This window comes from Triticum urartu, chromosome 2 (assembly GCF_003073215.2).
Source record: "Triticum urartu cultivar G1812 chromosome 2, Tu2.1, whole genome shotgun sequence".
Classification (NCBI taxonomy): Eukaryota; Viridiplantae; Streptophyta; class Magnoliopsida; order Poales; family Poaceae; genus Triticum; species Triticum urartu.
The window spans coordinates 341954529-342016793 of NC_053023.1; the positions used below are offsets into that span (position 1 = coordinate 341954529).

The window sequence follows — 62265 nt, forward strand, 5'->3', positions numbered from 1 at the left end:
AATGATGTGATCCCATTCATCAAATGACAACACATATCTATGGTCAGGAAACTTAACCATCTTTGATTAACGAGCTAGTCAAGTAGAGGCATACTAGGGATACTTTGTTTTGTCTATGTATTCACACATGTATCAAGTTTCCGGTTAATACAATTCTAGCATGAATAATAAACATTTATCATGATATAAGGAAATATAAAATAACAACTTTATTATTGCCTCTAGGGCATATTTCCTTCAGGCAGTTGCAGCTCGCGTACTGTGCAAGGAATAAACCAACCATTAGAGCCAGTGCTTATGTTGTTAATACTTCATCACACCAGTCAATCCTCTAGTTTCCACCAACGATGAACCTTCCCTTATCATCTCTAAGGGCCGCTCCAACTGTACCTTGAAGCAGATCATGATCAAAAGTGGCATCAACATTCAGCTTCACAAAACCCCTAGGAGGGATGCTCCATCCCCTTGTTTTACGAGTTGCTTTAGGGGATTATGCATTAACACGGTTTGTCGTTATGGCACGAGCCCCCATCGAAGTTTGATATGCATGCTGAAACTTTCCTTTGTGAACCAGTTTACGTCTATCCCACCATAATACCAAGTTGTTATAGCGGTCAACTCACTTGCGTACTGGATACCTATAATAGTCAATTCTTGATCTTGGCATCTCGCATAAGGAGTAAGAGTTCTAATCCCGCCTCTCCTGCATGGTCAACAACACAAGCTTTATTGATCACCTCATGCAGGCATAATTTTTCCCAAACTTCTTTCGTCTTCTGACTAAAACAAGACGTGTGCTGTGGAGCACCCCTCGTCCACCCACATAGACACTCCATCACCACAACAAGCACCGAGGACCAATGACAAGAGCACGTGAACGCGCCATCGAGAACGAGGTCGATTCTTTCCACTTTGAGTTTTGTTTGGATTCACATGAGAATTCGGTTCTACCACATAGACACATTCTTAGACACCAAGGAGATGATCGTGATAAGGAGAGGATGGAGACTCGAGCATCCACGGAACAAGATAAGGAAGAGGAGGACGAGAAGAACGAAGGAATGGAGCTCCTAGACACCCCGCGTACCTGGACAGAAGGACCCCGGGTGCCCGGACACGCAACCTCGGGAAGGGCCAAGCCCCCTAGACACCCCAGGTGCCCGACCGCCGCCTGGGCCTCGCCCCAGCCCCCCCTGGGGGCCCCCCCCCCCCCCGAGTGCCTGGCCACCACCTGGGCCTCGCCCAGCCCGCCCCGGGTGCCCGGCCTCCTGCTTGGGCTGCGCCAGCTGCCCCCTCCCCCCCCCCCCCCCCCCCCCCCGGGGTGCCCGGGCTCTCAACCCCCGGGTGCCCGACCCTCTACAGCACCCCGGCCAAGGCGCCCTGACCGGTCCGGGTGCCAGGGATTTTGGGCCCCGGGTGCTCGGCCACCTACACCCGCCCCACCTCCGGGTGCCCGGGCCCCTTTACCCCGGGTGCCCGGACCTCTCTGTATGCCTATGCGCATTTTGGGTTTTTTTACCCTTGTATCCCTCTCCTCTTCATACGTCCCTAGGCTATATAAACTCCTCCCCTAGCTCATTTGGGAGGTCAGCAAAGTATTACATAGATGAAGAGAGAGCTTTGCTCATCTTCCTCCTCTTGGAGATCTAGACCTCCTCTTGGAGATCAAACCCTCCTCTTGGAGAAGATCCTCTTGTGGATATCAAGACCTCACCTAGTGGGAAGAACTCTTACCCTAGTGCTATTTTCCTTGAATTTTCGTTGTATGCTTGTGGATCTCTTGTATGCTACTCTTGTGGATGTGTTATTTGGGTTTGTTTGAGTGATCTCCTCCTTGTGTTCTTGTGTGTTCTTCCTCTTCCCCCCCCATCCAAGTGTGAAAAGATCCCCTCTAGGGTTTCACCCTACAACAATGTCTTTTGTATCTTTCGGACCATTCGAGCATGATGAGAAGATGGGCAAAACTTTCATGTGTCAATTATCAAGTGTAACTTGGCATGGGAGGGTTCCATGCAGTGTACGCCATATGAATTTTTTTATCTTTGCCGGATAGGATAATTTCCAAATCTTACCCCCCAAATAGTGTTGACATTGGTACTACCCATTCCATTTGCATGTTGCAATTTTTTCCCATGTTGTTGGTTCCATTCTTCCAAATAAGCCGACTGAACACTGAACATACCATTTTTTGTATAGCTCCAAGGAATAAAGTCCGCCATATTATGCATGGGAAGAGGAATTGGGAGTACCCTTTGAGCATCAATTGGCCACAACATTTGTCTCACCAAATCTTCATCCCGGGCATTCGTGACTGGGTCAATAGGATAACAAACCTTTGACAGAAGATGCCCCCTTCTAGGAGTAATAATTTTCCTATTCGCACAGTTAGGGATCCAAGCATCTCTCCAAATATTAATATTATGTCTATCTCCAACTCGCCAGATATAACATTTTTTCAGAGAATTCACTCCCGCCATAATACTTTGCCAAGTAAAAGAGGAACCCTTTTTTAGAGTTGCACTCATTAAATAGCCGTCTAGGAAATATTTAGATCTCAAGATAGTAGCACATAAAGACTCGGGATTATCAAGCAAACGCCACGCTTGTTTGGCTAACAATGCTAGATTGAAATAGTGTATATCTCGGAAACCCATACCTCCTTGGTCTTTTGGAACACACATCTTCCACCACACCATCCAATGCATTATCTTGAGATTTTTCCTTGTCACCCCACCAAAATTGCGGCATCGCGTCAATGATTCATTTATAGGTTTTTTTAGGAATTTTAAAGACAGACATGGCATAATATGGGTAGCTTGTACAACATATTTGGGAAAAATTTCCTTTCCTCCTGTGGATGACAATTTTTCTTTCCATCCACTAATTTTCATAATAATTTGATCAACTAGGAATTGGAAGCAAATACTTTTGTCCATACCCACATTTGTAGGAAAACCCAAATACTTATCATTGAGTGTTTCAGTCATAATATTCAGAATTATACTGCGCCTTATCTTCCACCTTGGTATTGGGACTAAAAAATATAATAGAATTCTCAACACTGAGGCAGCACAATAAGAGTCCAAAAATGATTTCAATGCTCTGCATTCATAGCATTTGTTTTCAAATCATCGATGAAGAGAAGGTTTGAAATAGATGGTGCATCACTGCTAACCTTTATTCCTAAAATGTTCACAATCCCCTCTGCATTAGCTAATAGAGCGGTCAGCCCCTTCGTACATAACAAGAATAAGTATGGAGAGAGAGAGGGGGCCTCCCTGCCTCAATCCTCTAGTTGGTTTAAAACTCTCAGTTTCTTCTATTTTAAAACAAACCTGGTATTCCACCAAAGTTACTCATCGTATAATTAAATTAACCCAGTTCTCTTGAAATCCCAATCTGAGAATAATCTCCTTCAAAAAAGACCAGTCTACTCGGTCATATGCTTTGTGCATATCTAGTTTAATAGTGCATAGGCCCTCTTTACCATTCTTTTTTTCTTTATAGTATGGAAGCATTCATATGCTAATAAAATATTATCTGTAACCATTCGTCCTGGCACAAACACACTCTGAGTCGTGCTGATAATATCTGAAAGGATTATCTTCAAACGGGTCGCAATAATTTCTTTCTTTATAGTATCGAGGGTTGGCTTCATGGCTATGGTGGGAGTATGAGCCCAAGTGTAGGGAGGTGGGTGAAAACAACATTGCTTTTCAAATATTCTGCTTGGGGGATTGGAAGAAGGTGGTCCGGCGATGGCCATGGATCTTTAGGGGGGGTGATGCTAAAAGATTATGATGGAGTCACTGAACCGTCTAAAGTTGTTTTTGACGGTCTTTACCTATGGGCACAGATACATAACATCCCTGAGAGATACTGTCATGAGACGGTGGTGGATGATCTTGCGAAAAGGATATGCAGGGTGAGGGAAGTTGTAACAGCCTGGATTTTGGCCCTTTTCTTTTTCTTTTTGAATTATTGGTTTTTGCTCTATTTTTCTTTTTGGAGTGGTTCTATGGCCTTGTCACCTGGGAGATCATCCTCATTTCCATTCCCAAGTGGATCATCATTCTCAAAACCTTGCCAAGATCATGTCACTCCACTGCTTGACCAAACCCTAATTTCTTTTTCTCAGGAATATTCCTTTTTCTATTAAAGGAATAACCCTGTCTGCCCTAGGTTGTGAAGCAACATTTATTTCCATCACTCCCAAAATTCCCAAATAATTCTCGTAAATTGTTTGGGTTATATCTTTCCCAAATATGGCAAAATATTTCATTTGTCATGTTTATCATCTTGCTCAATTAATTCATTTCATATTCTGCCCTAAATGGCACATTGTGAAGCAAGTGCTATTTTCCTTTTCCCAATTGACATCAAACTCCTTGGACACCTTTTCCTGCCCATATCAATGCCACATGACAAAATGCAACCTCATTTGCCTAGTAATTATTTAATTATGATTTTCCAAAATTCCTGTCTGAGGGAAGTGGTTGTGAAGGAAGTATAAGCTAGGAATATCCAAATGAGTTGTCATTTTGCATGGTCCCTCATATCATCATATCATAGCCCTCCACAAAAGTAGAGCCCATGTCATGCCTCCATGTGAGCTCACTTTCAATTCTTTGAATCTGCCCAAAATTTCAGTTTGTGAAGCAAGTATATTTTATCTTGCTCCATTATGGCTGTAAATTTTTCTAGGCCTTCTATTATCCATATAACCTACCTCAACCCATTTTGGGCATGTTTCATCAAGCCATTTTTTCTCTAGAAATTTTGCAAGTTTCTGGTCAGCAAGGATGTTTGTGAAGCAAGTACCATTTTGGTGAATCCAATTGGTATGAAACTTATACAGGATCTTTGTATGATCAAATCATGAAGCCTTGCCAAACTTGAGCTCAAGTGGCCACACCATTTGAGTGCATCATCCAAATCTCATTTCTGGACCATTTTGGTCAGTTGCAAAGCAACTATGATTTATCTTGATCCAATTCTTCTCCAAGTTACCAGGATGAAATTCCTTCTTTACCTCAACCTCGCAGACAACTCCATTGGATCCAAAACCCTTCCTATTGATCACTAGTGCTCACCCAAGTTTACTGCAGTAAACTTCAGAGGGTTCTCACCGTTTAACCGGATCACTTTTAACCGAACTACCACCATAGTTGAGACCTACCCTGGATGAACTACCCACTAGACAACAAGTTCCAGCCCCTCTCCCCCGCTACATGCCAGTGCACGCGGTGACCGCGTTAATGGCAAGCCTGTGCGCGCGCTCAGCTGCCGTTGGCCGCGCCCAGGATGGATTCTTGCTCGGGCCCCTCTGCCCCTCGGTGTCTTAGCGCGCGTGAGCATGTCCATTGTCTTCCTCTCGTCGTCGCCGATCACCTGGACCCTACTCCCCCTCCGGCAGCTTCCTCACCGACGCAAGCCGCCACGTGCCCACGAGCGCATAGTGGCGTTTTGGCTCGGTTCTTCGCCGTCGTCTTCCTCCATGTGCTCCGTTGGCCTCCTCTACCCCGTGAGAACCTCCACTGCTCCTCCCCCATCGTCTACCAGCAAGCTCATGCGCGTGCACACGCGTCCGCAGCACCGGACACGCGTCCGCGACGACGACGGCTCGGCCTCCTCGCCCCGCGGCTATATAAGCCCACCCCAACCTCGTCCGAGCTCACCACTCAACCTCCCTCACTACCAGAAGCCTCCCCGATCGCTCCCCGGAGCTCGAGCCACCCTCATGTCCCTCCTTTGCAACCATGGCCTCCGCATCGGTCATCTTCGATTCCGGCGAACCGAGCGCTCATTCTCCCTCCTAACCTCACCACATCCCTCCCCTAGTCCTCTGGAGCCTCCCCGCTGTTTCCCTTCTCCTCGAGTGCCCTCTTGCCGCGGCCTCAAGCTCGTCGTGGCCGCCTACCGATCGAGCCTGGGACGCGCCCAACTCCGGCAGCTCCCGAGGCCAGCGCGGCCACCCACGGGCGCAGGATGGAATGGCGCATCCATCCCCAGCGGTGCCCTAGCCTGCCGTGGCCCCGAGTCGCCCGAGCAAGCGCTGGTGTCGGAGTCCCTCGTCTGATCTGCGGGCGGCGTCGGGAAGAAGAAGGAGACGCCGACCCCTCCCCTTCAGCTGGCCGGTGGACCCCCCGGCCCCACCTGGCATTGACTCAAGGCCCGGCCCCGCCCCTTGCTGACGTGGTTAAGTGGAAACACATTTCACTGAATACGTCTTCCTGAAGAGAAAGCGTATTCTGGCTCTGTTCTAGAGTGGAATACGGTTTCGCTGCAGAGATGCGTACTTTTGGAAGTGCGCTTTCTGTTTTTCTGTCCAGGCCCAGTTTGTACAGATTTTTCTTACAGATGGGTCCCTGGCAGAAAAACCCTTATATCTTTTTAACCACAAATCCAAATGAGGTGAATCCAAAGCCCACTTCTTTGTTTCGTCGAGTCCGTTCTGTTGGTATCATTTTCACCATGTTTTAACATTCTGAAAATGACCATTTTGCCCTGCCCTTATTCAGCCCCCTCCGAGAGAGTATGTTTTCCTGCGATCCTTTCCGCGAGTATCTCGCACTTTCTCCCGGTGATTTCTTCCACCCCACGCAAGCCACACCCTCCATTTGCATCACTGTAATTCAGTGACATGGTTTAATCTATTTGAACTTGTTTAAAATACTTCTTTAGCTACATGACTTTGTTCATGACATTTCTCGGAGTATTGTTTGATCTTGGTATTGCCATGATATTGCTTGGAGTTCTAGGACTTATGTTTTGCAGCTTATGTGGTTGACATGTTGCCATTGGATTATTAGTGTCTTATGTTATGATTATTTTCATGGTGGTGTTGGATATGATATTTTGGAGTATTACTTTGGATGTCATGCTGCCTTTGGATTATTAGTGGTTAGTATGATTATTTTCATGATGATACCTGTTATTATATTTTGGAGTATTACTTTGGATACCATGCTGCCTCTGGATTATTAGTGGTTAGTATGATTATTTTCATGATGATACCTGTTATTATATTTTTGGAGTATTACTTTGGATATCATGCTGCCTCTGGATTATTAGTGGTTAGTATGATTATTTTCATGATGATACATGTTATTATCTTTGGGAGTATTACCTTGCATATCATGCTGCCTTTGGATTATTAGTGGTTAGTATGATTATTTTCATGATGCTAGTTGATGTTCTGTTGCTTGGAGTATTATTTTCAGAAATGATGTTTACATGTGGATCTTAGCCGAATAGCTTTGTTCTTGTTATTGGAGTAGTAGGATTATTGTTTTCGGATTCATCATGACAGTAGTGTTGTGCTACCATTGGAGTATTTTGAGATGATGAGATTATGTTTGGATTATTTGTTGGATATTGTTATGACTTGGATTATAGTTTGATAGTTGATATTGGAGTATCGGTTACCACAGTTATATTTTTGGGGATAAATTCCGTCATTAAGTTGGTCAGGTGCCACCGAACCGGGCTTTTTCCAGTGCAACCACATTTGCCTTTTATGGGAAGGCCCTAATGCGTTCTATTGTCATGCCTCTCGCCGGTGCCTCCAACTAGGGAAGGTTATGGGCGTGCGTACCCTGGCCCGGTAAGCAGACATAACCTTGTGGGCCCGTTGTTGTTTTTATGGATCCGAGTCCCCGAGTGGGAGTGTTTTGACCACGACGGTGGTCGGGGTGTCTTTGGTAGACACGGGGCCACCCAGGATCAGCCCGTTGGGGATTTGGGTCGGAGTGGCCGGGAGAGTGCTATGACAATGGAAGGGTTTTGTCGGAATGCCGTTGGTCCACCCGAATGGGAGTGCGAGGCCATGGGTTCTGTGGTGTGGGTACAGTGTGCTACCTCTGTAGAGTGTATTTAATCTATCGATAGTCGCATCCGTACTAGGTCCCACCATTTGATCAACACTCACATGACGGAATGACTTATAGGTGATTCATATGTTGATATGTTGAGCAGCACAAATTGGCAGGATGTTGATGATGATATTGGAGACCAAGTTTTGGTCGTGGTTGTGATCGCCGGAAAGATCACATTTTGAGACCAAGTGTTGGTCATGGTTGTGATCGCCGGAAAGATCACAGTTTGAGACCAAGTGTTGGTCATGGTAGTGATCGCCAGAAAGATCACCGTATGGTTTTAATCATGAGTTAATCGAGATGGTATATTGCTTGGCCGGTTAGCCAAGAGAGATATGGTTATGGAGATCTGAGATGGTGATTTATCAGCATTGTATTAGTTCGTCTCATGCTTAGTAGTTGCTTCATCATGGTAGTTGTTAATTAATTAACATGTTAATGCTATTTATTGTCTTGCCTTGATGTTTATGGTTGTTGTGAGCTTGCAAGTACATTCAATTTATTGACCTGGCGTGTCATGCCAGATTGCAGGTGATGCCGTGATTGCTTGATTGCTTGTCGTGGTTTCCGTTCGTGCGAGCTAGATCGTGTCCCAGCCAGAGTCCCTGCGGAATGGAGTTCACCACCTTCGTCGTTGTTCCGCTGCTAGAAGTTTTTCCGCTGCTATGAGTTGTTCCGCTGCTAGCATAGAGCAAGTGTAGTATCGCAGGCATAGTGTTGCCATGCTGATGTGATCATTGTAACATCAGACCCGTGTAATTATTATTCTTATAATAAGAGCTGATTTGTTCTATGTCAAGCAGTGTTGTATTCCAGAGACTTCTCCTCGATCTCTGGGCTGGAATACGGGGCGTTCCGATTTCTCTGAGCCGGGGTGCCACAGGCTTGGTATCAGAGCAGGTCTGGCTGTAGGACGCCCTAGTTAGCGCGAGCGGTAGAAACCGGTAGAAATTGGTAGTTTAGAGGTGGTCTTGTTTTTCGCATTTGGTTGCTGCATTTGTTTGTTGCATAGCATGCATGTAGCCTTATTATTTTGTTACTAACTGTTTAATCTGGTGAGTGTAGGTGGCATCGGTCCGGATCCACTACAGCTCAGCCTTTGCATTTCTCCAGTTTTCTTTTCTTGGTCATTCTTCAGTGTTTGGTGTCATTTCTGTCCCTGCAGAGTGATGCCAAGTGATCGCGACATTGTTTGCAAAAATGGTGCTCAAGTATCGCGCTGAATTATTTCCTTCAGCCCCACCTTTTGTTTCGGTGGTAGACATGCTTCCATCACGGATCGTCCTTCTTCTTGTCATTTTGGCAACCCTTAATGATCGTAGTTATCAAGAAAGGGAAATGTCAGTAGCCTCAGTTTTTCCCCCGCTATCCTATTTCTTGGACAAGTATGGATCTTTTCCCGTCCGCTTGATAATAATGTGGTTGTGACCTTTGTGTCCCACTACATGATTACTGAATGCATCCTCGCCTCTGAGCTAGTCCAGGTTGCTACCTGGCTAAGCTAGCACTTGGTGTAGCGTTGTCTACACCAATTTTTCCACACATTTATTCATCCTCGTGCACATTGTCACAGCATGCTAGATCGTAGAACTGGAGATCCCGCGAGATTTGTGTGCTTAAGTAGGCATGCATATTGTGTGACTAGCAGTAATATGTGGTATTGATTGTGTGTGAATTGATTGTTGTTCTGTGCTTTATTTAGTTGATTTTTCTTTTGCTTCTTTCTTTTTGGGCCCCGGTGTTACATTATTTTTTCCCTATAAAGAGTTGCTCATCAACTGACACCGGACTCGAAGAAGTAATAAGTATTTCAAATATTTGGAAGGAGCTCAGCTAAACATTATGACCTTCTCAGTCAACCGCATGATATAAGGAATATCTGCTCAGAATGCCAATTGTCTCTTGGATTGATTATCCGCATCAATTCTACAGCAGTAATGATCCAGCCAGCAGAAAGACAAGTAAGATGCAAGACCAACGGTATATTTTTCAGTCAAAGGTATGGAGCATAGGAAAAGTCTTGGCTCGACAATATATGATACTTGAAATATGTTATACTCCAAGAGAAAGTCAGGATGTGATATGCTCAAGGAAGACAGTCAAACAAATTTTCTCATGCAAATAATCGGTCACAAAATATTATGGACATGTGCATGGATATCAATATGAAGTTTTGGATATAAGAAACCCAGCATTATTCCACACGCTATCGGAAGAGATTTATGAGGCAAGGTTCCTCAAGTTTTCCTCGGCATGATATGTGAACTATTTCCGGCCCATGATACCTTGGTAAAAGCTTCCGACAGACGGGAAATGATTTTTTCTCAACAAGCAAACCCGAGGAGAAACTTCTCAAGTACGGAAACCCGGCTTCTCCTGCACACTACTCAGGTCAAGCTTCGTGTGTAAGCTATCAAGGCTTCTTCTGCACGCTACACAGGCAAAAGCTTCAAGCAGAAGCTAATGAGCCTTCCTCGACAAGCTACACGAATGGCTTTTCTCTGCAGATCAAGGATCAGATTTGCAATAAGTTTGTCAGAGATATACCTAAGAAAGGTACGGATCTAACAACCTCGTGAGCCATGCAAATGAAGATAAGCAGAGATACATCTTATGAATTACAAGGATCGACAAGATCGGGAGATGACATCACAAAATCAACAGTCATCAAGGCCATTATTCCCGCACCAGACAAGGTGATATATAAACTCTTGTCACCTTCTTGTATGATTGGCCTCAGCAATGAGCTCCGTACAGCTAAAAACCTCGAGTACATGCCATATATGTGCGGACACAGGTCAGAAAAACAAGCACAAGGAATAATGTCAAAAACATTAATCACATCCATGGTCATACGAAGAATCAAGGACATGTGTGGCCAAGTTATTTCAGCAAGGTATCCTGACAAAGAGAATCATGACCGTTAAAGGGTGAGACTGACAACAAAGGTATGATGTATTTTGCACGACCATCAGGGTCCGGATACCCAAACCAGTTGGAGGCCATAATTCCATATGGATCCACAAAGACATACACCTTCAGCGGCCTACTCTATTTACAAGGATTTGCATATCCCGCTGACCCGCTTGACATGGTTAGTGTGGAATATCCAAGTCTGTTCTGTCATATCCAAGATTCCTTTGCAACATCAACGGTTTGACCTCAACGGCAGAGTTAAAACATATCACAGCGTATTACCAAAAATGGGTATACCGACAAAATGAGAAAGTCAAAAGCCGAATAATCAGCTCAGACCTGGTATACTCGCCGACGGAATCAAGTACACGGTCAGTCTGTTAGGAAAAGCATTTGTCCGTCAGCCCCTGTTGGGCAAGGTCTCAAGATATAAATATTTGAGGTATGACATAGCTATAACTCCATGCACCGTTATATTACTCACGACAGAAGGCAGTCAAATCTCTGGCGTATGCCACATGCTCGAGCCAAAGGAAATAAATCAAGATAAATCAGTGCACCTATGAGCAGTCAGATCCTGTCAGAAGATGGCCATGATTAATTCTAAGCATTTATTAAACCTAGAAGGCTTGCAGCAACCCCATGACAGAAATAAAAGGCTCTCATGACAAAAAGGAAATTTATGATCAGATCCGTCGGACATCACCGCAGATATGAGAAAATCAACGTCAGCAAAAGGATTTGGTATATGAGCAAAGACCTCTCAAAATTTGGGAAAAGCCACCCTAGAGCAAGGTAAGTTCATCATCTGAAATTCTTGGGGGAACAATAAATAAAGGAAAAAGGATGCCCGAGTTGGAAACGGTATCCTCAAGTCATACTTGTTTCCAGAGCAACTAGATCTCGAGGACGAGATTTCTTTAAGGGGGTGAGAGTTGTAACAGGCTGGATTTTGGCCCTTTACTTTTTCTTTTTGAATTATTGTTTTTTGCTCTGTTTTTCTTTTTGGAGTGGTTCTGTGGCCTTGTCACCTGGGTGATCATCCTCATTTCCCTTCCCAAGTGGCTCATCATTCTCAAAACCTTGCCAAGATCATGTCACTCCACTGCTTGACCAAACCCTAATTTCTTTTTCTCAGGAATATTCCTTTTTCTATTAAAGGAATAACCCTGTCTGCCCTAGGTTCTGAAGCAACCTTTATTTCCATCACTCCTAAAATTCCCAAATAATTCTCATAAATTGTTTGGGTTATATCTTTCTCAAATATGGCAAAATATTTCATTTGTCATGTTTATCATCTTGCTCAATTAATTCATTTCCTATTCTGCCCTAAATGGCACATTGTGAAGCAAGTGCTATTTTCCTTTTTCCCAATTGACCTCAAACTCCTTGGACACCTTTTCCTGCCCATATCATTGCCACATGACAAAATGCAACCTCATTTTCCTAGTAATTATTTAATTATGATTTTCCAAAATTCCTGTCTGAGGGAAGTGGTTGTGAAGGAAGTACAAGCTAGGCATATCCAAATGAGTTGTCATTTTGCATGGTCCCTCATATCATCATATCGTAGCCCTCCACCAAAGTAGAGCTCATGTCATGCCTCCATGTGAGCTCACTTTCAATTCTTCGATTCTACCCAAAATTTCAGTTTGTGAAGCAAGTATATTTTATCTTGCTCCATTATGGCTGTAAATTTTTCTAGGCCTTCTATTATCCATATAACCTACCTCAACCCATTTTGGGCATGTTTCATCAAGCCATTTTTCCTCTAGAAATTTTGCAAGTTTCTGGTCAGCAAGGATGTTTGTGAAGCAAGTACCATTTTGGTGAATCCAATTGGTATGAAACTTATACAGGATCTTTTTATGATCAAATCATGAAGCCTTGCCAAACTTGAGCTCAAGTGGCCACACCATTTGAGTGCATCATCCAAATCTCATTTCTGGACCATTTTGGTCAGTTGCAAAGCAACTATGATTTATGTTGATCCAATTCTTCTCCAAGTTACCAGGATGAAAGTCCTTCTTTACCTCAACCTTGCAGACAACTCCATTGGATCAAAACCCTTCTGGTTGATCACTAGTGCTCACCCAAGTTTACTACAGTAAACTTCAGAGGGTTCTCACCGTTTAACCGGATCACTTTTAACCGGACTACCACCGTAGTTGAGACCTACCCTGGATGAACTACCCACTAGACAACAAGTTCCAGCTCCTCTCCCCCGCTACATGCCAGTGCATGCGGTGACCGCATTAATGGCAAGCCTGTGCGCGTGCTCTGCTGCTGTTGGCCGCGCCCAGGATGGATTCTTGCTCGGGCCCCTCTCCCCCTCGTCGTCTTAGCGCGCATGAGCATGTCCATTGTCTTCCTCTCGTCATCGCCGATCAACTGGACCCTGCTCCCCCTGCGGCAGCTTCCTCACCGACGCAAGCCACCGCGTGCCCACGAGCGCACAGTGGTGTTTTGGCTCGGTTCTTCGCCGTCGCTTCCTCCCTGTGCTCCGTTGGCCTCCTCTACCCCGTGAGAACCTCCACCGCTCCTCCCCCGTCGTCTACCAGCAAGCTCATGCGCGTGCACACGCGTCCACGGCGCCGGACACGCATCCGCGGTGACGACAGCTCGGCCTTTTTCGCCCGGCGGCTATATAAGCCCACCCTAGCCTCATCTGAGCTCACCACTCGACCTTCCTCACTCCAGAATCCTCCCCGACCGCTCCCCGGAGCTCGAGCCACCCTCTTGTCCCTCCTTTGCCACCATGGCCTCCGCCTCGGTCATCTCCAATTCCGGCGAACCGAGCGCTCATTCTCCCTCCTAACCTCACCACAACCCTCCCCAAGTCCTCTGGAGCCTCCCCGCTGTTTCCCTTCTCCTTGAGTGCCCTCTTGTTGCGGCCTCAAGCTCGTCGTGGCCGCCTCCCGCCTGAGCCAGGGGCGCGCCCAACTCCGGCAGCTCCCAAGGCCAGCGCGGCCACCCACGGGCGCAGGATGGAATGGCGCATCCATCCCCGGCGGCGCCCTAGCCTGCCGTGGCCCCGAGTCGCCGGAGCAAGCGCTGGTGTCGGTGTCCCTCGTCTGATCTGCGGACAGCGTCAGGAAGAAGGAGGAGACGCCGACCCCTCCCCTCCAGCTGGCCGGTGGACCCCCCGGCCCCACCTGGCATTGACTCAAGGCCCGGCCCCGCCCCTTGCTGACGTGGTTAAGTGGAAACATATTTCACTGAATACGTCTTCCTGAAGAGAAAGCGTATTCTGGCTCTATTCTAGAGTGGAATACGGTTTCGCTGTAGAGAGGTGTACTCTTGGAAGTGTGCTTTCTGTTTTTCTGTCCAGGCCCAGTTTGTAAAGATTTTTCTTACAAATGGGTCCCTGGCAGAAAAACCCTTATATCTTTTTAACCACAAATCCAAATGAGGTGAATCCAAAGCCCACTTCTTCGTTTCGTCAAGTCCGTTCTGTTGGTATCATTTTCACCATGTTTGAACATCCTGAAAATGACCATTTTGCCCCTGCCCTTATTCAGCCCCCTCCGAGAGAGTATGTTTTCCGGTGATCCTTTCTGCGAGTTTCTCGCACTTTCTCCGGGTGATTTCTTCCACCCCAGGCAAGCCACACCCTCCATTTGCATCACTGTAATGCAGTGACATGGTTTAATCTATTTGAACTTGTTTAAAATATTGCTTTAGCTACATGACTTTGTTCATGGCATTTCTCGGAGTATTGTTTGATCTTGGTATTGCCATGATATTGCTTGGAGTTCTAGGACTTATATTTTGCAGCTTATGTGGTTGACATGTTGCCATTGGATTATTAGTGGCTTATGTTATGATTATTTTCATGGTGGTCTTGGATATGATATTTTGGAGTATTACTTTGGATGTCATGCTGCCTTTGGACTATTAGTGGTTAGTATGATTATTTTCATGATGATACCTGTTATTATATTTTGGGGTATTACTTTGGATATCATGCTGCCTTTGGATTATTAGTGGTTAGTATGATTATTTTCATGATGATACCTGTTATTACATTTTGGAGTATTACTTTGGATATCATGCTGCCTCTGGATTATTAGTGGTTAGTATGATTATTTTCATGATGATACCTGTTATTATCTTTGGGAGTATTACCTTGGATATCATGCTCCCTTTGGATTGTTAGTGGTTAGTATGATTATTTTCTTGATGCTAGTTGATGTTCTATTGCTTGGAGTATTATTTTCGGAAATGATGTTTACATGTGGATCTTAGCCAAATAGCTTTGTTATTGTTATTGGAGTAGTAGGATTATTGTTTTCGGATTCATCATGACAGTAGTGTTGTGCTACCCTTGGAGTATTTTGAGATGATGAGATTATGTTTGGATTATTTGTTGGATATTGTTATGACTTGGATTATAGTTTGATAGTTGATATTGGAGTATCGGTTACCACAGTTATATTTTTGGGGATAAATTCTGTCATTAAGTTGGTCAGGTGCCACCGAACCGGGCTTTTTCCAGTGCAACCACATTTTCCTTTTATGGGAAGGCCTTAATGCGTTCTATTGTCGTGCCTCTCGCCGGTGCCTCGAACTAGGGAAGGTTATGGGTGTGCGTACCCTGGCCCAGTAAGCAGACATAACCTTGTGTGCCCGTTGTTGTTTTTATGGATCCGAGTCCCCGAGTGGGAGTGGTTTGACCACGACGGTGGTCGGGGTGTCTTTGGTAGACACGGGGCCACCCAGGACTAGCCCGTTGGGGATTTGGGTCGGAGTGGCCGGGAGAGTGCTATGACAATGGTAGGGTTTTGTCGGAATGCCATTGGTCCACCCGAATGGGAGTGCGAGGCCATGGGTTCCGTGGTGTGGGTACAGTGTGCTACCTCTGCAGAGTGTATTTAATCTATCGATAGTCGCGTCCGTACTAGGTCCCACCGTTCGATCAACACTCACATGACGGAATGACTTATAGGTGATTCATATGTTGATATGTTGAGCAGTACAGATTGGAAGGATGTTGATGATGATGTTGGAGACCAAGTTTTGGTCGTGGTTGTGATCGCCGGAAAGATCACAGTTTGAGACCAAGTGTTGGTCTTGGTTGTGATCGCCGAAAAGATCACAGTTTGAGACCAAGTGTTGGTCATGGTAGTGATCGCCGGAAAGATCACTGTATGGTTTTGATCATGAGTTGATCGAGATGGTATATTGCTTGGCCGGTTAGCCAAGAGAGATATGGTTATGGAGATCTGAGATGGTGATTTATCAGCATTGTATTAGTTCGTCTCATGCTTAGTAGTTGCTTCATCATGGTAGTTGTTAATTAATTAACATGTTAATGCTATGTTATTGTCTTGCCTTGATGTTTATGGTTGTTGTGAGCTTGCAAGTACATTCAATGTATTGACCTGGCGTGTCATGCCAGATTGCAGGTGATGCCGTGATTGCTTGATTGCTTGTCGTGGTTTCCGTTCGTGCGAGCTAGATCGTGTCCCAGCCAGAGTCCCTGCGGAATGGAGTTCACCACCTTCGTCGTTGTTCCGCTGCTACGAGTTGTTCCGCTGCTAGCATAGAGCAAGTGTAGTATCGCAGGCGTAGTGTCGCCATGCTGATGTGATCATTGTAACATCAGACCCATGTAATTATTATTCTTGTAATAAGAGCTGATTTGTTCTATGTCAAGCAGTGTCGTATTCCAGAGACTTCTCCTCGATCTCTAGGCTGGAATATGGGGCATTCCGGTTTCTCTGAGCCGGGGTGCCACAGAAGTGCAGGCATCGCCAAACCTTCTTTTTGAAGGAAATTATGTGAGGCTTAGGACGCAGTCAACAAAGGCCTGCCTAGATTTGTCCCTCCGAATGTAGTTGGAGAGGAGAGGAAGAGGCTGCCTGTCAAACATGAAAAGGTTCCTTTTTCTGCAAGGTATGTGGCTTGATGGGTCACAATCATGAAGAATGTGGGGGATGGATTGTGGTAAGAGAAAGATAAACAATATGGTACTTGGATGCTTGCCCAAACGAAAGATGTATAGTATGTTGCATCAGGCCAATGGTGGTGACGATGACATGTACCTAGGGTAGGGTCTTAGGCCTGACCTAGACACCCTACCCAAGGACACTGCCCTAAAGTCAGGGGCATATGGAGTTCAACAAAAGATACCGACGGAAATCACCCTGAAGTGTAATCCACTCGACGAAAGATTCCACTCGGATATCCCAATTCCACTCGGCCATATTAACATCACTCGACCATATAAAGAATCACTGGGAGTACAGAAGGCCTAAGGTCACCCCAGGATGGCAACAGTCAGGCATTCACTCCGTCGCCATAAACATCATTAATAGCATGTGTTACCAGTAACATCTCAGCCTTAACTCACATTGAACCCTGTGTAACCGAGGGCTGCGAGGGGCCTGTGGCACTCTATATAAGCCACCCCCTCCTTTGGCACAAGGATTCGCACCCCTGTAACTTTCACACATATCCGGTCGACGAGCCTTCTGAGGCACCGAGACGTAGGGCTTTTACCTCCTCCGGTTGTTCGCGGCTCCAACGGTGGGTGAAGCACGCGGTGGCTCACTAGTCGACCACCCCTCAAGTTGCGGCAATCGAGCCCGACGAATCCCTATATGGTTTGTTCGATCTGTCGGCTGGTCACTCGGATTCACTTTCCGAGTGCGAGAGCAACGATCCAGCGACGGAAGTCCTCATGGTCAACTCCCAACGCAGTCCGCCTGGATTTCTTCATGGTGGCGGTGGCAGCAGCGGCGGCCCGTCGCGTGATCATGACGAATATATTCCTGAATCCCTCACCGCCGAGTAGAGGGAAGAGCTGCATCGCCGCAACGTCCAGGCACTCCAGACCCCCATCGTTGGGGAGACCTCCGGGGCTGCGCGCTTAGCCACCTTGGCTGAGCATACGCGTCTGGAGAATCTTTAACAAGCACTCGACGAACGCACCCGTCAGCAGATTCCTGGTTCCAGTCGACGGCCACGACAGCTGTTTCTGACTAAACCTCGAGGAGAACCTCAAGTATACCGTACTTCGATCCAAAATGTTGCAGCAGCAGCACGCATAGCAGAGTCAATCCAGCCGTCCCATTCAGAAGCTGGTACAGGATTGCAGCAGATCCAAGCACTGCTCTGAGCAGTAGGGGAATGGAACTTGGTTGTTTCTCAGTCGCACAACAAAATTCATAGCAGATATGTGGTTGCATACACAGTTCAGTCAGCACGTAGCCTGAGATCGCCTCCGCGGCGTGAAGTTCATGGTTACCGCCAAGATCAGTACCTTGGTCACGGCCACGGGCAGTTTGATCCTCGATATCCTCGTGATGACCATCGTCGAGTGCCTACACCCCCTCCGAGGGGTGGGTCGTACGCGCCCCAGCGGTATGACGATAGGCGCCTGTATGGTGACGAGCGGAGAGCCCCAGTCGATCCAAGAGAGCCTGGGTTCGATGCGAGGTCATTCCTCGTATAGGGTTTGGTTGACGGAGGTAGGGCTAACAGAGAAGGGCTGGACAGAGATCGTCGAACTGGAAGCAGGGCGTTTGTTTTCCGGGCCCGAGTGTTTCAGCAGAACCATCCGAGCAGCTGAGATCGCGCCCAACTTCAGATTGGCTACGGGCATGAGCAAGTTCACTGGTGAGTCAAAGCCAGACACGTGGCTGGAAGATTACCGAGTTGTAGTACAAATTGGTGGAGGCAACGATGATGTAGCCATGAAGCACCTCCCCCTAATGCTTGAGGGTTTGGCCAGAGCTTGGTTGAATTGGTTGGCCCATGGAACTATTTTCTGTTGGGAAGATTTAGCCCGAGTGTTCATCAAGATATTCAAGGGCACCTACGAGCGACCTGCTGGGCTGGCCGAATTACAGCATTGTGTTTAGAAGCCGAATGTAACTTTGAGAGACTTCATCCAGAGATGGACTACCCTTCACCATGTGGTGGAAAATGTGTCAGCGCACCACGCATTTTGCACCTTCAAGGAGGGTGTCCAATACAGAGAGCTCATCCTGAAGTTCGGTCGTTTCGGAGACATGTCTCTGAGCCGAATGATGGAAATAGCCACTCGGTACGCTAACGGCGAAGAAGAAGACCGACTCCACAATGGCAAGGGGAAACCAGTCGACCAGGACATCGGAGGTGGAAACTCCAGTCAGAAGCAAAAGCGTAAGGGTGAGCCTATTGGACCTGCTGAAGCTGCAGTCCTCAATGCTCAAGGAAAGTTTAAAGGAAAACCTAAGGGGCAGTGGCTGACCAAGAAGGTGAAAGATCAGTCAGGCCAAAATGTCTTGGATTTGCCGTGTTATATTCACACGAAGAAGGATGAAGAAGGTAACTTGATTCAGCCCAAGCATACCACTCGACAGTGTCGTCTCCTGATTCAGCAGTTCCGAGAGGGTCAGCCTAGTGAGAAAGAATCTGATAAGGATGAGCAGAAAGAGAGAAGATGATGGTTACCCTAAGGTCAATTCTACCTTGGTGATTTCTGCCGATGTCGAGAGCAAAAGTCGACTAAAAGTCATTAACAAAGAAGTGAATATGGTTTCTCCGGAAACTACGACGTATTTGAAGTGGTCGAAGACTCCTTTACATTCAACCAGTCAGGTCACCAAGCGCACGTTGCTACCCCTGGGTGGCAAGCGTTAGTGGTCGACCCAGTCGTTGGGGGCACCCGACTGACTAAACTTCTTATGGATGGTGGCAGCGGTCTGAATATTCTGTATGCTGAGACCCTCCACGGGATGGGCATTCCGATGTCCAAACTCAGTGAGAGCAACATGCAGTTTCACGGTGTCATCCCAGGAAAGAAAGCAAAGTCACTCGGGCAGATTGCTCTTGATGTGGTTTTCGGTGATTCCAAGAATTTCCGCAAGGAGAAGTTGACGTTTGAGGTGGTGGATTTCCACAATCCCTGTCATGCTATTCTGGGCAGGCTCGCATATGCTCGTTTCATGGCTCGACCATGTTACGTGTATCTCAAGTTGAAGATGCATGGACCAAAGGGTGTGATCACAGTCACAGGAAATAGGCAGAGAGTAGAGGAGTGTCTTCAAAAAGGCTCCAAAATTTCTGATGAGCAAATGGCAGCAGTGGAAATGGAGGAATACAAGAAAAATGCCGATTTGAGTGATTTGTTGCAAGCTAAGAAGCCTGCTTCAGAATCCGCATTTCATTCGGCAGGCGAGACAAAGCCGGTCCACATTCACCTGGAAGACCCACTCTGCTCTGACCCACATTTCAACGACACTCGACAACAAATAGGAAGTCATGCTCATCCGGTTCCTCCGTGAGAACTGGGACATCTTTGCATGGAAACCATCAGACATGCCAGGTGTACGCAGGCAGCTAGCTGAGCACCGTTTGCATGTCGACTCAAAAGAAAAACCCGTCAAAGAGCATCTCCAACGATCTCTCGTGGAAAAAATGAAGGCGATTGGTGAGGAAGTGGCTCGGCTCCCGGTAGCTGAGTTCATCCACGAGATATACCACTCCGAGTGGCTCGCAAACGTCGTCATGGTCCCTAAGAAAGATGATTCACTTCGTATGTGTATAGATTTTAAGCATATCAATCGGGCCTACCCGAAAGATCATTTCCCTCTCCCCGCATTGATCAGATTGTCGACTCAACTGCGGGGTGTGAGTGTTTGTCTTTTCTGGATGCGTATTCTGGGTAACATCAGATCCGTCTGTATGGACTCGACGAAATAAAAACGGTTTTCATCACCCCATTCGGGTGTTTTTGTTATGTCACCATGCCTTTTGGTCTTAAGAATGCTGGTGCCACATTCAGGCGCATGATTCAGAAGTGCCTGCTCACTCAGATCAGTCAGAACGTGGAAGCATACATGGATGATATCATGGTCAAGTCACGCAAAGGTTCCGACCTGCTGACTGACCTCGCTGAAACCTTTACCAACCTAAGAAGATATGACATCAAGCTCAATCCGTCGAAATGCATGTTCGGAGTCTCAGGAGGGAAGTTACTCGGTTTTCCCGTTTCCGAATGAGGGATCGACGCAAACCCAGAAAAGATTGGAGCAATTCTCCGAATGAAACGCCTTGTGCGTGTGCATGACGTTCAGAAGCTCATAGGTTGTTTGACTGCATTGAGTCGATTCATTTCTCGTCTCGGCGAAAAGGCATTGCCTCTTTACCGACTGATGAAAAAGTCTGATACATTCGAGTGGACTCCTGAAGCTGAAGCAACATTTGTAGAGCTCAAAGCCCTACTTTCCACCCAGCCGGTGCTTGCTGCCCCAGTCAGCAAAGAGCCTTTATTGTTATATATTGCAGCCACTGGACAGGTTGTCAGCATAGTGCTCACAGTCGAGCGAGAGGAAGAAGGAAAAGCCTACAAAGTTCAATGCCAAGTGTATTACATTTCTGAAGTCTTGACTCCGTCCAAGCAAAGGTATCCGCATTACCAGAAGCTTGTCTACGGAATTTATCTTAGCACAAAGAAAGTTGCACATTACTTCGCAGACCACTTGGTTTCAGTCATTAGTGACGCTCCATTGTCAGAAATTTTGAACAATCGAGATGCAACCGGTCAAGTGGCTAAGTGGGCGATAGAACTTCTCCCTCTGGATATCAAGTGTGAAGCAAAAAAGGCAATTAAGTCCCAGGCAATTGCAGATTTCCTGGCCGAGTGGATTGAGCAACAGTAGCCGACTCTAGTTCACCCGGAACACTGGACCATGTTCTTTGACGGATCTAAGATGTTGAATGGTTCTAGTGCTGGAGTGGTTTTGATGTCCCCAAGAGGCGACAAACTCAGTTACGTCCTCTAGATTCACTTTGATTCCTCCAACAATGAAGCTGAGTATGAAGCACTTCTGTATGGGTTGCGTATGGCCATCTCACTCGGCGTCCGTCGCCTGATGGTTTATGGTGACTCAGATTTGGTGGTTAATCAGGTGATGAAGGAGTGAGATATCAAGAGCCCTTCCATGAATGGATATTGCAATGCAGTAAGGAAATTAGAGAAGAAGTTTGAAGGGTTGGAGCTCCACCACATACCCGGCCTCAAGAATCAAGCAGCTGATGGTCTGGTGAAAATAGGTTCTACTCGGAAGCCTATTCCTAGTAATGTGTTCTTGGAGCATCTCCACACCCCGTCAGTGCAAGAAGATCCCTTTACAGAGGAGCCCCCACAACCAATAAGTGCTACCAATCCGACTGAGGTCGAAGTGCTAGTAGTAGTCGACTTAATCATGGAGATTGTGGTAATCACCCCCGACTGGACAATGTCGTATATTGTGTATTTGCTCAGGCAAGAGCTTCCAGAAGATGAAGTTGAGGCACGTCAGATCGTTCGCAGGTTGAAAGCCTTCACAGTTATAGGTGGACAGCTTTTCAGAGAAAGTGTTACTGGTGTAGCTCAGCGATGTATCTCTCTAGAAGAGGGTCGACTGATCTTGAATGAGATTCACTCGGGGACCTGTGGTCACCATGCGTCCTCTCGGACCATCATGGCCAAAGCATATCGAGCAGGATTCTACTGGCCACGGGCAAATGAAATGGCGAAAGATATCGTCAACAAATGTGAAGGTTGCCAGTTTTACTCGAACATGTCCCACAAACTTGCATCAGCTTTGAAGACTATTCCACTCGTCTAGCCATTTGTTGTGTGGGGAATGGACATGGTTGGACCCTTAAGAAGCGGCAGAAGTGGTTTCAGTCACTTTATCGTAGCAGTCGACAAGTTCACTAAGTGGATTGAAGCAAAACCTATCAAGAACTTAGACTCAAGCACATCCATTAGCTTTATCAAAGAATTGGTGTTCCAATACGGAGTTCCGCACAGCATCATTACGGACAATGGCTCAAACTTTGATTCTGATGAGTTCAGAGCATTCTGTGCTTCCCAAGGCACTCAGGTCGACTACGCATCCGTTGCACACCCGCAGTCGAATGGACAAGCTGAAAGAGCAAATGGTTTGATCCTCCCAGGGTTGAAACCCCGATTGATGTGTGACCTCAAGCATGCAGCTGGGGCTTGGGTGACCGATTTACCGTCTGTTCTTTGGGGATTGAGGACAACTCCCAACCGGTCGACCGATCGAACCCCTTTTTTCATGGTGTATGGGGTTGAAGCCGTGCTTCCGAGCGACTTGCTGCACAATACACCTCGAGTGGAAATTTTCTTAGAGGCTGATACAGAGCAAGAACGTCAAGATGATGTTGATCTTTTGGAGGAAGAGCAAGAGATGGCTTTGATCCGGTCGACCATTTATTAGCAAGACCTTTGTCGATTCCATGCCTAAAACGTCAAAGGTCGAGCATTTCAGGAAGGAGACCTTGTGCTCCGAGTGCATTAGCAGTGGCCTCATAAGCTCGCCCCTTCTTGGGAAGGACCCATCATCATCACCAAGGTGCTCCACAACGGGGCGTATCACCTTTACAACATAGCCAAGAAGCAAGATGAGCCACGCTCTTGGAACACGGATCTGCTTGCCGCTTTTATACCTAAAGACTCGATCGTCGAGATGTAATAAGAATACTTTCAGATTATTTATCAGAGACATGATTTCCGTAGTACCCTAATGATTGTTTTTGCATAAACGTTTGTCCAAATCCCCCAGTGGGTGGCTTAGCCGTGAACCTGATTCGCCTAAGTTTCAAAACATACTCTGAGTGAAGAGCAACCCTCTCACTTGGGGGCTTAGCTGCGAACCAGATTCACCGAAGTTTCAAAAATACTCCAAGTGAAGAGCAACCCTCTCACTCAGGGGCTTAGCTACGAACTAGATTCACCTAAGTTTCAAAATATACTCTGAGTGAAGAGCAACCCTCTCACTCAAGGGCTTAGCTGCGAACCAAATTCGCCTAAGTTTCAAAATATACTCCGAGTGAAGAGCAAACCTCTCACTCGGGGGCTTAGCTGGGAACCAGATTCGCCTAAGTTTAAAAAAAATACTCCGAGTGAAGAGCAACCCTCTCACTCGGGGGCTTAGCTGTGACCCCGTACTCGCCTAAGTTTCAAAAATACTCTGAGTGAAGAGCAATCCTCTCACTCAGAGGCTTAGCTGCGACCCCGTACTCGCCTAAATTTCAAAGCATACTCCGAGTGAAGAGCAACCCTCTCACTCGGGGGTTTAGCTGCAAACCAGATTCGCCTAAGTTTTAAAACATACTCTGAGTGAAGAGCAACACTCTCACTCAGGGGCTTAGCTGCGAACCAGGTTCGCCTAAGTTTCAAAACATACTCCGAGTGAAGAGCAACCCTCTCACTCATGGGCTTAACCGCGAACCAGATTCGCCTAAGTTTCAAAACATACTCCGAGTAAATAGGAATCCCCTCACTCGGGGGCTTAACTGCGAACCAGATTCACCTAAGTTTCAAAAATACTCCGAGTGAAGAGCAACCCTCTCACTCAGGGGCTTAGCTGCGAACCAGATTCGCCTAAGTTTCAAAAATACTCCGAGTGAAGAGCAACCCTCTCACTCGGGGGGGGGGGGGCTTAGCTACGAATCATATTCGCCTAAGTTTCAAAACATACTTTGAGTGAAGAGTAACCCTCTCACTCGGGGGCTTAGCTGCGAACCAGATTCGCCTAAGTTTCAAAAAATACTCTGAGTGAAGAGCAACCCTCTCACTCGGGGGCTTAGCTGCGAACCAGATTCGCCTAAGTTTCAAAACATACTCCGAGGTAAGAGCAACCCTATCACTCGGGGGCTTAGCGGCGAACCAGGTTCGCCTAAGTTTCAAAACATACTCCGAGTGAAGAGCAACCCTCTCACTCGGGGGCTTAGCCGCGAACTAGATTCGCCTAAGTTTCAAAACATACTCCGAGTGAAGAGCAACCCTCTCACTCGGGGGCTTAGCTGCGAACGAGATTCACCTATATTTCAAAACATACTCCGAGTGAAGAGAAACCCTCTCACCCGGGGGCTTAGCTGTGAACCAGATTCGCCTAAGTTTCAAAACATACTCCGAGTGAAGAGCAACCCTCTCACTCGGGGGATTAGCTACGACCCCGTACTCGCCTAAGTTTCAAAAATACTCCGAGTTAAGAGTGATACTCTCACTCGGAGACTTAGTTGCAACCCCGTACTCGGCTAAGTTTCAAAAATACTCCGAGTGAAGAGCAAACCTCTCACTCGAGGACTTAGCTACGACCCCGTACTCACCTAAGTTTCAAAAATACTCCGAGTGAAGAGCAATCCTCTCACTCGGAAGCTTAGCTGCGACCCCGTACTCGCCTAAGTTTCAAAAATACTCTGAGTGAAGAGCAAACCTCTCACTCGGGGACTTAGCTGTGACCCCGTACTCGCCTAGTTTTCAAAAATACTCAGAGTGAAGAGCAATCCCCCCACTCTGGAGGAGAAATCCGCAAGTACGACGAGGTGCACTCTGAGCTGCGCCACAAGTACAACGTCCACTCCACCCTATACTCGGGGACTTAGCCGTGAGCCAACTTCGCCTAAGTTAAAGAATCCAAGCATATTGGAGGCAAGAAAATTGCATTCAGATAAAACAACCAAGTTCGGATAAATCCAGCAAAGTTCAGAACCACAAGCAAAAGTACTCGGGCGTCAAGCCCGAAAGAGTTTAATGGTTACATGATCACTCGGCATTCCGAGGCAAATGTATTCAAATCATCAAGTTTTTCACTCGGCATGAGGAGGGCTAGCCGGCTCAACGAAGGTGTCCAAGTCAATACCATCGGCGATCCGAGTGGCTGCATCGATAAAAGTCTCCATAAAGTCTTCAAACTGGAGCTTCTTTGTGGGAGCCACCTGGAATGCCTTCAGCTTTTCCTCCCTAGCCTCCTTGCAGTGGACTCGAACGAGTGATAATGCCACATCGTCTCCACAACGAGCAACTGACTTCTTCCAAGCTTGCACTCGACCAGGGATGTCATTGAGGCGAGTCATCAAAGACTCGAGGTCAATCTTAAGATTGTCCTCTGGCCGTAGCTCTTTGTCCACCCGAGTCAATGCGACCTTCAGTCGAGCAATGTAGTGACGCTGGCAAGGCGAAATTCCATTCGCAGCATGTTCATTGCAGCTTCATCTCCGACAGGAGAATTGATGGGGTCTAATTCCATCTCGATCCACCCGGTTTCCTCCTCAAAATTCTGGCAGAACTCTGCACGCGAAGAAAAGTAATGAATTGCCAGCAACATGGTGAAGAAGTTTTCTGAACCTAGTCAGATGAGGAAAAGTACCTTCGAGCATGAGGAACATCTTCTTGGCAAGACCTCCCAGATAAGCCTCTAGTTCATCCCTCTTCCGAGTGAGAACATCCACTTTGTCGGCCAGGACCACCTTCTCCTCCTTCAGCTGTGCAGCTTCTTTCTTCGCCTCGTCAACAACAGTTTTCAGCTTGGCATTCTCCTCTTCCAACTTATCGACTGAAGCTAGCTTCCTGTCATCCAGTTCAGTCTTCTCGCGCGTCGTCTTCTGCACCCCCGCAAGATCAAGGTCCTTCTGCTCCAAAGCTTGCTTCATTTTGTCTAAAGAAATAACATTCCTCAGTCGGGCTTGGAGTTGACGGTTTTCACTACGCACATATTCGAGTGGGATCACTCACTTGTCTCAAAAGAGGATGGGAAAGGAAAAATAATAAGGCATGCAATCGACAAGTCGTTACCTCCCATGATTGCCACTTCATCTTGAGCCTTCTTCAAGTTCTCCTTGGCCAGATCCAAGTCAAGCTTGAGTTGGATTTTCCTGTTCCAAGGCAGCATACTGAGTCCCAAGCTCGCAAGATTTCTATAATCAACAACAAGATAAATCAATCGACAGAAACAAAGATCAGTTACTTCCGAATGAAAAAGTGCAAGATCAAATTGCTATGGAAAAAGAGTTCTAAGACTGCCGTCGAATCAAACATTCAACAACAGTCTCAGGGACTACACCCAGTGGGTGCACTTAGCGTGCCCACACTGGTTTGATTTCCCACTTGGCATGGTCTGCCCAGCTTGAGTGGAAGAAGCAAAAAAAGAAGAAGAAGAAGGATCATTTGTTCTCATACCACCGTTGACTGCCCGTAGTAGACAGCGGTCTCGGGGACTACACCCAGTGGGTGCACTCAGCATGCCCCCACTGGACCAAGATCTCACTCGACACGACCCATCTACAATCGAGTGGAAGAGCTACATAGCTACGAAAAAACACCCAGTGGGTGTACAGATGCAAGGCACGGACCCATGATAGATGCACATTAAAGGTTCCAAAACGGACATATTACGAATAATAAAGTAGCGGTTTTCAGGTAGCATATCCTAATAGAGCAAGGATCAAGTTGGAAAATCTAATCAGAAATCAACTTACAATCCCACTTACTCAGACATTGGCTTGGAGGGCAGAGCTGGCGTCGTAGGCGCCCTTGCTGGTGTCATACACCACCTTCAATCGTTCCATCATCAGACCCACCTGGATCATGGCTTCCTTGGCAGCTCCTACTTGGTCCTCCGGGACGTGGTGCATAACAAACGGAGTGGATGATGGAGCAGATGACGTGGCCGGTGGGGTTGGAGCTTGAAGTTGCTCAATCGAACCAGAAGTATGAGCAGTCGACACCGAGGGTTGGTCAGTCGACAGAGGATCGGCAAAAGAGACAATGCTCGTACTGGATCATCAAGTTGTTGAACTACATGCTCAGATGTCGGGCGAGGTGCTTTGTTGGCAGGTACCCTCCTACTCAAAGCTCTACCCCTTCTCCCTGTACTCCATTGAGGTACATCCTCATCGTCATCATCTGGAAGCTGGATAACATTTGTCGGCACTGCAAAACGCTCAACAGTAAGATCTCAGTCGCCCAACAGAAACAGTTGATAGAGTAAAAGCATGACTGTGGAATCATACCTGCCCGAGAAGTGGGTGCGTCTGCGGTCTCCGCATCACCCCGCTCCTCGTCAATGTCCATAGATGTTGCAGAAGTAGCAGCACTGAAAGTTCCCAATTTCACTCGGTCAACCAAGTAAAGAAGTTCACAGTGGTAACAAAAAGACACGGAAAAGAAACACTTACGTTGAAGCAACGGGCACGGGCACCTTGATCCTGGGCAGGGCCTTCCGAGGCTTCGGTGGAACAACTTTGGCCTGCTTCGCTGCCTTCTCTGTTGGCTCTGGGGTTGAAGTTCGAGTGCGCTTCGGAATCTTCGCGCTCGGCGAAACTGCTTTGCCACGTCCTCCCGCAGGGTCTTGCGACTGTTTGGAGCGTCCTTCAGAGCAGGGCGGCGAATCGACTTCATCGCTGCTACCAGAGTCCTCACTGTCATCCTCACTGTCATTTGCATACTCATAATCAGCGCTCTCACCATCACTCTCTACTCCTTCTTGGAGTTGCTCCCCGTTCGGCATTGAGTACATTTTGGTGAAAACCTACAAGACACAAGTTACAAGTATCAGTCGGATTCAAGAACAATTGCGTACTGAAAAAACACTCGGTAAATCAAGCCTGACCTCGTCTGGAGCATTGTTGGCGTCAAATGGCAAGATTCTTCTGGCTCCATGAGGGTTGTCTTTGTTGCCAGTGATGCTTCATAGCCATTGAGCCACTGTCTCCTCGGCGACCTCCTCTGGGTGGACCCGAGCGGTGTCATCGATGCCCGAGTACATCCACATTGGGTGGTCACGAGCTTGGAGAGGTTGAATGCGTCGACTGAGAAACACCTCCAGCAGTTCCATGCCAGTCACACCCCCCTGGACTAATGCAACGATTGCGTCGACTAACATGGACACCTCACCCTTCTCTGCCGCGGTTACTTCCAGTGAAGAAGGTCGGCGGAGTCTATCTAGAGTGAAAGGGGGAAGGTCGGTCGACTGACCGCGAGTTAGGATGTATTTGTAGTAAAACCAAGTCGACTGCCTTCCTCTAACTGACTCGGGAAAGGTCATGGGGGGGAAGTACTCCTACCTCTCGTTTGGATCCCTAATCCCCCACACATTTGGATAACGTGCATCTTTTTGTCATCTGGGCTGGCTTTCTTCACCGACTGAGATCGACAAGTGAAAATGTGTTTGAACAGGCCCTAGTGTAGCTGACACCCAAGGAAGTTCTCGCACATTGAAACAAATGCGGCAAGGTACGAGATTGTGTTGGGAGGAAAGTGGTGGATCTGAGCACTGAAGAAGTTCAAAAAAACCGAAAGAATGGATGTGGGGGCAGGGAGAAACCTCGGTTGACGTGGGTGGTGAGGAGGACACGCTCACCCTCGCGCGGCTGGGGCTCAGATTTCCCCTCTGGCAACCTCCGGGATCCATGAGCAATCAAGCCATCGTTGGCGAGATTTTCTAAGTCTTCCTTCACGATGGTAGAGCGGATCCAGTCCCCCTGGATCCAACCAGGGGGCAGACCGGACCGCGACGATGACCCCCGAGCCATCTTTTTTCCCTTCATCATCGCCTTCTTCGCACGCTCCAAAGCCGTGGTCTTCTCCTTCACCATGGCGGCGGAGCTCAAGAGGAACGGGCGAAGGCGTGGGGGCAGGAAGAGGCGAGGCGGAGAAGTGGCGAGAAAGGGGAACGAATGGAGTGCACAGTACCTCGCATCGGCAACGCCGCTTTTTATGGGCCCGCTTCCGAGTGGCTGATCTATGGGCCCGAGCAATCCTATCGCATCTCTTAACAGGCGTGGGCTCGATACGTGGTGAAAAAGGCGGCGCGAAGATCGAGGAGCCCCTATCTACTCGCTCCGCTTACTGCGCCACTCCCCGTCCCACGCGCTTCTCCAAAATTTCGAACCCCGTGAGATCCGGAGACCGCAGAGCAGTCGACCGCATCAAAGATATCATGTTCCAATTTACTCAAAGATTAGCAGCATAATTCCCTCGGTGATCTCAGAAGCCAGAATCGATCAAGGCGACTGATGCAGGGTTAAAGTATCAGTATGCTTTCAAGACCTTGATGAAACGCCTTTGAAGCATTGAATCAGGTCGGAACCAACTTCACCCTTCTTCACTCGGACCTCAATCATTCGGGGGCAAATGACGATGACATGTACCTAGGGTAGGGTCTTAGGCCTGGCCTAGACACCCTACCCAAGGACACTGCCCTAAAGTTAGGGACATACGGAGTTCAACAGAAGATACTGACTGAAATCACCATGAAGTGTAATCCACTCGACGCAAGATTCCACTCGATATCCCAATTCCACTCTGCCATATTAACATCACTCGACCATATAAAGAATCACTCGGAGTACAGAAGGCCTAAGGTCACCCCAGGATGGCAACAGTCAGGCATTCACTCCGTCGCCATAAACATCATTAATAGCAGGTGTTACCAGTAACGTCCCAGTCTTAACTCACATTGAACCATGTGTAACCGAGGGCTGCGAGGGGCCTGGCGCACTCTATATAAGCCACCCCCTCCTCTGGCACAAGGGTTCACACCACCTATAACTTTCACACATATTCAGTCGACAAGCCTTCCAAGGCACCGAGACGTAGGGCTTTTACCTCCTCCGAGAGGGGCCTAAACTTGTAAACTTGTGTGTCGTCGTAGCTAAGACCTTGCCTCCTCTTACGCACCTTGTACTCTTACTGCCAGACTGATTCCCATGACAGGGGGCGCGTCCATTCATGGGGGGGGGGGGAAGAGGAGGTTTGGTGCGGGGGGAAGGGGCGATGATGCTTCTGCTTCTACCAAAAGATCGATAGCGAATGCTGATCTACTCCCTCCGTCCATGAATAAGTGTACATGTAGCTTTTGTCTTAAGTCAAAGTTTTAAAACTTTGACCACCTTTCTAGGAAAAAGTAAAAGCATTTATGACACCAAATTAGTATCACTAGATTCGTTTTGAAATGTACTTTGATAATCTATCAATTTGATGTCATATATGTTACTATTATTTTCTATAAAGTTGGTCAAAATTTTAAAACTGAGACTTAAAACAAAAGCTAGATGTACACACTTATTCACGGACGGAGGGAGTAGATAAGATGGATGTTACCGAGGATAGTAAAAGAAGCCCGATCAATCAGGGGGAGAAAAAGAAGATAATGAAGACCTTGTGTCTAGTGCAAAGAAAATTCTGGACCTTACTAATGCCGTTGTGAGTGCAGCAGCCATAAATGCAACGAACGCACTTTCGGGTAAGGAGATTGTACCGCTGGGTGGGAAGGGTGTTCCACCACTTCCACCAGTTTATGTATCTCCATGGAAAACTAAACCAAGCCCCCGCAATTTCTGTGTGATACAAACGCAAATTAACAAGTGGGTTGAAGGTTTAACAAGGAGTTTGGATTTTCATGGATGTTTTGCAATGAACAACGAAGGAAGAAGTGGGGACCATATTTGGTTTCATTCTAAACTTAGTTCACGGACAATTCTAGTTTTCTAGCACATACTCCCTCTATTTCAATTTATAAAGCACACATGCAATCCGAGATGTAACTTTGAACATAATATTTGAGTCATGACTTACCATGACAACTTCTGAATATGAATTTAATGATGTAATGTAACACATATAACCCACATTTCATTGATCAAATTGATGGTCAAAGTTGACTCTAAAAATTGTTTCCACCTTATAAAATGAATGGAGTACATGTTACACGGTGAATATTTGGGGCCGCTATACCAGTTTATTTTTGTTTCAGGTTTTTCCTTTTTGAAACCGCTATATATTAAATTATTGTTATGACGATATTACAAATAAGGTGACATCAAGACCAGCACCACCTACTGGGGAGAAGAATACACCCTGCCCCCGAAACATAGCATACCTATTTAATTCCCCCCTCCTAAATACACAGATTAACAATTATATAGAGTTTACAAATAGTAAGTTGAGAAAAATGTGGTGAAGACTGTCATATCTGCCCAACTTGGAAAGAGGCTCTTCAGTTCTTTCGTGCTATCAACAAGAAACTGGTCTAGTACAGCCACATCGATTCTCAGTGGTTCGGAAGAGTTTGCCTGCAATTATTTCAGAAAGCTGCTTATTATTTCAAGTAAATGAACTTTAAGCTATACGTGTCAGTATAATTTACTTCAGTCACAAACGAAACAATACTCCGTTTGTTTTGCTATATGTCATGTTTATTCGTAATTGCTGTTTCACGATAATTGTGCCCATCAATTAGATAAAGCAAAAGGGTTGTTAATTAGGAGTACTACTACAGGTCAGTTGGACAGGTTAAATAAACTGGACAGTTTGGTTGACAGGTAAAGTGAAGTGGAGGAAGCACCTACTACTATGGGTGATGACGAAGCCTATATCATTACCTCTAACCAGAAAGACCAATTCTCATTACTTTGTCCAGTAAGTCGACAGATATATGATGGTGGTCCACGGCTTACAGTTTGAGGAGCTGATGAAGGTAACCACAATAAAGTATTAGCCTCTTGATAGCTAAAAGAAGAAAAAGTAAATGAATAGCAGGGAGTAAATATAAGCACCTGGAAGTGTGTTGTCAGCAAAAGACCAATTCGATAATGGACCAGTAATATTGAGCGAAGTGGTCCAAACCTCTGATAATGAACTGACACATATAACATATTAAAAAATGGAAAAAAATGTGACATCATGGTTTAAAGATTGCTTTCTTTAGTTTTTATGTTTGGCACCATGGTAGTTAAATTTTTACCCAAGTGAGAGCTGTAGATGCATCCGTCGGTTCCAATTGTTACTTGATGTCTTCTGAACAACTAGCTGGGGGAAATGCTGGTGGTGCTTTCTAATCTCTTCAGTCTGTGCAGGAAACTTCAAACTTCCAGAGAACAAGAAAGGGACAGGATATAATGCCTGCAAAATAAGACAAACTCAAGCAAATACTAAGAACAAAGGATAGCAAAATCTTTCATTTATGCATGTATTCTAGAAAATATATTCAACCTCCTACACTACTTATTGGTCATCCTATTTGTGATGAATGATCATCCTGTCCTGTTTATCACAAATTTTCTACATTAACTAGGGGTCCCTCATGCAGGCCCAGATAATGCTCCACCACAAAAGGCAAAGCATATTTACTAACCTAACAATAGATTGCTGCAATAGAAGGTACTTGCAAGGATTTGCCTGGATGTCACATTATCAATGTTTTCGAGAAAATTTACTTACCACCCACGTGCTTCTATCAGATCGATATTTTTCTTTTAAGGATAACTCTGAGTTATCTTTTAGCCATTTTGCTGCCTCAGGTGCGTTGTTGAAAACAAACTCCAACGAATTAGCATCAACCACAGAGAAACCATAGTTTGACTCCACAATGTTACTAGCATCTGAAAATGTCATCAAACATGCAGCATAAAGGAATACTATCATAGTTCCTAAGTTCAACATCTGGTCGACAGACCACAGATATCCATAAGCTAAGGTAATTCTTCAGTTCTTCTTGCATCCATATTAAAGCATAAGAGTGCAGACGTAGAATACCAGGAGACTCTTGTTATGATAAAATAAAGCATAAAAACATGTAGCCCACAAGCTGACAGAAGGGTTTTTGTAGCAGATATCTTATATGCAGAAAATTATTGTCCCAGCAAAATATTCATGGGCGTTTGAAAAGTCAGTTGAGTTTTCAATCACTAGAACTTTTTGAAAGAAAAACTTGATGTCAGTTCTTGATTGAGACACGCCATGTTTTCAGTTTTTGATTTAGTTCAAGAAGACCAAATGATAATCAAAATCAAAACATTGCTTAGTAGCAACCAAATACAGATATGCCTTCTGAAAGGAAATAAACCTTCCTTCTTACAGTGACTCAACTAGTATTATACAGTCTTCCTTAGCTTTAGGGTTTGTAGTCTCCCCTTATTCTGTCGCAAATCTCCCTTTCCACTGTATATACTCTGTGCTTGCAGATCCATCACCCTCGAGCCGCTACGATCGTGGACTGGATCTGGGAGATATGGGAGCTGGGAAAGGGAGGTGGAGAGAGGGAGGTGGGAGGCATGATGGCCACCTGCAGGCGCGTTGCAGGGAGTGGCAGTGATGGCTCAGGGAGTTGCGGCAGCAGGCTGATGGAGGGTGAGAGCCGGCAACAGGTGGTGGGAGCAGCAATGGCGGAGTGGGCGAGCGAGCTGGGGTTTGTGGAGACAGGACTGAGGGAAGAATGGACCGCAGGGGCCTAGAACCGGCGGGTAGGGCCGTAGCCAAGTTTTTTAGGGTCCCAGGGAGGCTTCCGAGGGCCAATGCGGCGGGGGGGGGGGGGGGGGGGGGGGGGGCGGGGGGGGGGGGGGGGGGGGGGGGGGGGGGGGGGATCTGCCGTCTATCCGTGGTGACAGTCAAAGCATCATGCGGTTAGAACAAATTACATGAACGTGAATCCCTCGGTACATTTTCCTTCATTTTACTGTCCGGGCCACTCACACAGTTTTCAGTTCAAAAAACTATACAACCATTGATGATTATTTTTCTGATGATTCCAGTAGCCCACAAAGAAACAAACCTGTGACAAAGGTGTGTTGAAGCACAACTCGTTTTGGTGCTTCGGTGCTGTAAGGAAATACTTGGGATGAAACAGCCATAGCAACCACTGTAATTTGCAAAAAGCCATGCAGAATGGATGCTTTGGCCAACCAACAGCTAACAATAGGTGCTAATGGACCAAAACACCAACCCACTACCAATCCAACCATGGCTCCAACAATAATATCAGGAACAAAATGTCCTGCAAAAGACCATATCATGATTAAGTAGTCCCTAATATCAATAGATGACAATTGCTAGAGTTAACGACCAGGCATCATAGCAAAGATAACAGCATTTTCAAGCTTATGATATCAGATTAAATTTCCCTTGTGTATCAAACAAAATCAATTGGCATGCGGCTGATCAATGGAATTATGGTTTTCAACTATTCCCAACAAACTTCGTGAATGGCAACAACCTGGAGAAATTCTAAAGTGAAATCAGATAGAACCATAAAATTACTAACCATATGGTTTTGGAAGAGATCCCATCATTCCCATCTTTTCAATCAAAAACTGGATAAGGAACCCTCCATAGTAAAGACAATACAGGAGACACGGGATCATTGGTATCACATATCCAAACAATGACCTGCACATTATTTGTCAATATCACAAGCATAAACAGATCCTAAAAGCATATAAAACAATAACATCATGGAGATCAACATTTCAGTAAGCAAATATATGGTTCGCAAAAACTACTTTTGTGTAAACATCACGTATAGTTTTTTTTTCTCGAGAAAACGCAAAAGACTTTTGCATTTCATTGTATTGGAAAGAAGGGGTTTGGTACAATCCTCCTAGGAGGCAGATTTACAAGGTGAGTACAGGCACACTAGTGGACATCCCAGGTCTGTGGCAAGATGGCCCGGAGCCCTAAGGCTCCAGCTCTGGCCCAGAGTGCGGCCTCTTAATCCTAGCAGTCAGGGAGGTAACCGATGGTGGTGCGCCGTCAAACATGCATCCATTGCGATGCTTCCAAATCATCCAAGGGACGAGCAAGGCAGCGGAGGCCAATCCCTTGTGCATAGGTTTAGGGGTGTCATGTCTTGCAGAGCGCCACCAGTCGTGGAGAGTGGCATCATCATTGGGCAGCGGGCAGGAGAGGCGCAGCCATGAGAGGATCTCGTGCCACACTTCGCGGTTGAAAGGGCACTCCAGGAGAAGATGATGAATCGTCTCCGGAGCCTGATCGCAAAGTGGGCAACGCTGTGGGTGCGGCAGGTTGCGTCGCGCTAGGCGATTGGCCGTCCAGCACCGGTCGAGGTTGGCAAGCCAGTGGAAGAAGCGCACCCGAGGCGGTGCCCAGCACTTCCAGGTAAGCTTCCAAGCCTGGCATCTGGTGGAGCCATGAAAAGTGGCAAGGTATGCGGACTTGGCGGAGTACTCGCCGTTCGCGGTCCACTTCCAGCGAATGCAGTCTGGTGCGTCGCTGAGGAAAGTTTCAGCGAGCATGTGCCAGAGGCGTAGGTATTCTCCAATCTCCGGGATGCCAATCATGCCGTGGATGTCCGTGGCCCATTGGTTCGCATGAAGGCCGTCCGCTACAGTTCTGGACTTGCGACGCCGTTTGGGGATGAGAGCATAAAGGAGAGGCGCGATCTCGCGGATCGCACGCCTGTTTATCCATCTGTCCTCCCAGGAACAGGGTGTGTTGGCCATTGCCAATAGTCATGGTAGTGGAGGCGAAGAAGAGCGCGCGCTCCTCGGGCGCGAATTGCAAGTCAAGGCCGCTCCAGGCCCTGCTATCATTGACTTGGCTGAGCCATTGCCACCGCATGCGAAGGGCGAGGCCGGTGCGCTCGAGGTCGTGAACGCCAAGGCCACCGAACTGGATAGGCCGACAGACGCGCCGCCAGTTGACGTGGCAATTGCCACCATTGGCCTCGGCGCGGCCAGCCCAAAGGAATCCTCTTTCAATCTTCTCCAAGAGTTTGATGGTCTTCTTTGGCGGCGCAAGCACAAGGAGCTGATGTATGGGGATCGCGCTCAAGACAGCCTTGACGAAGGCAAGGCGACCGGCTTTGTTCATGAGCCAAGCCTTCCAGAAGGGTAGCTTCCCAGCGACCTTGTCGACGACGGGTTGGAGCTGGGCAGCAATGGGGCAACGCAGCGTGGGCGGGATGCCCAAGTAAGTGAGCGGGAATTCGACGATGGGGCATCCCAGGTGCGCGACAACATGAGCAGCGTCCACGGTGTCGCAGCGGACGAGGGCCGTAGCGCTCTTCTAGAAGTTCACGTGCAGGCCGGAGGCGCGCCCAAAGAGCTGCAAGATCTCCTTCACCGCCGCAATATCATCCGGCAAGGGGTGGCACTGGCACAGGAGAATTACGTCGTTGGCGTAGAGGGATATGGTAGGAATGGTGCGGCGCGGGTGGAGCTGCTGCATGACCCGGAGCTCGACCATTAGGCAGAGGTCGACGAATGGGCGCGCATCGACGTGGCTAGGCCTCGATCAAGCTGCCCGAGATCACCGTGGTGATAGGCGTTGGGGATGGGTCGGCGGGTAGCACGCGGCCAACAAGCGCGGCAATGGCCGTCAACACGGCATGAGAGAGGGGCACAGCAAAGACCCCATCGTATGCCTTCATGGCCTCGGCGGAGATCACCTGATCGGTGCCGATGATGCCAAGGGTGCGCAGTATCTGGACCTGCGCACAGCGCTCAGCGGTGGGCGGCACGCCGGGCTTGGCCTTCGCAACGGTGGCAGATCGTCCGCGGCGCGAGAAGTTCAGGGGCTGCCAGCGTCGTTTGCGCGCAGGGTTGGGGAGGGCAGAGCAAGTCTGCTTTGTTGCCGCGGCTTTGTTGCCGCGGCGAGGAAGTCTCCAAGGGTCCAGGAGCTGACAGGGGCCGGCTGTCTGGTTCGTTGCAGAGTGATTGGCGGCGTGGCAAAACGCCCTGCGCTACGCATGTGAGGCGCATGAGACACAAGGGTGGATTGCGGCGTCGACGGGCTTGGGGAAGCGGGCCTACTGGCATGGGCATCAGGAGGCGTGGGCCTTTGCAATATGCGTCTGGGTTCCTGGGCCGCGGGGGAGGGGCAGCCCAAGTCAGCGTCCCCGATGGCGGCGGCAGGAGGGGGCGAAGGCATGATGAATGGAACCACACGACCCGCGTCCCGCATAGCCGAGGAGGGAACGCGTATCCGGGTGCAGCCGCTCAACCCAACAGCCAGTCCCAAGGATGTGCTCGGCCGTGGACAGGTGCCATGCCTGAGCTGGGATGCCGCGAAGCTCCAGCTGCACAGAGAATGCAAAGCTCCCAGTAGTGGCGCGGGCGAGCTTGCACCAAGGGCGGAGCAGCAGGGTAAAGTGGGCGGCGTTGATGAGGTGGTCGCCGGCCATCCGGTCCATGGTCAGCCGCGAGGAGAAGATGATGAGAAAGTCCTCCGGGGCATGCTTGTGTACAGTGAAGTCGCTAGGCTGCAGGTCGAACATGGCATGCAAGGTTGCCTCCACGTCGGCCGAGGAGACAGAGGGCCTGGTGCCGGTGATGGTGGCCACCATGCCGCGCGCAAGCACCTCCATCTCGATGGTGACACGCACCGGCGTAGAGGCGGGCGGCGGGGGCGGCGGTGGGGTGTTGCGCGGCGGAGCGGCGTGGCGGGGGAGTTGGGGGGGGGGGGGGGGGGGGGGGGGGGGGGGGGGGGGGGGGGGGGGGGGGGGGGGGGGGGGGGGGGGGGGGGGGGGGGGGGGGTTGCACGGCGAGATGTCTGGCCCACGACGGTGAGCCGCCGGAGGCTGCGCACGGTGGTCACCGGGCAACAGCGTCTCGCAGCAGCTGGACTCGTGGCCGGAGATGAGGCAGCGACGGCAGCGCACGGGGTTGGTGCAGGCCCGCACCCGGTGTCCGGCCTCCAGGCACCTGAAGCACAGGCCGGCGACTTCCTCGGGCGACGGGCTGCGACGGCGGCGATGGGAGGGAGGGGTGGCCGCGCGTCGCGCGCGCGAGCGACGGTTCCTCCGCCGCGGCTGCTGGAATCTATCGGCGTCGAGCACGGGGCCTCCATTGATGCGATGGACCTCCAAGCGTGGTCCCAGGCGAGCGGCGGCCAGAACGCGGGCGGCCGGCGCAGTCGAGCGGAACAGCAACAGGGCCGGGCGCGGCGCGGCCGGCGAGGGGGGAGCGCGGGGCCGGCGGGGTGCTGACGACCTCGCGGTAGGAGCGCGAGTCAGAGGACTCGCCCGCAGAACCGCTCTAGCGGATGCGACCGTCGGGGCTAGAGTCGCCGGAACGGGCATCGGCGGAGGCCATGGCCAGGGAGGAAGGGAAGGGTAGGAGGGAAGGCTACCGGCGAGGATTCGACGGCGGCGAGGCTGGTGGGGGGCTAGGCTAGGCTAGGGAGCGGGTAGGGGAGCATGAGCGGAGCGCCATCTCTCACATTCAATAACCATGTCTTCATGACTCGGTTCACATCACGTATAGTAACAATGGTAAAAAAAAAGTTAGCATCCCCATGTAGATTACTAGATGAATATGAGGTGGCTGCATTTTGACATAGAATAAACATCAAATGAAGAGATGACGAGTGGTGATTGTCGCCATTCATTATATCTAAGATCTGAGTTTACAATTGTCATTAGTGTTGAGTGCTCGTCCACTAGTTGCTGTTCTTTGCTGATCCTTTTCGGCATCTAATGTGAACGGCTTTCTGCGCAGCCCCTTCTGCATACACGATGACTTTTGCATATTTGTCTCGTGTGTGCTTCCTACCTTCTAGCTCTCTAAATATTCTGCTGTGTCCACCAAATCCGTTGCTCTTCCGTGTTTCTCATGCCATGCGAGTCCACCAAACTTTTGTGTCAGCCTTCTTTTTCTGGTCCTGGTCCTTTCTATACAACTTTCGTGGCCTACATGGTCCTTGTTGTTTTCTACAGGAATTTAGTGGCTTCTTTCTATGCCCATTCTCTTGCCGCCAAGCTTCTTATGCCGCCGGTTTTCTTAGGTTATGATTTTGTGTGCAATGTTTCATTCCTTGATGTGTCATCTTCTTTTGACACCCATCTTCTCTTGATACTTGCCTTGTATCTTCTACTGATGTGGTGTCTTCCTCTAATGCGCTATCTTCTTAGTTATCCCCTTTGGCTTGACTCAAACAGATTTTGAAGACTCTTCATGCTACGACAACACTCTCAGCACACGGATTTTGGATTATCATTTTCGGGAAAATCTAAATAGTAGACGTACGCACAAACATTCTCCCGTGCAACGGCGCAGAGATATGTGTGCCTTCAATCGTGCAGCTAGAGACAGCATACCGCGGGCACACGTCGTGTGATTGGGGCCACCCTATTGACGAGGGGGTTTATCTTTCCCTCAGTTGGGTAATTTGTCCCTTCAGGTGAGCGCCCGACTTGCCCAGCCGCACTAAGCTTTCTCTTCTGTTGCAGCGGTTGGTTTTTGCAGGTGGTGCTTGGTTTCCCAAGGTAGCCAAATTCGTAATCGCCGACGAGCTGACGAGGAGGGGGTGGAGGGGAACCTGGGGTTCTCAAGCGAGCACCTGCTGGTTGTGCTCACATCACCCTGCCTCAAAGCGTGGACCGCTGCGATATTTGGCAACGGATTGGCACAAAAATGTCATGCTCGGCAAACATATCGGCAAGCTTGATTCAACTAATCTGGCAACTATGGATAACTAACTAATATGGCAACTAATAGCAACCAATCTAGCCACTTCATACAATTAATCTGGCAACTGATAATAATTAATCTGACAACTTCATACAACTAATCTGGGAACAGGGCGGGAGCTGGGACGGAAAGATTGGGAACTAATCTGACAACTAATATGACAACTTGATAACAAATAATGTGGCAATTAGATAACACTAATCTGGGAACTATGTTTTGCTCCAGCAGAGCCTTTTCATTTTTTTTTAATTTTCTCTGCTGCCGTCAGAATCTGCATTTGCCTGAATGTGCTCGACCAGAGCTTCTTTTTCTCGTCCTTTGTGTGTTTTGTCTCATGTCCCCAGTGTTTCTCGCCTGTCTTTGAAGAAGATGCAGAGGATCGGAGGGTGACAGCGATAGGGGAGAGATGGGTAATCGTAAGGGAGTGTATAGAGGAGAGATTTTAGGCAAGTGCACGCGTGGGCTAGGATCAGCAACAGGCGGCCCAATGAACTGCTGGAGGTAGAAATAGATGTTCGGTCGCGAGCGCATAGCTAGAGGCAACCGCACTGGAAGAGTCATGTGCAGCACTGCTGTGTAGTTCAGACCATCATTTTTTTTCTAGTGTTACACTTCTTCAAATGCAATGCTATTGCATACACTTTGCATTTGAGCGGAGGTATTAAGGAGTATTAGTATTGGTCTAGAAGTCCTTATTAGGCTATGTCTTTTTCCTTGTACGCATGTGGGCACGAGCGAGGCTTGATATTAGCGAGTGTTTCCAGCTATCAATACCGAGGCCACCCAAACAGCTGAATCTCCGACCCTGAATACCAACATCCAAAAGCAGTATAACTGGCCTTCTGATATTTCTAGGGACGGATTGCCACAAACAAAAAGTTGTGTTTATTATTAAAGTGAAGAAGCAAAATTGTTAATGCCATTATTGCAATAAACACAATAATTCAACAAGATAAAATAGTATAAGAGTACGGTTACTTAGGTGATTGTTGGCCCAACTGCTTCCTGCTGATGCCAGAGATAAATCGCCCAAGAAGAAGGGACATGGAAATAAAAAATGTTAGAAAACCTCCACTTAGCCCAGCTAGCATGTAAGCCTGCACCAAATGATATAGCAACAGCCCAAAGCAGGTGTTAGGCGAGAAAACTTTTTGTCTACAATAAATATGTTAGAAATTCAAACAAGTTTGGAACATATGAAGATTAACTAAATTAATTGCTCTGTAGTTGCAATGATGTGGTCTTATCCTCCACAATATGCATGTTTCACATTTGTGTTGTGCTTGTGCATGAAGAAGTCAACAGTATAACATGATTCAACTAGTATTTCTACAAACAAGGCTTCTGGTTGTCGACCAGTAGTGCTATACATGAGAAATAGGTTTGCCATATACAGGATGCACATGCCAAGTCCCAAGTTGCCCACTGAAAACAGAAAAAAATGTCGATCCACAAAGAGATGTTCCAACTTTAAATGTAAATTTAAAATTCTACTCACTCCGATCCAAATTAATTGACGCTTGCTCAGTACAAAATTAGTACAACTTTATACTAAATCAGCGTCAATTAATATGGATTTGCTTGTATTTAAGCAAATGGGATGACTATTAAAATAATGAACATAAATCCTTTAAGGAGGAAAGAAGAAAACTTTCTTAACAGTTCATCGCCTCTTACTTGATTGGTCTTATAGTATTTTTTTTCTAGGTAACAATGCATCAAAAAACAGGCAGTGGCACATTCAGATATTCGTATGATGACATTTGAGCAGTGTAAAACCAGTAATGCATCGCCAATCTTCTCGTGGAAGTGAGTAGAGAGAGGGGTGGTGCCTAGGTTCAGGCCCCTAGATGGGTGATGGCTGTCTGGCTATCTTTCTTGATCAATAAGAGAATTACAATTGTGTCTACTAAACCACGTGATAGGTACGAGGCTCCTGCGTGACCCTTCCCATTGGCTGGGCTTTGCCTGGTCCTTATATAGCCATATAGGTGGATGAAGGTCGATAGTTTGGTAGCTATCTTCATGGGATACGATATAATCAAGTGACCCATAGTTTAGGGGACATATCTCCCACAGCTATAGGATCCCCAAAATAGCGTCCATGTACTTTTATCCCTTACGAGTGCCTACTCAGGCATAGTGGGGTGTGCGACCCGGAAGCTCCTAGACAGGACCGGATTCACCCGTAAGGCATCCTCCTTCGAGTGGGTACCCTTACTCACCGAGAATGCCTCCGTCAGCACTCAAAACGAGGTTGTGCTTTGGTAATCGACTCGAAAGTGGGCCTTCCATGCTGCGGGCTGTTGCGGCCCCAGTTCTTCTCACCTCCTTGAAGAGCAAGAGGAAAAGGGTGATCTCCGATCAGTCTTATTCTTCTTCATCGGGAGATGCTCCGAGTCTGTCCTTGTCCAACCATAAAGCTCCCACCAACCTCTGGAGTGTCACTAGCTTCTAGGTGGCCCAGCCGTCTCTTACACAAAGGGCTAGTTAAATATGTTACATATACGACAAGCGTACCTCGGAGTGGAGCGGTAAGTTTCCGATGTTCCGCGGGAAGAAGAATCTGTTTAGCCACCTCCGATGAAAAATTCTCACCCGAGGGATGTTGAGACGAATCCCTCAGGTGGCCAGCCAACACCTCCCAGCGAGGGCCAGCCAGCGGTACTCTTGCTGCCAACCCCTGGGTTGATCGCCTGTTTAGAGGCGACCAAGGCGGTACTCTTGCTGCCAAACCCTGGGTTGGTCGCCTATTTAGAGGCGGCCAAGGAGGTATTGAGGGCACGGCCATTGTCTGGCTGCGCGGTAGTTACTCTGGTACCTCAAATCGTGGAGTCCCTGGAGCACCAGGTGGCTGGTCTCTGAGTGCACAAAGATTCACTAGAGCAGGAGTGGTTCGCCTTTCAACCTGTCTACACAGAAAAGAACAAGGGGTCCAGCAGTTGTGATGTTCCTTGGAAACAAACAGCGGCTTGAGGCCCTAACGAAAGAAATGGCTGACGCCCATAGCTTCGCCGCCTTCTTGTCTGAGCACCTGGCCGACGTCCTTAATTACAAAGGGAAGTCATGGGCACTATGGTGAATCTCCCTGACCTTCTGCTGAGGACAAGGGAGGAAATGGCGGTGCCAACGGAGGCAAAGTACGCGGCTTTGTGCACCTTCCCAGAGTGCAGCATGATCATGTCTGGAACACATGCCAAAACATGCTTGCGAACTACTTTGCTCTCTTGGAAGTGTTTCGCCCAAAGGCTTGTCCAGAGTTCCTTCATTGCACCGAGCTCCCAACAGACTTCCCTGACCGGTGGCGAAGGCAGCGAAATTCATCTCCATGTCTTTCGCGATGGAAGTGTTGCTCACGTTTCTCGGGGGGAAATGACTCTTGTGAAAAATCCAAGAAGAGAATGCCTCCGCAACATGGGCGTTTCCCATGCTCTTACGAGGGCAAGTTAGGTAGAAAAATTCTTCTGTTTAAGGGTAATACAAACTTATTGAAATGGTACTTCCCTTCCTCCAGCCCCTACCCTTTCTCCAAGGAAGTTCCGCCTTTGGGTGAAGGATACACAAGAGCAAGGAGGCTTTCAGACGTAGAATTTCCTAGGTTGATCAATGCTCCAGCTCGATAGGTATATTTCACCATTGGAATTGGTAATGTGGTATGCCCCGGGACGCAGTTGCTTGACTACCTCTAAAGGCCCTTCCCACCTTGATAAGAGCTTGTTGTTGCACTACGGTCATGTATCCATAGGACAATATCACTTCGCGAATTTTCAGGAGACTTTTTCTCATGGTATCGACACAGTGCATGTTGGTATCCCACAGAGCAGATCATGTCCATGTCCCGCTGCTCCTCAAGAAAAATTAGGTCATCCACTTGCTGCTAGGGTTCTTTGTCCTCGTTGAACATTTGGGCACAAGTGGACCCGAATTTATCCCATGAGTGAACACAGCTTCAACTCCATACGCCAGTTGCAGATATGATACAATTAACCCCTTGGCCTGTTCAACCAGCAGTTGTTCTAGGGACGTGCCGCTGACACAAAGCACAACTCGGTTCCCATGTCGCCGTGGAGATAAAAAAGCAAAAAGGCTCAGAATTGGGCCCGTTTTTGGTTATGGTGCGGGGCTAGGCACCCCATAGTGGGTTACCACATTCTTGCCAAAGAAGCGTATTGTGGCGACCATGGTGGGGTTGGTGATTGGTTCCGCCTCAATCCACTTGGTGAAGGTATCAACCGCCACAAATAGGAACTTGAAATGGGTTGAGGTATAAATTCGGAACTCGGGTCACGAAGGGCCACGATAGGGGTATCGTTTGCAGTACTTGAGCAGATTGGTAAAAAAATTCGGACGTGATATTGACAAACCCTACATTTCTTCACAGGTTTGCTTGCATCACAAAGGGCCATAGGCCTGTAGAAACCTTTTCTGAAGGCCTTCCATACCAGGGTTCAGAAGGAAGCATGAGCTCAGTACATCCCACCATAGATTTCATCGAGTAGATTTCTACCATGTATCTGAGAGATGCACCGCATGAGCACTTCGTCTCGTCCACTTTGATAGAGGACGTTGTCCAGAAGGGCCATCCATGATTCTTCACTATCAAGCGGTGCCACAAGTCGCCCCGCGACACCTTTTAGCACATCAATCCCTAGTGATGGCCCAGGTCGTCGACAGGTCTCGTGGACAAATCTAGGACAAGAATTTTGGGACATAGGGAGTACATCGCTTGCTTGCGGTATTGACGGCTTGAGGAGCTTCTCTATGAAGACCACGAGGTTTCCTCAAGTTCATGCGGAAGTCAGTCGCGTGAGTTTGTTGACGTGGTGATTTTCTCATCTTGGAATACGCCTAAAATCCAAGCCGACAACCCCTATTCCAGCTTGCGAACGTCCCAAAGGTATGTTACCATGGTCGGGCTCAAGATTTGATACTCCCTGCGGGCTTGTCTCACCAACTCTTGGGAATCTCTTTTCAACAGCAAGCGGCGGACACCAAGGGTGTGTTTGGTTCCAAAACCAAGTAGAATGTCAGGGAACCATTGAATGATTCCATCTTGACGTTTGGCAAGAAGAGAATGAGGTAGGATGGAATGGTTCCTAGGGGCAGAATGCCAAAATTTGATCTATCACCTTCTCCAGCCTCCGCTACCAGCTACTCGGTCTACTTCTCCAGCCTCCCACCTCACCCGCCTCGTGTTCCTCGACAAAACCCCCGTGGGCGTCGTGAGCCTCCGTCTAGGAGGCATCCCCGCCCCAGCCGCTCCCCGTTGGCTCAAGCAGGTGAGGCGGGAAGTCGGGTACGGGGAGAGCGGGAGCGACTGGTGGAGATCGTGTGGCTGAGGCGCAGAAGGTCGCGAGCGACGACGGGGTCCCTAGCGTGCAACGTCTGAAGTTCGTGCGGCCGAGGCGCAAAAGGTTGCGAGCGACGACGGCGTGCAGAGGCGTCCACGCGCTGGAGAGGAGACCAAGGAGGTGAGCGAGAGAGACGAGGTGTCGTCCGCCCGATTTGGAGAGACCACTCAAAACTGCATACACAGGGAATATAACATTCTCTGGAATCAGTTGGTTCTAGTTCCTTTGATGATCCAGACACGAGAATTGGTTCTAGGGACGGAACCGACACATGCCGTTCCACTCCTATGACAGAAGCCAAACACACCCCCAAGGTAAAAAGCTACTAGTAGACCTGCCAGCAAACTCCCATATTCGCCATGTTGTTGGTGGCCGTGAAGTGGAGCTGGATTGCGTACCAGATGGAGTCTACTTGTGAGGAGATGAGTACGATACCAAGCCCTGCTCCGCATAGGTTGACCAACCTAAAAATGAGTGTCCAAAGGTCATGCTGGATTTTCTCAAGCAGTCGAGTACAAAATCAGTGAGTGCTTACGACTTGATGGCAGTATGGGAGGCGAAACATACGAAAATCTGTCGAGCCCCGCCACCCATTTCAATATCCTCCGAGCTTAGAGCATCTCCACTCGCGCCCCCCACAGGCCCCACAGGGCAAGTTTTTTCGCGCCGACGCCGAAAAAAAACCCCAGTCGCGCCCCCAGGACGCCGAAACATATTTTGGACCGGCGATTCCAGGCCGAACCCAGCGCATTGGGGGGCGCTTGGGGGCTCCGGCGGAAGGAAAAACCGCGCCTGGGCCACCACTGTCAGCCAAAAAGCATCTTGCACGTCCGACGCCCAGGACGAAGAGCATCTCATGGTCCTCGCCGCTCTGGCCAGCCTGTTCGCGAGCAATGCAAAGCCGCGGCGAGGTGGCGACGCCGGGCCGGCTAAAGGCAAAGCAGAGGCATCGACTGGAAGGCTATTACTTGCTCTACGCCGACTACTTCGCCGATGCTCCATTGCACGGCGAGAAAGTATTTCGGCGCCGTTATCAGATGAGCCGAAAGCTCTTCCTCAGGATTGTGAATTCCATCTGTGAGTTCGACAGCTACTTCAAGTGCAAGAAGGATTGCACCGGCACACTTGGATTCACCTCACTCCAGAAGTGCACGGCAGCTACGAGGATGCTTGCATGCGGAGCTCTCGGTGATTCACAGGACTATGGACGCATGGCCGAGTCCACGACCATTGAGTGTTTGTACAAGTTCTGCAGGGCAGTGGTGGCAGTGTGTGTACCTCAATACTTGCGATCACCCAATGCTGAAGACACTGCTCGGATCCTAGCACAGAATGGAGCAAGAGGATTTTCTGGGATGCTTGGAAGCATCGACTGCATGCATTGGACATGGAAAAAACGTCCATTTGCTTGGCAAGGGATGCACAAAGGCGCCAAAGGAGGTTGCAATGTGGTACTTGAGGCAGTGGCCACACAGGACCTCTGGATTTGGCACTCCTTTGGTATGCCAGGAACTCACAATGACATCAACGTACTGCAGTGCTCAAATGTCTTTGCCAAGCTTGTTGAAGGTCATGCTCCTGCGGTGAACTTCAAGGTCAATGGGCGCCACTACAACAAGGGATACTACCTAGCATATGGCATCTATCCAAGATGGTCCACATTTGTGAAGACTATCGCAAACCTGTGCCAGGAGCCAAGAACACCTACTTTGCCAAGTGTCAGGAGGCTTGCAGGAAGGATGTCGAGCGGGCATTTGGTGTGCTCCAATCTTGATTTGCTCTTGTCCGGTACCCCGCTTAGACCTGGTCGAAAGATCACATGTGGGAGGTCATGACTTGCTGTGTCATCTTGCACAACATGATCATTGAGAGCGAGCAGGAAGAGCCAGTGTTTGACACTGAACCATATTACGGGCAGGGTCCTCTTGCCCAAGTTGATCACCAGCTACCGGCAACCTGGACTGCCTTCCTCAATATGTGTCAGGAGATCCGAGACCCGCAGGTGCATCAACAACTGCAGCACAATCTGGTGGAGCACATATGGAGGCTCAAGGGCAACGCCTAGCTCGACGTGTGATGAAATGAGTTTTTATTTGTTGAACTATTTGATTTGCATTGATTTGTTGAACTATTTGATTTGTATTGATTTTCTATGTGATAAAAATTAGCTTCTATTGAATTTGTGCCGAAGCACACCGAATATGGGCCCAAAGTGGGCCAATTTGCGGCGAAAGTAGGCCAATTTGTGCCAAAAGTGGGCCGAAATCGACGACTGGGGGCGATCTTGGGGGGGGGGGGGGTGGGAACCCGAGGAGTTTCCTAGGGGTTTCCTAGGATCTTTGTCAGGTTGATCTCTATACTGCAAATGAGATCTTAAAACCGAGGAGTTTCCTAGGGTCGACTCCAAAGACACATTTCTTGAGGGGGGGGGGGGGCTGGGAACCCGAGGAGTTTCCTAGGGTTTCCTAGGATCTTTGTCAGGTTGATCTCTATACTGCAAATGAGATCTTAAAACCGAGGAGTTTCCTAGGGTCGACTCCAAAGACACATTTCTTGAGGTTGAGTTTGATGTGGTTCCTTCTTAGGTTCTCAAATGTCTCATTCAAGTCAGGTAGCAGGTCGCTCTTTTTCTAGGCTTCACCACCAAGTCGCCAATGTACACTTCCATGTTTTGCCCGATTTGATCTTCGAAGGTGTATCTCATGGCACGTTGATAGTTGGTGCCTCGTTCTTGAGTCAGAAGGGCATTTTGACATATCAAAAGGCCCCAAAGGGGTGGTGAACAATGTTTTTTCCTTGTCCTCTGGCTTCATAGTCGCTTGATGGTAGGCGAAGTATGCATGTAGGGGACAAAGAAACTCACATCCCGACGTCGAGTCAATTATCTCACTCATCCGGGGGAATGGGTAGGAATCTTCGGGACAAACCTTGTTGAGGTCGGTAAAGCCCACACACACATCCTCCCCTCGCCATTAGAGTTCGGGACTAGCACTGGCTTAGCTTAGCATAGCTTAGCAGTCTGAGTTTTTGATGCCGCCCTAAGTCAATCAACTACCTCTTGTATGACAACCTTCCTATCAAGGGCGAACCTCCGGAGCTTCTATTGCATTGGTTTGGCGCCAAGAAAAACATGGAGATGATGCTCGACAACTTCTCGTGGGTACGCAGGCATGTCAACTACAATCCAAGCAAATACATCTCGATTGGCCTTGAGGAACGCATAGAGCTCCTACTCACATCTGTTGCCTAGCGTTGCCCCAACATTCACGAACCGGGTCAACTGGGAGGCGGTGCAAACTATCTGACCTCTTCGTGTCCAGTCATGGCCGCCTTTGCTCTAGATTGCTTCTTCATGCTAGAAAAAATGACAATCATCATGATCTAGATGAAGGTTGCCCGGAAAGTCATCTTGGTTGGTGGAGAATCGCCTAAGGCGATCCGCGCAGGCCCCAAGGTGGGTGCCAAATGTGGATAATAAAATGTATCGCCGATCGTACGATCTGGAGATGGTCCTGGAAGTGAGTAGAGAGGGGCGGTGCCTGAAGGGATCTCATCGGCGATGAAGGTGACCGATGGTTTTACCTACGTTCATGCCCTCAGAAGAGGTAATAGCCCTATGTTCTGCCTACATGTCTTCATATTTATCAATAAGAGAATCATAATGATGTTTTCCAATCTACTAAGCTAGGTGACGGGCATGGGGCTCCTGGGTGACCATTCCCTTTGGCATGGCTTCGCCTGGTTTGGTAGCTATATTTGGGGGATACGATATGATCAGGTGAACCAAAGTTCTGGGGGACATCTCTCCTACAATGCAGAATCCTCGAAATAACACTCTTGTCCTTATCCGTTACAGGTGCCTACTTGGGCACAGTACTCGTAAGCCCCTAGACACTCGGGCCGATGATATGATTTGTGTTCATCTGTAAGGCGTCCTCCTCCAGGTGTGTATCCTTACGCACCACAATAACCACTGGTAACCAGATGGTGATGGGACCCCCCCCCCCCAGGTGAACATTCCCTTCGGCATGGCTTCGCCTGGTTTGGTAGCTATATTTGGGGGATACGATATGATCAGGTGACCCAAAGTTCTAGGGGACATCTCTCCTACAATGCAGAATCCTCCAAATAACACTCTTGTCCTTATCCGTTACAGGTGCCTACTTGGGCGCGGTACTCGTAAGCCCCTAGACAGTCGGGCCGATGATATGATTTGTGTTCATCTGTAAGGCGTCCTCCTCCAAGTGTGTATCCTTACGCACCACAATAACCACTGGTAACCAGATGGTGATGGGACACCCCCCCCCCCAAGGTGAACATTCCCTTTGGCATGGCTTCGCCTGGTTTGGTAGCTATATTTGGGGGATACGATATGATCAGGTGACCCAAAGTTCTGGGGGACATCTCTCCTCGAATGCAGAATCCTCGAAATAACACTCTTGTCCTTATCCGTTACAGGTGCCTACTCGGGCGCGGTACTCGTAAGCCCCTAGACACTCGGGCCGATGATATGATTTGTGTTCATCTTTAAGGCATCCTCCTCCAGGTCTGTATCCTTAAACACCACAATAACCACTGGTAACCAGATGGTGATGGAACCCCCCACCCCTACCTCATGCGTGCGTGCACATACACACATCTCCTACAGTAAAAGTAAACAAAAGAAGAAGAGTTGACAATTGGACAGTGAGACAACTAAGATAACCTTTCATGGGTACCTCTAAAGCCTCAACTATAAAAAGAGCTGGAGATGGTCCTGGAAGTGAGTAGAGAGAGAGGTTCCCATGAAAGGTTAAACCAGGTTTTATGTAAAGTTTATGAGACAACTAAGATAACATAACAAGTAAACAACCACACTCAAGGTATTGCTAAGAATCATCTTGAGAAAGTCAGATAGAAATTAAGTATTAAGCAACAGCATAAATGAAAGTGAAGGTGGTAAAAAACTTACCAGAGTTACTAGAGAATAGAGACCAAAAGCACCCCAAAAGTGTGATTGCTCTGATAGCCCCTAAAATATAAGAACCAAGTTCTTTTAATTGAAAGGTATAAGCTACTACCAACATGGCAGTTTCACTGGATGACAACCAAGAGCATTGAACATAAGAAAATATCATGACTAATTTCCATGTGCTTTACTGTCAAAATCAACAAGTTACATGTAACTGTACATCCTATTAATGAAACAGATTATGCAGATTTGTCAATGTTCTAAAACCTTATAGCTCATACAAACTGATTTGCCTCACAAATAAAAGTACCATTATTCATTGAACCCTAATTGTCTCAGCATAAAAAGTAACATAGGCACTCTAATTTTACTCTGCAATCGAGCTATAGAACAGAAGCAATTGACTTGACTAAAATCTAATTCTCCTGACTGAAAGATTATATACAGAAACACAGCTGAAAAGATAGTTGTGTGCAATGTTTGGTCAACAGAAAAGAACTAGCATGCAAGCCGAACTACTATTTTAAATCGACGAAGTCTACATTTCCATATTTAAAATTTGTGGAAGTTTTCAATCAAATTTGTAAAAAAAACTAAAAAAATCTCTTAGTGTTTTTTTCTTCATGGCAGTGACATAAACGAGCAACAAACGACATGTCACATCCAAGTCACCCAAACCCGCTTGTGAAACCATCTGAGGTTTAAAAGCACACTGTTTCAAAAGTTCGATACTACAACTCTGACGGTTTTTAGACTGCGTGAAAAGTGGAACTTTTCTCTTTTTTATCAATTACTAGCACAATATACACGCAACATTTGTGTTCTTCATCATCAATGCCAAATGACTTAATATACAAGCATGCAAAGTGCAAACAAATGAAATGGCAGAAGCATAATACAAACTACATGCTCTGTATAAGAAAAATACCCATATGATCCTCGGCAGCAATAAACCGACCAATGATGCCGGGACAAACATAAAAAATGCCAAACAAGGGTGAGCAAACCTGCATGCACAAAATTAACAAATATAAACATGTAAACTTTAATTGGAAATAACATGAACTAAATGGAATTAAAAGGAAATGTTCACTTTTAAGTATTTCAAAAAATAGCCCATGTAGAAAAAAATATGATTTTTAGGGCCCATGTTTTAAGTCTGAAGGTGGTCAAATAAAGTTATTGAAGGATAAACCAATGCCTCAGGTTTCCAACAGGACAGGAGAAACATTACTATTGCACAACAAGCATAGATTGGGTGTATGTCCTTGCAAGCAGCAGATGATAATGAGGCAGCGTCATAAAGGAGAGATAATGCAATATGAAAAGAGCAGTGGGAGACATAGGAGGATAATGCAATATGGAAGAGCAGTGGGAGACATAAGACAAATTATGGTAGGATAGCCCATGCCAACCACGCCACATGGTTGCTGCCTTATCCTAACTTGTATGAGGAAAAAAAAATTGCATGCTGAAGTTGCCAAATAATTGGAATAGAAGTGACAACAAAAATGAAAAGACATCATAGTAAGTCCAGAAAGATCTCATTGTTACCAATTCATTGCATTCTTTGTGAACAACAATCTAAGGCCTGCAGTCATAGCAGGAACGACTATTGCAAGGATGACACCAAATGCATGAAGCAACATTCCTGCGAGTGCATGTGAGATACAGTTACTGTTGGCCAGCATGATACTGTTAAGGAAGTACAGTACAAAATCCGAATCTTACTTTCTCATGTTATTTTTCAACAAAACATGGTAATTCTGTGTCTATTTAAGTGAAATAAGAAACTTTAAACGGCTTTGCTATTTGATTATATTGTGCCCCAAACTGGAATCCTCTACATTTCTACAAAATGGTCAGTACTATGATTGTAAATACTGACCAGGCTAAGCTTTTATCCCAAGCCAAAAAACAAAGGAATTCAAAAGAATTCTAGAAACAAATCCACATGTACATGTAGATGTTTAATACGTATATGTAAGATGTCATTGGTAGATTTACTATTTGGTATTTGCCATTATAGATCCACATATATTAATAACTTGCATAGTCCACAATAAAAATATTTATTACTGAAATTTTACATATAGTAGGTAGGACACATACATGTGGATATAGGAACACTAAACTAAGTGTGAGTGTACAATAGTTTATTCTACCCCCCTAGTAAGAAGTACACAAAATATAGTAACATAGTATACAAAATATAGTAAGTAAATTACCAACTTGGATAGTAAAAAAATTATTCCGGCATTACTACATTTTGTACACTGTTTTACTAAATTTTGTATATAGTGCTACTAGGGTTGTGCCTGATGGGCACGAGGAGGAGGTTAGCCTTGATGGGCAGGTGGTGTCTCAGGAGGACACCTTTCGATATTTGGGGTCAATGCTGCAGAAGGATGGGGATCGATGAAGATGTGAACCATCAAATCAAAGCCGGATGGATAAAGTGGCGCCAAGCTTCTGGCTTTCTCTGTGACAAGATTCAGCCTGCAATATTGTATGGCGATGAGTGTTGGCCGACTAAAAGGCGACATGTTCAACAGTTGTGGTGGAGACGCGCATGTTGAGATGGATGTGTGGCCACATAAGGAAGGATCGGGTCCAGAATGATGTTATACAAGATAGAGTTGGGGTGGCACCGATTGAAGAGAAGCTTGTCCAACATTGTCTGAGATGATTTGGGCATATTCCACGCAGGACTCCAGAAGCTCTAGTGCAGAGCAGACGGCTAAAGCGTGTTGATAATGTCAAGAGAGGTCGGGGTAGACCGAACTTGACATGGGAGGAGTCCGTAAAGAGAGATCTGAAGGACCGGAGTATCACCAAAGAACTAGCCATGGACAGGGGTGCGTGGAAGCTTGCTATCCATGTGCCAGAACAATGAGTTGGTTGCAAGATTCTTATGGGTTTCAACTCTAGCCTACCCAACTTGTTTGGGACTAAAGGCTTTGTTGTTGTTGTTGTTGTTGTTGTTGTTGTGTTACTAGGGGTATAGAATAAGCATTTTACACTCACGTTATTCAATATACATCTCAAACAAATTAATTATACCTCTATGATTTTTAGTATACCGTATTAATTATTCAAAGATACCTCAATACAAGTTTTACAAAATAAAAATCATCAGAACCCTTAGTTTAAATAATATATCATTTGTACATACAAAAAAGCAGTTTATGTGCAAATAAAATGAAATATACGGTTTCAAATGAAAATTTTCATATAACCCACTTTGGTCAAAGTTAGAGAAGTTTAGCTTTTTGAAAAACTAATACACCTTATATTTTTAGCAAAGGGAGTATAAAACAACACTATTCTAAGTGTGAGTGTAGAACAGAATTGTTATTCTACACCCCTAGCAAAACTATATACAATATCATGTAAAGTAGTAATTCTGAAAGAATTGTTTTGCTATTCAAGTCACTAATTTACTAAATTGTTATGAAAAGTACTATATTTTGCACACCGATCACTATATTTTGAGCACATTTTACTAGGGGTATATTCCACACTCACGCTTAGAATAGTATATATATATATAGTGGCTATTGTAAGTTTTTTTTACTTATATCGTGGTTTTCTTATGCCAATATGAACGGAACTATTTGCATATCAAATGTAAATTCTTAATGAAACGACATAAGAAAACCTCGGGTGCAAAATAACTTATTATGCACCCTGGGTGATGAATGGCATTATATCCTTTCAAGGCACATGTCACAACATCTACTCCCTCCGTTCCTAAATATTTGTCTTTTTAGAGATTTCAAATGGACTACCACATACGGATGTATAGACATATTTTAGAGTGTAGATTCACTCATTTTGCTCCGTATGTAGTCACTTGTTGAAATCTCTAGAAAGACAAATATTTAGGAACGGAGGGAGTAGTAGGTAAAGTATGATATCACACCATTTCAGAGTACATTTCAACCACATACCTCTTGCTAAATCCAGAACAGTCTGAAACAATGATATCATGGTAATATTTGGGAAGCTCAGGAACAATGGTGTAAGAAGGAAAATAGCTACAGGAAGACTGTGAATAATCAGAGACACATCACGTGGATAAAAGATCTGGACATAAGAATAAATATGTTAGTTTAGTCCCAAGAAAATGAATGAATTTCATGCTACATATCCTTTAGTGGCGTATATTGTAGCTACATTTTACAATGTAGGGAAAGTGAGGAAATGAACTTGTTTAGAACATTGATATCATAATATCATTATCGTTCCAATTTGGAAGAATAAAGTCAATGTACCATGAACCAAGTCAAGTAATCAAAGAAGATAGCTCTCAGATCGTCGATTCCCTCATTAACAGCTTTATTGGATCTCTCGCTCTCTTTTAGCAGCATCGGAGAATTTGTGAAAGCCTTTACGAGGTTGAATAAATTTTCACCGCGCGCTTGAATACTTCCAGGACTGAAACAGAAAAGACAAGTATACAATAATAATTACTGTATTTCATATGAAAAGTTAGAAATTTCATCAGGCCGGGAGTTTAATACATACAGCAGGTTTTCCAGTGTATCATAAGAAGTATGATAAAAATAACCACCAAGAACAAAGATAATATCAAGTCCTGGGATTTTTGCTACGTCTTCAGCAAATATCCTATAATCTGTATCACCTGGAATTATTCCAAACATATCCTGCATGTACGAAGCACAGTCCATTTCATTATAAAATACTCCCTCTGTTCACAAATATAAGATGTTTTGGATATTTCAATATAGACTACATACGGATTGAAATGAGTGAACGAACACACTAAAACGTGTCTATATACAATCGGTTAACAAAAAAGTTAGAACATCTTATATTTGTGAACGGAGGGAGTACATCCGATACATAACTAATATTTTATAATATTATGCAGGTGCACCATAGCTAATATTTGAAGAAATATGTATAGATTTTGTCCTTGGTGCTCCGGGATGAACCTTTCCTTATCTATGATGCAGTTTTTCGAGTAAACGCAAAATGATTTTTGCGTTTCATTGCATTGAAAAGATGGGAGAGAGTACATGCCTCCTAGGAGGTTATATTTACAGAGTCCTAGCGCCTTATCAGTGGACATCCCAGGAGGTGGGCAAGACAACCCGCAGCCCCTGTGCCCCAGCTTTTGCCCAACATTTGGCCTTGTCTTTAATCCTATCAACTAGCGCATCTATCGAGGGTCTTGCATTGTCGAAGACGCATTCGTTCCTCTGTTTCCAGATCATCCAGGGGACAAGCAGTGTGATCGATTGCAGAGCTTTGCGTAGTGTAGGAGGGGTCTGTGCCTTCGCACGCAGCCACCAGTCCATCATGATAATTTCGTTGGCTGGCGGTTGGGCAGGTATATGCGCCCAGTCCAGAATGATGTGCCAAGTCTGCTTAGCAAATGGACACGCCAGGAGCAGGTGTTGGATGGTCTCCGGGTCTTGGTCGCAAAGGAGGCACCTAGGGTGGTGCTGCAGGCCGCGGCGGGCCAGCCTCGACGCCGTCCAACACCGGTCCTGGTTAGCAAGCCAGTGGAAGAATTTGACGCGGGGTGGCGCCCAACTCTTCCAAATCAGCTTCCATGAATGGCAGCGCGTAGATCCCTGGAATGTGGCAGCGTAGCAAGACTGGGCCGAAGTATGTGGCGCTTGCTGTCCATCTCCAGAGCAGCCGGTCGGGTTCGTCTGAGGGTGAAATGCTGTACCGCCTGCCAGAGCATCAGGTACTGGCCAATCTCGTGTATCCCGAGGGTCCCCTGGATATCGCGGGCCCAAGTGTTCCCGTCCAGGCCTTCTGCCACTGTTCTCGTCTTGCGTCGCCACTTGGGGATGCATTGGTATAGCATGGGGGCTATCTCACGGACGGATTGGCCGTTTATCCATCGGTCGTCCCAGAAGAGTACTGTCCGGCCATCGCCGAGCATCATAGTGCTGGCCATTTATCCTTTGCTTTGTTGTTCAGGGGATGTTTGGATAAGAGGCATTTATTTTTTAGGAGCCGCCATAATTATTGCACATTTTAACTAAATACCAAAACTCTTCAAAAATACCACCAATCCAAACAGGCTCCTCTTAGCCTATAACCTGAAGCTAGGACAAGCAAACCTTTCATGTGCAACTAATTTTGCAACACCAAGTACATAAATTGGAAGTGAAGACAAAAGATAATTAAGTAAACCATTTTAGAAGCTTGTATGGAAGTTCGGAAACAAGAACCTGAGCAACACTATTTGCCATTGGATACTTTGCAGTCTGAGCATAAATACGAGAAGGCCAAGATCCCGGTCCAGACTGACAAACTAAATCTGGTGAGGGAAGATAAACGGCCAGGATCATATTTCATTGCAAAATCAACACATTTAAGCCAGACATCTTTATAATATGGAGTAAATTGCCAAAAACCACAACAATTGTGCACAATGCATAAAATAACCACCGTTTTCATAAAAGTTTGCAGATAGCACTGTTTTTTGGTCATTTTTTTTGCCAAAAACAATAAATGGTGAATTGAGCGTGTTTCTAACAGAAAACCTGACATGCTGGGCCCACTGTAAGTGATGACATTGCACTAAATCTTCACACTGTTTGATTCTCACATTGAGTTAGATGAAGGGACCACCCATCAGTTCTTCACTGCCCCGCCTCTCTGATCTCCTTGGTGACATTCCTACGAGCACTTGGTCAACACCATTGGCTCCTCCCTCCAACAGATGCGTCACCAGCCACGGCCGACGAGGTTGAGGATGGCGACATGCGTTAGTTCTAGCACGGCGACGGCAAAGGCAGTGGTGAGATGCTGCGCTCTCGTATTCATGGCCCGGCCAGCTAGTTTGAAAGGGGCGCGTACGGTGCACGACAGAGCTCCGGCCTGAGCACAGCGAGGATGCGTCAACGCCGCGAGCCACCGCAGCACCTACTCGTGCCAAAGGCCACCGCGCCGCCTTGCTAGCCGCCACCGTACGTGCTTTGCACAACACAGCCATCCATGCTGGGTCAACCCTGTGCGCTGCAGGCTCGAAGCAAGCACCGCATGTACAGCGTGCTCCGTGGCTGCCGCGCCGCTGCGTCTCGCTGGCGCGTTGCCGCCGTCATCTTGCTCCCCGCCACCATGTCCGCCGTGCGCACCCGCATTGCAAGCACCCACAGGATGGCCACCCCCCATGCCTAAATGCATCCATCACCGCGCCGCGTGCTCGGCTTCGCCGCCACGTCAACATGCTCTGCCGTGTGCCCCCGGCACCGCGAGCTTTGCCATGGCCTCGTGCTCGTCGCGGTCAATGGCGGACCCGGGGGCGGGGGCAGCAGGGGTCACGGCTCCCCCTACATCCAGAAATGTTTTGAAGACCCCAGCTTAGCTATGTATAGAACTATGTGTCCTCTCCTATTTCTCTCTCCCAAACAGCATTTTGGTGAAATAGAGTAGATGCATGCTCACAGATGATCCTACTAAGTAGTGAAAAGTGAATGCCTTTTTGACTTTTGCTCCCATTGCTTCAGCAGTTCAGTCACACACACGCAAACGAGTGCCCTTGCTTATTTTTCATTCCTGTGGCTTCTCCTGTCTTCCTGTTCTGCGCTTATGTAGGACGACAAGAGAGGCAAATTATAGGTGGACAAGGCAAATTATAGGCTAGGCTCGCAAGGAGCGACCTAGTCCACTTGGGCTCATACCTAAGTAGCCCGTGGTGCTTTGAGATTTTTTCTACAAAAATATGCCTCCCAAGGACAAGTCCAGGATGGCCTCGTTTTTCCAGTTCAATGTTCGGCCCCCCTTACGTATAATTCCTGTCTCCGCCGTTGGTCGCGGTGGTGCTGCGCACATCCCGCGCATGGCTGCTGCCGCACGCTGCTGCAGCGCCGTCATGCCTGGCTGGCCAGGTTAAAAGCCTCGTCGCTCAGCCCGTGCTAGAGCTGCCTGCCCACCCGTGCTTAGGCGCCGCCGTGGAACCCTAGTCGTCGATCCCCCCTTGTGGGCTGTGGCAGTACGGGTGTGGGCCAGGCCGGGCCAAGCAGGTGAACTGGAAAAAGAAAGAAAGAAAAAGTTAATGTCCGTCACCCATGGCAGTTTGCCTTTGCCACTTTGACCTGACAGGTGGGCCCGGAGTGTCAGGTTCGCTGTCAAAACATGGTCAACCGACGGATCAGTGTTTTCGGCAACGCGTTTACTGAAAAGGTGCTATCTGCAAACTGTTATGAAAACGGTGGTTTTGTGATGCATTGTGCCCAATTGTGGTGGTTTTTGGCAATTTACTCATTAATATGATTATGACTTCTTCACACTAACTAATCTCAATCTTTGTGAACAAATATTCTTTACATACGACAAGGCACCTGGCTACTACTGACTATCCTAGAATTAAAGTAAATGCAGACTTCAATCATTGTAAACTTGAAAATCTAAATTATTAGGATCAAGTGTTCAACGGACTAAGCTGATGCCCCATTTGCACAGGACCAATCTCTACAGAAGCAACATGAAGGCAATAACTCAAAATGGAACAACAATTCCTGTGAGGGGAAAACTAAACATCTATAGAGAGGCAACAGAATTATAAGTTGTCAATGAACAAGGACTGCACAACAATACTGAACTTGGACGCAGAAACAAATTAGGGCATTACAGTCTCAATACGTATTCAATCCGAATATGCTACTATTATAAGAGAAAAGAACACTAGAACTAATGTGTATTAGAACTACCAACTAAGTTACTGAAGTATACAATCATAATAGCACGACCTCTTGGTAAGCAGTCATTAGATCATACAACAATTATAGTACGTGGATATCATTTCCATAAGGCAGCATCGATAAAATGAAGCTTGTTTCCAGCTCTTGAATTGACTTGAGTTTTAAAATACAAAATTTCAAACAACTAAACAAGAGATAAAGTACAGAATAATACCAGCACCACCACTTCCAGAAGCTTCGATATTAATGAAAGCACCAATTGTGCTGCTCCATTTATGTGTCTTCATAAAACCATGCGAACCCTGGTTAACAGCATCAAGGATAAGCGCAAGTTGCTTCATTGAGCTACACGGACAATCAACATATATGAAATGACATGAGTATCCTTTTATGTATTTATTTTGAGTTTGACTTAATATTCTTACCATGTTCTAATTAATAAGCAGAAATTAATATCTGGGGCAGTTTTGTCTGTTTCAACCCCCCGCGAGGGGAAAAGTTACAGAGCTTGCCAGTGCACCATAATTAGCTTAGACTCATACGCTGCAACTATTAATAGCACCTTACTATGGACCAGTTCAGATTGCCCTCAGCTGAGTCATCACAAGATATTTTGATCGAAGGAACAAAATCACACAACTACCTTTTCAATTCATGGACTATGTAGTAGTTTTGCGCATGTAGTCTAACAGTTTGGTGATGATTGACAGTCACATACCAGAAGAAAAAGTTCCTCAGCACCATTGAAAAGGAAAATGACTGGCCGAGGAGGGACCCACCCAGACTCAAGCATAAGTCGTGATAGTTCAAGCATAGATGCTGGACAAGAAATATTACAAACACAAATCATGCCCCGATGAAAGTCTGCACAGTAAGAATCACATTTGTTCAGACAAATAAGAGGTTGTACTTACCAACACAGGAACCACAGTCTGCTGCACCAGGTGATCCAAGTGGACTGTCGAAATGTCCATTCACCAAAAGGGATGGTTCATCCTCTTCTGAAACATTTGATGAAATCCTGTAATTAATTGTTATATCTTAGAAATAATTTGTTTAAATTATATGGTTCATGAGGAAAAATATAGCCAAAATTAACAAAGGTTGTCTCGTCAGTTGGCACTTTGTAATACCACAACGAAAGTAGAAGTGGCTCATGAGTGTTCCTGGCAGCTCAATCCCACAATTGAAAGTTTAGACATGCTAGAGCAGCACTCTATGATGGCTGGGTACCACAATTTTTGTGAAAGATGTCGCTAAGCATATTACTATTGGACTCTCCTTGATTGAGTTCATCATAAAAATCAACCATGGCTGCTACATAGATCGCTCCAGTCTAAATTGCACGAGGGCTCATGCATGGCTGCTAATCTACGCATGAATACAATAAAAAATGCGTGCACGTATTAATCATCTTTTGCAATGGGCAGCACCCTTATAGCTAGGCCCATGGACTGTATCCAGCCTGTATAAGAATCGAATCGGCAGAACACGTCCCGTGTTGCCTATCGTCACCAAATAATTAAATTCACATGTGTGAATCGGTTTCAAGTCCTGGTGCTTTTATTCAGAGTTTTAAAACAGCTAGTTGCTAACATCCTCAAGAGATTTTATGGAAGGCTATTGATACGTTCAGCGGTAGCAGCACTGCATGGACGTCCCCTTCTAGACTTCTAATAAGCTAGCATCAGCCTATAAAAGATTATCACCATTCACGCTGCGAGGGGGGCACTATGGAAGATGCCTATGGAAGATTATCACCATTCACGCCAAGGGCACTATGGAAGATGCCTCGGACCAGCCATCGCCACGTTTACTGCCAATGTGAGGCCATGCCATTGGCACACCAAGGGACGACACAGACGACGAACTCATGTGGGATTCAGCCAAGCATAAAACACGTCAAGGCCCTCGTCTAAAACTTGCCAAAGGACATGATGGGATTACACTGAGTCGCCAAAAAAACAGCGTGATGTTGTAACACCGCGTAGACGCCAAGGCACATTCAGCACAGGGGCGGAGACGGGGGGGGGGGGGGGGGGGGGGGGGGGGGGGGGACCACCCCCCCCCCCCGGCCCCCCTAACGATACAACACATATAGTGTATGCAGCAGTATATATACAAATGCTAATTACCGTATATGGCTAATCGAATTAGTACTATAATAAGGCCCAAAGCCAATTCTTAGTTGTGCCCTGTATGTGCCGAAGCCCGAAACAGCCCATGCGGCATGCGCCACGTTTTTTAGCCAGTTAGCGATCAACTGCAGTACTGCATCACGCCGCCGCTTCGAACCTAGCGAGCGACTGCAGGTCTTAGATCGATTCCACGCTGCCGCTCGCCGCGATGCCAGTCACCAAACACTAAGTACAGACAGCACCATGAGGGGGCCGTGCTAGCCATGGGCGCCGCTGCCCCAGCCTGTGTTAATCTGGCCGCCATGTCGATACTCGACATGTTCCACTGGAGTTTCTTGATCACGGTATTTATTCGTCACTCAAATCTGAAGGTATTACTTTACTTTTGTTGATGGACTGCTACTGTAGCCTATTAGTCTGGTTATTAATTGGTTCACCTTCATAAAGGGAAATTGATTATTTACTAATTACATGCGTTCTTGCTTTTAACGGGAGATTACTTTCTTTGAAAAATTAACGGTCGTTGTCTGGAAAGATGTTTGTGGAAAGGTTCTTCCAACAGGTTATCAAATTTTTTAGTGAGCTTCGTAGTCATGCATATAAATTTTATTGATTGGGATGAAGCCTTTTCTGGTTCCCAAACATAAATTGCTTACTGAGACTTGTTATTTTTTTATCTTTTGCAATAAGCTGCAAGGTCACCTTGCGGTGGACGCGCTCCGTACAGTGCATTGACTAGTTCATATTAGAACGGTGTAGAGCGAAGCGGAAAGAAATTGGTTCGCGCATTGAACCCCTCTTGCATTAGTCCATGTTTTATGTCTCGTGTAGTGGAGTGTTTTTTTTCTTCGCCCCCCTCATGTCCAAATCCTGGCTCCGCCCCAGATTCGACACATATCACCTTGCAACGATTTTCTGAAAGGCAACGCCACGCGATGACAACATCATCCAATAAAGAGAGCAGAGTGATGAGGCCCCCGTAGCCACGACAGCTCAACTTCAAGAAACACAAGAACCAATAACTAGAGCTCACACACTGCCAACTCAAATATTAGGTACTTCCGTTCCAAGGAATTCTTTCTGGTGCTTATGAGAATATGAAGATGCTGCCTAAATCAAATGTAGTACTTGGGAATAAAGGACCTAGCATGGACAAGAGGGACACACACTGAGTATGAACAAGCATGGCAATGGCATTAACCATAGAAGGAGTGAAGGCGGAGCTTCAAGTGGAGACCAGGCCTGACATTGCGTATGTCATGGGTGTGGTGAGGTAAGGAGTGGGCATCTTGATACAGTGCACAGAATCCTGAGATACTTGAAGGGCACTCCGAGAAAAGGTTT

At 47.0% G+C, this 62265-nt stretch overlaps 2 protein-coding genes across 2 annotated transcripts; both read right to left on the reverse strand.

The window, feature by feature from the left end:
- Window positions 1–31195: 31195 nt before the first annotated feature.
- Window positions 31196–59804, reverse strand: LOC125537246 (endoplasmic reticulum metallopeptidase 1; the record flags this gene model as incomplete). Its single annotated transcript, XM_048700547.1, is given in 18 exon segments — window positions 31196–31655; window positions 31965–32050; window positions 32139–32221; window positions 32327–32484; window positions 32803–32963; window positions 34133–34354; window positions 34622–34746; window positions 40767–40885; window positions 50091–50150; window positions 51019–51097; window positions 51645–51741; window positions 54044–54179; window positions 54368–54530; window positions 54621–54760; window positions 56309–56397; window positions 58998–59085; window positions 59502–59602; window positions 59698–59804. Coding segments are annotated over 18 exon segments (2158 nt in total), but the record flags the coding sequence as incomplete, so codon positions are not given.
- On the reverse strand, window positions 34893–40688 carry LOC125537247 (vegetative cell wall protein gp1-like). Its single transcript, XM_048700548.1, has one exon. The coding sequence runs from the start codon at window positions 38396–38398 to the stop codon at window positions 37208–37210; it is 1191 nt and encodes a 396-aa protein (XP_048556505.1). The 5' UTR covers window positions 38399–40688; the 3' UTR covers window positions 34893–37207.
- Window positions 59805–62265: the final 2461 nt, after the last annotated feature.

Excerpts from the sequence above, each read along its gene's own strand:
- LOC125537247 (XM_048700548.1), bottom strand. The coding sequence starts at position 38,398 with ATGCCCGTTCCGGCGACTCTAGCCCCGACGGTCGCATCCGCTAGAGCG.